Source organism: Camellia sinensis, chromosome 2 (assembly GCF_055761805.1).
Source record: "Camellia sinensis isolate YWXY chromosome 2, ASM5576180v1, whole genome shotgun sequence".
NCBI classification, from domain to species: Eukaryota; Viridiplantae; Streptophyta; class Magnoliopsida; order Ericales; family Theaceae; genus Camellia; species Camellia sinensis.
The window spans coordinates 151,174,726-151,246,814 of NC_138962.1; the positions used below are offsets into that span (position 1 = coordinate 151,174,726).

A 72,089-nucleotide genomic window follows, 5' to 3' on the forward strand; every position below is an offset into this window, starting at 1 on the left:
AAAATGGTAAGAGGTAGGCTCTTATGCACAAAGTTGCAAGAGGGAGAGAAAATTCTAGAGAGAGAGGAATCTAGAGAGAGAGGCTCCTCCAATTCTTCCAAGCCTTTTTGAAATGTTCTAACCCCTTGAAAATGAGACATAAGGCTCTCATATATAGCAAAATATCAAGCTTGGGTCGAAATATCTGATTTGGGACAGGTGGCATAAGCTAGAAACACCTTGAGGAGAAATATCTGCCAATTATGGGCTTTCTGGACATTTTTGGCCGATCAGCCAACATTTGTGGCCAATAAGGTTCACTTTTGGCCGACCTATGGCTGATGAGGTCCAATTGTGGCCGATGGACTCCCATAGAGGCCGATAGAAAAAATCAACCCTAGTCCCTGACTTGAAGAAAGCCTAATTCCTTCATCTGGACTCCTTTTCAGGTCATTCTTGAGCCTAAACTATAGCCCCGGAAGTCTTTTTTCCAATTATGAAAGCCTCACATAAAAATTCCACGTGTGCTAAGAGATATCCCTCTTTTGGTGAAGGTTGCTCAGTTTCAGTCCAACTGGAATGATGTCCAACTTCAACCAATCATATCTCCCCCATTCGGACTCGGCTTTAGGAGATTCTTAAGTGAAAAATGAAGCCCCAAAAGTAAGATTTCCAACGGTGGTAGCCTCATATTTGAAATCCAAGTATACAAATGGATAGGACTGATTTAGCAAGGACTGCTCGTCTCTCTCTTAATGATTCATATCCAACTTCTTCCTTAACTTGGTTTCTTCCCTCTTCTCTTCTTTTCTTCAACTCCAAACCCCCGAACAAGGTCTTTTGAAAGATTTTTCAAAGATTTTATCTTTCTTTCATTCATTTCCACTTTGTCCTTGCTCGGTTTACCGAAAAGCGTAACTTTTGACAAAATGCGAGCTTCAAAACATCGTAGAAACTTCTTTTCAAAATATTTTGAAAGAGAGGCTTTTAAGGTCTAAAAACCATTCAAAATAGTTTTAGTCCAAAAATGGGGTGTGAGGTTGAGATTTGACTCTCCTCTTGCTAAAGAAATTGAACCTTTGCCTTGCAGCTCTTTTATCACCAAGTAAACCATCAGTAACGTCTAAGTCTTAAGGGCGGTCAAAAATGGGGTGTCTACAGGACTAATTGAGCCTGCTGGTGGCTCTGAGTGTGCCTCAAACCTGATGTGCTAGATGCGCCTCCCAATTGTGGGCAAGTTCTCTTCATATGCCCCGGCTGACCACACTGATAACAATTAAACCCTTGACCTTTATTATGAGACTGAGACTGAGACTGGCTTTGAGATTAGTTAGGTGGTGGTAACATTAACTGCCCTCCTCCCTTCTGTGGACATGAGAAGGCTTTGTGACCCAGTTGGCCACACTTCAAACACAGGAAGCTACTTGATGCACTTTTTCTCGGACCCGCACTAGGCAAAGGAAAAGTGGATCTAGACTGCTGTGGTTGGGATTGGGATGGATAGGTGTTCCTGCTCTTCTTGTTCTGCCTAGTCTCCTTGATACTCTTGGCTCCTAGACCTCGAACTCCGAAGCCTCTCCTCTTCGGCTTGTATGGAAATTTCTACGTGCGTCGCTGTCTCCACAAGATGGTCATATTCCCAAATCATATTTCCGACAAGCTTGCACATAATTTTTGTTTTCAATTTCTTTCCAAATTAAATGCAACGACGCTCTTCCATTGCCACCAACTCTGGTTCAAATCTGGACAAACTAAAGAAGACCATTTCAAACTCGGCCACGGACATGTCGAGTTGTTTGAGGTCTTTAAACTCTTGCCCCAATCTCTCCCTAGTAGTGGAAGATATGTACTTATCTTGGAAAGCAATCGCAAAGGCTTCCCATATCTGCTCCACTCTACCCTTGGCATATTTCTACCATTGACCCGCGTCTCCCTTAAGGTAGTAACTCGCTAGAGTCACTCTTAGTTTGCTATCTTCGATGTGAAGCATCTCAAATGTCTTCACTGTTTGTTCGAGCCACTCATCTGCTTTCTTGGGCTCGGGGCCACCATGGAACTCATTCGGTTTGGCCTGCAAGAACTCTCTAGTAAGGAAACTCGCCCTTGACTCTGTGGTGTTCTCTCGGGCTTGATTCTCCACCCTTAACAAGTTCATAGACTCTCTTAAAGCCCCTGCCATTTCTCGAGCTAGGGCCCCCATTGCAGTTTGACCCGCTTGTCCCACCTGCTCAGGCCACATTAGCTTGGCCTGCTTGCTCGGCCATATTAGATTGGCCGAACCCTTCTTCTTGCACTGGAACCCTATGGACCGGTACCTCATGCACACCTCGGTGAGCCCTACCATGCCTCCGCCTCTACCACCATGGACTTGATCCCTTCCTGACATCCTAATAAAGGACACAAGAGAAATAATTTAGCACATTAACTCATATGTGCTCGTAACTTGACTCACATGTTCGACTACAACAATTTCATATATTTCTTTACCATATACACAATTCAATTTCACTTCACAAAAGCACTTAGTCATGTAAACACATACGGATTATACTCTTATGATGAGATTCGTCCCACGAAAAACCAAGAATTCTTAGTAGAATAAGTATTCATCAAGTACCCTTCTAATAAGACCTCAAGGAATTTAACAAGCGCAAACAACATCCCAAAAGTCCAATCCCATACCCATTTAGTCACATAAGCATGTTATCATATAGTCACAAAATGCATAACACTTCCTAAGCATGCTAAATGAACCCATTGTGGTTAAACAACCACTTCCCACGAGCTCCAAGTATTCAAATCCGGTAGCTCTAATACCAAGTTGTAACGCCACAAATTTCTAGCCCAAATGATAATACAACAATCATGGCTCTTTCAAGGAAAACCGAATATAAATCTCCAAACTTACATTACATGATACAATAGTTCTTCATGCAACAATATATTAATCCAACAACAAGTAAATAAACAAAAAAATACCCCCAAGGGTTTACAAGTTTCCAAGGCTTGAGCCTGGTTATAGAAAACGGTTATTCAAACTCACACAAATACAGCCCTTGGCTTACACACAGAGTCACAGCAAAGTGAGAGTCTCGTGCTCTCAACACACATTTCCTCGCCCTTAGTTAGGCGGCATCACCACATATTTTCCTGCACAAAAATCCCGTAGGGTGAGCATAAAGCCCAGTAGGATATTTTTAACAAAGTATATACATTTTATATAAGTCTCAAGAGATGAAATGCGCATGCCATGCCATGCTATGCCCTTTTGAAAGAAAATCACATCTTTCTCTTTGAAAGCCATCATGCTCAATGATGTCATGCAATTTCAATTTTTCAAAACTTAATAATTTATTTTAAGAGCGGTAAATACGACTCTGGAAATCCCTAGGTTGGTGTCTGCAAGTAAACTATACAAGTACTACCAATTTGTCATTTTTACCGGTATTAACCAGAAGGCTCAACACCTACCCGCACGGGTTTTCGGTCTTTCATCCCAGACTCTCAGACTAACTTATTCAATATCATCTACACCACCTATCAAGACTTACCAACGTATTTACCCCAAAACCATTCCATGAAAATTTGTTTCTCAACATTCTTTTCTCAATGCAAGTTTTCAAATCAACTTTCAAAGTTTAATGTAATCAAATGAATTGATATGCCAATAACACAAGATGAATATAAATACTTTTATTCCAATTTATCATCCAAGGAATAACACAATTCCCTCTTCTCAACTATCCTCAACAATTAGTCATTTCAAGACTATGTCAACGTTTTGAACAATAATTTCCAAAATGAACAACAATTCGCATATTCCCTGAAATTCATCATTTATATAAATATGAATAAGAAATTTTCTAAATATTCATTTATTTTGACACACAAAATAAATATAACAATATCATTCATGGATTTTTAGGCTCTTTAAAAAAAAATCTCCAAATTCTAGGTTTTCTCACCAAAACTATACAACTCAAATCTTTTGAAAAAAAACTTTCAAAAATCATCTTTTCTTCAATCAACGAAGATCAAAACCCATAAGATCATTTTAAAAGAACAAGAGACAAACTCACTTTCAAAATCACTCAACTTCTTGAATCAACAATCAATTTTCAAAGCTATCGAAAGATGATTTCGAAAATCATATAGATCTTGCAAAAATATATATATAACTCTAAGAAAATCCGTACCTCAAGTTTTGAAGAAGAAATGAGATGAAGCCCCCAAAATCAACGGTGTCGAAACTCGATCTGCACGGCACACAATGAAGCCCACGAGAAGTTAATCAATTTTGATGAAGAACTTATGGCAGAACTCTAATGGATCTTGAGAAATCAGTTTGATCCAATTTGGCATAGGAAAATGTAGAGAGAAGGGAGAGGAAAGGGTTTTTAGAGAGAGATAGATATACAAAATGATCTGAAACATTAGATTCATGTACTGATATAACATGATCCGCTCAAGCGTAGAAAGCCCCGCTCGAGCGTCAAGTACACTTTGCCAGTACTTTTGCAGACAAGTCAAACTTCTGAAACCAAATATTCTCCGCTCGAGCGCATAAACGGCCGCTCGAGCGGACAAACAACTTCTAATGCATTTTTCATTTTTGCTTCGGGGGCGCTGCCCCTCAACCCTGCCAGGGTGCTGCCCTAGGACCCGCCAAGGGGCGCTGCCCCCTGGACCCCCGCGAGCTCACCGGGTAGCTCGATCCCCGACATACTCAGCGAAGTGGCAAAACTGGGATCACTACAATACATATTCACAACTAGTAATCTTGTTCTTCTTTGATTACTGTTAGAAATTCTATAAAGGATCCTTAGGTGCTCTGAACAATTGGGACCTGAACTCAAGAATGACTTGTAATTGTAATACTTGAGCTGAAGTTATTGGTTGATTTTTAACCTTTTTCCAACTTTTGTTTTTAATGAAAATTTTAAAATTATAAATTTATATATATTACAATTACACAATCTGAGATATGCATAAAATACAAATTGTCCTTTTTGGTTTTAGAAATTATAATACTCTCTTCTCAAAATTTATCATATAACAGAATTAATTTAAAAAAATGAAATTCCTAACTACTCTTTACCAGTACGGCTAATTAGAATATATTTATGATATCATTCAAAATTGTTAATTGACTTAATGGTTGATTAATGAAATGGGTAATTTGTCATACGATTTAAAATTTGGAGGGTCAGCATATAATTTTCAAAACTATAGTGGGCAATTAGAATTTTAAATAAATCTTAGGAAGTGTATTTGTTATTTATCTTTTTTTAAGGGATGCTTACCGATAAATCCCATCTCACAAACTAGTACTTCAATTAGTCTCAAGTTTTTTTTATTGATCTATTAAGTCCTATTAGTGGATAAATTTTTTTCCGTATGGTCCTATTTTTTATTTTGGTAGTGTTTTGGTGGACAGCTATATTCGTTTATTAATGTAATAAGTATGATGTGATACTGCAATGTGGCTGATTTTAATGTGACATGCCAATGATGTGATATTCTAAAAAATTAAAAACTCCTTAATGTACTTTTTCTAAATGTGATAACGTGACGGGTATGATGTGACACTCCAAAACTTTTACTTCAAGAAAAATAAAAACTCTTTAGTGTACTTTTCCCTAATGCGATAACGTGGCGGGTATGGTATGACATTTCAAAAAAAAATAAACGCTCTTTATTTTTTCCTAATGTGACAATGTGGCAGGTATGACGTGACACTTCAAAAAAAATAAAAACTCATCAGTGTACTTTTTTCAAACATGACAACGTGGCAGGTATGATGTAACACTTTAAAAAAAATAAAAACACCTTTGTATATTTTTTTCAAACGTGACAACGTAACGGGTATGATGTGACCCTCTAAAAAAATTAAAAACTTTTCCCAAACATGAAATATGACACTCCAACGTGACGAGTATGATGTGACATTCTAAAAAAATTAAAAACTCTTTAGTATACTTTTCTCAAATGTGATACTCTAACGTGACGGGTATGATGTGACACTAAAAAATTCTTTAGTGTACTTTTTCAAATATGACACTCCAATGTGGTGGGCAACTAAGTCATTACACATCCAAAATGACCAAATGGATCACAAGAAAAAATATGAGACTATATGAATTACAAGTTCAAAATATAAGACTTATTGGTCAATCACCATTTTTTTAAAGGTTTTTTTTTAAAAATTTATAAAGACCCAAATTTAAAAATAAAAAAAAAAGTTTACAAAAGGAAAAAAAAAAAGAAAAAGAGAGAGAGAGAGAGAGAGAGAGAGAGAGAGAGAGAGAGTCTAAAATAAACCTTTTTTTAATTTTAATTTTTTTAAAGGTTTTCTAATCTAGTAAGACCTAAAAATTAAAAATTATTTTTAAAATTTACAAAAATTAATTGAAAATAAATAAAATAAAAGTTAAGCACAAAAAAAAAAATTACTAAAACATTTGTCAAACTCCCCCTAAATAAAAATCCAACCTCACTTGATAGCGGACCACCAAATAGCTTTTCCCAAATCATGCCACCAACTCAACCTCCATTCCTAGACTACAATATTAGAAAGTTTTAACAAAATATATATATATATATATATATTTACTCAGAAAATTAATCAAAAATGCATATTTATAGACTAGAATAATTTTAAATAGAGTTAATTACCCAAAAGTCATATTTACAAATTTATCATAGCTTAGGTCCTAGTTAAGATTTTTTTGAACTAATAAATACTATTTAGTAAAGCTGACAATATTATCATCTTTTTTCAATTTTTTAAACTAAGGAACATTTTGCATAGTAATGTTTCAGATAATTGTTTCACTAACTAAGAAAAAAAACAACAGAGCATGTGATTAAACGTTTTTGCCCTTCTATTTATTAGTCTGATTCAATTATCTAATAAAACCAAAAACATTATCAATTTTTTTCAGTTTTAAAACTAAGAACATTAGCAGTTATTTTTATTTATTTATTTATTTATTTATTTTCAATTTCCCACATCAATGCTCCATCACCATACTCTTTAATACACACAAAATTTTCAATTTTGCACAAAAAAAATAATAATAATTTAGTTTTTTCAATTTTTTCAAAATTTTTTTTTTTTTTTGCACATTTTTTTTTTCAATTTGAAAGTTAATTTTTTAAAGTTTTGAAAATCAAAATAAATGTTAAATCATCATATTCTTTTATAAATAATCATAAATGATGAACAATCATTGTTGAAGGACAATTTCGACTATTAAAAAATTAATAAGATTTAAAGATCTAAAAAATCTTAATTAGGACTTGAGTGTAAATGTGCCTTGTAAATATAATTCACAATTCACCTATTTTAAATTTACACATTCACTACATTTTCCAAATAAAATTCGGAAGGTAATTTCATGTTACATAACATTTTCATTTCCAAATGACTTTGTCCTAAGAGTGTTGGGGTTGGAATGACAAATGTCAAAATGGTGTGGGTACACTTTTCCTACATCAAATGATGGATCTTGAATGGGCTATTATATCTTTGAGTCTTTACCATGATTGCTTCAGTTAGTTCCAGTTCCAGTTGCAACTTTGGACTCTTTTGATTGCACCACCAGAAGATGCTTCTTGTCTTGGCCCTGGCAGTCAACTTGAACTGTTGCCCCCACAATGCTGGAAAATTCTCTGAGCTTTTACTTTGAGATAGAGTGCAGCACTCCCAAACTAATGACTTTTTTTTTTTTTTTTTTTTTTTAAAGACTTATTACATTTTTATATTAATTTTTAATTTTAACTAGAGTAATTCAAAAGATGTTCGCATTTATGATACGAATTCCTAATAAGCTCATTAATCTTACATATTTGTCATGTTCATATTTATAGATGTGAATACTTAGTAACCTCAATAATCTTACATATTTGGCACATATCACCAACTAAATATAATATGGAAAAATTAGTCTAAAGTCCCTCTTCCATTTTTAGTAATGGAAGACATTCACAATATTATTTTTGATGTCTAAGGTCCCTCCCATCTATTATAGAGAAATTCAGCCCCGTTCATTGTTGTTTCTCTTCTTAAGACCTTGTCGGTCTTAGCCATTTCTCCCTCTACACAGGAAGAAGAGATCTATGGAGGTTTTACATGGAAAGAGCATCGAACAAGGTCGGAGGGCACTCCGATCCTTATTGAATCCTCAGACTCTTCTAATGCAGCAATGATGCGACACAATCGTGTCACTAGGCAGTCCAACCTGCCGCTCATGACAATCCGAGAGGCGGACCAAAGTGAAGCCAGTAGGTCGGTAGAGCAGTAGCCTGAGGAAGTGCCTTCATCAAGCCGCTATCATCTTAAGTCAGGCGAAAATCAAGCTGAGGCCTTGTTCGAAGGTCCTAATTAGTATGTCTTCTAGTTGATGATAGAGAATCGTATGCTAAATGAATGCGACTCTATTTTTTCAAATATGGATGTGGCTCTGGTCATAGCTCAAGACATGCATATCCCAGGGCACATCCATCAAGTGGAAGGTTTGTTTGACCAACAGGTCTTTGGATGTGGAATTTGTGACATGGTAAAGGTAACTTGCCTAATCTGCTATTGATATACCCTTTATATATATGTATATATATAGACTTTATCCTTGGTTGTGTTGTGCCAAGCGATCAACATGTTCATGAAAGCTGGTGTTTGGGAATGTTGAAACAGACAAGTTACAGAGGTCCAACAACTCAGATGATGGCCAAAGAAAATCACAAGGGTGAGTATGTGATTTGGTCAGAGAAATTTGGAAATTTCTCTGATTGGGAGAGTTTCTCTGTGAAGTCACTAGAAAAATTCTCTGTGAACCAGAATTCTCTATGAAGTTCAAAGAAAATTCGACCAGAGTGAATTTCTCTTAATTGAATTTTCTCTGATTTGGACCAGAGAATTTCTCTGGATTAAATTGAATTTTCTCTTGGTTTGGACCAAAGAATTTCACAGGATTGAATTTTCTCTGGTTGAATTTTCTCTGGATCGAATTTTCTCTGGATTGATGTTGAGGGACCTTAGACATTATAAAAATATTGAGTGTCCTTTATGCTATAAAATCATAATACCAGGGACCTTAAAAAAAAAACCCCCCATATAATACAAGATACACTATGTTTGCATATGTGAACGCCTAATAAGTCCATTAATTTTGAATACTTGATATGTATTACCAACTCAATCCAATACCAGACACATGTTGTTTGCATCTGTCACGCCCCATAGTTTATTACTCGGATAACATTATCAATATTCATTAATCAAGTTCATTTACAAATAACATTTCATCCTTGGATGAAATGATGAATAATTAAATATACTTATTCCCTCTCGTTATACAATAATGACATTTACATACAAATAAAATAAATGCCCCAAGGCTTACAATAAAAGAAAGGACACTACTCTTTATAAAAAAAAATAGCACTCAACCAAATAACAAATGAAATAGTACAATCGATCACTACATTACACTTATGAAATGGTAAAACCCATTGTTTGATCTTCAAATCCGAAAAGCATTCCTTGTACACATGTACAGGTAGGGGATGAGCAACCACTATCTCACCAAACAATCCCATATTAAAACATTAGAAGATAATGTAGGTACCAAAATACTCATACATATACGTGAAATCATATCATGTCAAAGCCATAACATTTAATTACATAATCTCTTAAATCTAATTTATTTAATTAACCACAACAAGTTAACTTAAATAAATAAACACGTTTCGATAGCAACAGGACATCCTTTTCAATTCATTCAATTTTCTCATTATCAATTGAATCAAATAATTAAATAATGAATCAAATTCATTTTATACAGTCTTATGAGATGAATGCAAATACCCTGTCACGCCCAAAATATTTTTCTCATCTTTTGAAAATCTTATGCACAATGCCAATTTGAAAATACATTAATCCAACAATTTCAATAAAATACCAAGATGGTAAATACGATTCAGGTAATCCCTAGGCTGGTGTCTGCAAGTAAACTATACAAATACTACCAATTTGTCATTTTTACCAGTATTAACTGGAAGGCTCGACACCTGTAATCTATTATTTTTACCAGTATTAACTGGAAGGCTCAACACCTGTCCGCGCGGTTTCTGGTCTTTTACTATGAACACTCAGGCCAACTTAACCAATATCAAACTACACCCCCTAGCTGGACTTACCAACATATTTACCCAAAACAATTCAAAATGATCTTGTTTCACAAAAAATAATTCATTTATCAAAACAATAGTTTTCAATTGAATTCAAAATCCATGATAACAATGAAATGGAATGGCAACGCAATATGTAACAATGCATTAAAATAGTTCCAATTTCAATTCCACCACACAATACTCCATTGTGATCAAATTCTATATCTCTATCAATGTAATACCATGATACAATCCCAAGAGATAATATAATAATGTCAATGTTCATATATTTACCACATGTAAATCAACAAACTTCCAACTTAGTCATTTCAAGACAAATCTATAACCTATTATAGCATACACCAAATATTAAAACCATTTATTAATTTCCCAATTGTTTTGACTCACACAAAACCTTCAATCTATTTTTGTTTCACCTCAACCAAGATAACTAATATGATTTTTACCAAATCTCATACTTAATAAATATTACCATTTCTATCCTACTATATCAAAAATTATAGTGTAATCTCAATAACACACTTTTAACTATAACGGATATAACATTTTAACCAAAACTAATTTAATCCACTAAATTAGTAAGTTTATTATATTCAAAAAAATTTAAATTTATAATGCCAAACTTAACTTCACATGTCTCATCCCTCAAATATAACCATATTTTAACATAACCGTTTTTTTTGTACCAAGCTACTTAAAGAGGTAATATTTTTCCCAAATTCTCTACCAATAATGTTAGACTTATTTATTTTGATAATTTATTTAATTATATTTTAATTTATTTGAAAGAAAAAAATAGAATCTAAAATTTATTTTGATGATTTATTTAATTATATTTTAATTTATTTGAAAAAGAAAAATAGAATCCAAAATTTATTTTGATGATTTATTTAATTATGTTTTAATAGAATCCAAAATTTATTTTGATGATTTATTTAATTATATTTTAATTTATTTGAAAGAAAAAAATAGAATCCAAAATTTATTTTGATGATTTATTTAATTATGTTTTAATAGAATCCAAAATTTATTTTGATGATTTATTTAATAATGTTTTAATTTATTTGAAAGAGAAAAATAGAATCAAAATTTATTTTGTCTCATTATTTCTCACCTAAACTTTTATCCTAAATATTGTTTGAATGTATTTAATATTTGCTTAAATCAGGAGTTCATTTTAACCCAAAAATAATGCCCAAACCAGAGGTTCAAACAGTCCAAAATAAAGGTTCAAACAGCCCAGCACAACAGCAGGCCAAAAGGTTTAAGTGGAAGATATTCAAATTAGTAATGATGGAGTGGGAGTTATTTAAATTAGTAATGATGGAGTAGAAAATATTCAAATCAGTAATGATGGAGTGGAAGATATTCAAATGAATACAACGGCTATAAACGGCTATAAGTTTTATTATATATATCAAAGCCTCTAATGTAAACAAGTTACAAAAAAACCAGAAAATATTCTTTGATTTATAATCACTCACATCTATTCTCTGAAAAAATTCTCTGAGAAGTGTTCTTTAATTTTTGTTTACATCCTCTTTCATAAATTATATATTGAGACATATAGCTTTAAGCCCATTTTTCCTATGTGAGGTTTACAAAAAAATCAGAGCTTCATTTTTATATCTATCTTCAAGAGATAATTCTTGTAGCTTTCTGTGAAAGCAAAAATACTTTCTTTTCAACCTTGTAAGAGTGTAGTGCACTCAGTGTTCTTGACTTAGAAAGTCTGTGTAAAATCTGTGGAGGATTGCTCCATCTGTGAAAAGGTTGCTAGCACCCTATGAAGCTAGAGTATAGTGGAAAATCTCAAGTGAAGCTTGAGGAGTGGACGTAGGCCGAGTTGAAACTGAACCACTATAAATTTGTTTGCCTCTCTCTCCCATATCTCTTTATTTTATTTAAATTACCATAACTATATTTTACATTTTCACTAGGCTAAATTCATTAACTGGCATAGTTGTTAGAACATTTATTTTAATTATTTTTATTTCATTAACTATATTTATGTATTGTGCTAGTCATAATTTTTATTAGGGTATTATTATTTTTATTTGTAAAAACCTAATTCACCCCCCTCTTAGGTTATCTTTTGGGTAACAAACAACAATTTTCACAACTTTTTCTTAAATTAATTAATCACATGATCTTTATATCAAAAATTATGAAATGTGCTCAAGAATAATATCTTTAAGGTAGTGAGTTCAAAAGTCCACATTTCACATTTTTTATTTTCACAAAAATAAACACAACTTTATTATCAACATATCACTTTTCATAAAATATTATGAATATAACACTTTTAGAGTTTTTAATCCTAAAACAGCTCTATAATCCAAACTTAACAATTTACACAATATTCCTCAATATCAATTTATTTTTCTCAAAAATAAATTCTGAAATCAAAGATAAAACAATAATTTAACTTTATATTTCTCAAAATATATCATCTAATCATAATATGATGTAAATACAATCATACAACCTTTAAATTTTATTTTCGGATTTTTTTTTACAAAATTAACAACACAAAATAATTTTTTCAAAATCAATATCAAAATGCCAACATTCTTAACATTTCAACATAATTTTTCTTCCAAGAATTACCAAACAAAAATCTGAAAATTATATATATATATATATATAAGCAATACCTCTTAAAATGACATATTTCTCAAAATAACCCTAACATAACTTTAATGTAAAAATATGAAGAAAGTCCCTACCTCAATTAATGAAGAATAGCAGATCTGGAAGGTAGATCTTACCCGATCATGAATCTGAGACTACCATTACGAAGATCATGACGAGATCTCCGACTTTTATTTATAATATTTTTTACAAAATCTCACTCTAAAGATTCTCACTCTAAACTTAAAACTTAAGCCAACAATAGAGGAAGAGAGAGAGAGAGAGAGAGAGAGAGACCAAGAGAGAGAGAGAGAGAGAGAGAGAGAGCAGGAGCTCTCTGCTCCACCCACCAAATGAAATGCCTAAAGAAAGGAAATGAAAAGATGGAAAGAAAAAGTGAGGAGGCAACCCACGTGGGTTTGCTTCTCAAAGTTTAGTTTCCGCAAAAATATAATTTTTGTACTAATACCTAAAAATTTTATAATATAAATTATAAAATAATATAATTTTTCTCACCACAAAATATATCATTTTTGTATATCACAAAATATAATATTTTGTTTATTATGAAATATACACATTTTCATTCTTTATAAAATATATAATTTTTCACCATATGGTACGCACCATAAAATTAACTATTAAATATTTATTATAACTCCTATATAATAAATAATAACAACTTTCAAAACAAACTCAAATTAAATTAAATCTAAGTCATGGATCCCACCCATAAACCAAACATGATCCAATTATATACCAAAATAGACCCAACAAATTTATCCAAATCATGATCTAAATATTCAAAATTAAATAACAAAATTCTGCTATAAATTAAACTGAACACCAATCAGTCTGTGAATTTTCATAAATTAAATACTCAGTAACAAATTCTGAAATTTTTACCCAACATGCTAGACTTGTATGTGAACAACATATAAAAATTTCATAATTTTCTGAGATCGGAAACTATTTTAAAAAAATACAAAATCAAACTATTTTCGCACAGAATATACACAACAGTCAAATCCGAAAATTTGCTCAATTAAATTATGCACTGTCTATTTTCAAAAAAAAAATAATGGGTCATCATAGCATCAACATTCAATGTCTCATTTGTTAAAATAATATTAATGTTGGAATGATCATGTTTTGTTATCACAATTTGTGTAACCACCTTATGAATCAACAATGTATTGATTTAATAAATTCCACCACTTATATTTATTACTAAAACAGTATTGACACGTAAAATGATAAGCCAAACATCATAAAAAAAAAATATATATATATATATATATATATATATGATAATCATAACATTATTAATGTAATAGATCAGTACTGGTGTATATCTCCCATACATTGTAGGCACGCAAAATGATAAAACACAATTGGGTTATAAAATTATGATAAGCCTAGCGTTACCCAATGCATATAGATTGTAGGTATTGAGAGCTACCTTGCCTGGATGATTCTAAAGTGGCCTTTTCTTGGAGGGATTCCTCGTTTAAAAATATATATGTATATATATATATGTGAATTGTAAAGCCATTTTGGCAGGCAGCAGTATTTGCAGTCACTTCTGATGACTTGAATTACATGAAACACGTTAATTTTTTTTTCAAAATAAATCCATCAACATAAGACTTCTAATTTGATGGGTGACAGTAATACCATGCATTAGGCCAAGATTTGTCAATAAACACATTAACAGAAATATGCACATGATTTAAATGTGATTCTTGAGAATAAACACATTAACCAGAACGTAAAGCACACCAACATTCATCGTTTTGAAGTTATTATTAGCACATGATTTACGTAATGTGCATATACCTTTTCCAAACTCTCATTTATTAGTAAACAGAAATATGCTTACATTTTTACAATTAATAAATAAAAAATACTGGGTCGACTTTCTCTACATGCGCCAAAAAGTATATAACAAGGTAATTCCACATTCAAGTATATTTTTAATCTTGATGCCTTGGAATAGAAATTCATAACAAGATAACAGTCTACTGTGAAATTGGCAATTAAGAGGTTAGAAGACGGTTGGAAAGCTCGAGATGATGATTGAGAAGTTGGCAGATTCTAACTGGAAACGCTTTATAATTGCTTCAAATTCAGGCAAGCGTAAAACTGCACTGTATAAGAATCGATAGTTTCAGATTTTTTATTCTAATAAAGTAGTTAAAGTCATAAACTAAAAGAAAAATAAATAAATAAAGAAGAAGAAGAATATGAAACATACCTTCCTTGTCGCTTTAATAGTGCAGTTGCAATCTTATGCATGCTAAAACTACACAAAGGTGAAATTAATTATGCTTGCATCATATAAAACTGTCCAAGCAGGCTCAGAAAACAAGCAGACTTCCCTGTTTCAGATGGACAGAGGCAAAACATGTGACTTGATTGTTTTTAAATGAAGAAAATTAAAGAAAATAACATTCCCAATTAAAAGAAAAGTAACAGTGAATGAATCGTATGCATGAAATCAAACAAGAAACAAAAGTCCTTGTTTTTTTATTTATTTATTGCCATTAGTTATTTTATTTTATTTTATTTTTCTTCAAATCAATCTACATTGAGAATGGAAGTCAGTTCACGGTAGTTGCAGTGCAATAAAAAATCTGCAGTGTCAACGACTTCTAAGTGCATCTCAGGTTCCTATCATGTGGAGAAATCCAGCAACATTATAAGATTAATACACCCCAACTATCACCCACTACAGTAACTGCTTTACAACCCAACAAAACCCCATTCCTAGTATTCAGAGTCCACTTTTTTTTCTTTTTGATAATTGTCTTGTTAGGGCCAGTTTTTGCTAAGCCCTAATAGATGTATGCTGGATACCTCAGCCTAGGGCCATTTCCATTTTCGCCTTTACAGAGGCACCTTCAACCACTTTGACCTAAACACATGACACTATTTGGTTGATGCATCATGGTTCTTGAAAACTTTTCAGCTTAATTACACCTTTACTCTCCAAAGTATACATTTTAAGTTATTTTGATTCCTACTATCTAAATTGTATCAATTAATTCCCAATATATGAAACTTTCCCAATGTGGTTCTGTAACGCCCTCAAAATAACAACAATAAACCCATCAAATAAGACATGCATTGATATGTAAAAGTTTCACATTCTTCCATTATATCAGAATTCTATCACATAAGTATTACATGTTAACAACAAAAGCAAATGCCCTATGGGCTTACAGCTTTCCAAGTTAACACTTGGTTACAACAAAAAAGTACTAACTCATACACATTAAGCCCTTGGCTTGAATTTACATGTAATACATCAAAAAGTAAAACGACAAAAGTGTGTCCGCCTCAAGCCTCCCAAGCTATGTCCTTGGAGGTGGCATGCTACCTGTACCTGAAAATGATATTCCCATATAGGGTGAGCCACAGCCCAGTAGAAATACACTAAACCAACCATGAACAATGACTAAAAGATTGTCAATTGATAGATGGCCAACACTGATACATTCACATAAATTACATATTCATGTCATACGACTTATGAGTCCAAGTTACTTTTCATTTTCCCCTTTTTCAACAGATAGACATATAAGCTCTATCCATATTCTCAACAGATATGTATATCAACAATGTCCCATATTCACAGATAAGCATATAAGCTATATCCACACTTCATAAAGATAAGCATATAAGCTCTATCTACGAAGTTCATCCCCTATCTTCTCCCAACACTATCCGGTTTAGAGGTACATCCCCTATCTTCCCCTAAACCGCGGAGTACATCCCCCATCTCCTCCTCTACACATAACGTATACAAACACATTGGTTCTATATACAATCACTCAATACATATAATTAATGTATTCTATCAACCGTCAAATTCCATGACACATTCCATTGATTAGTTTCCGTTTGCCTAATCATCATGCATTGTCTACAACAATCACAACTATCCTCCACCGATAGCCCAAAGCAATTATTTCTAAACAGAAAATAAATGCACAATGGATATTCAATCAACATTTCATTTCGGTGTGTGATAAACAATTCAACTACACCCTTTAACCCCATACATTCCCAATCTCGACAATTCCATTTCATTTCCTCATTTCTCACAATTAATTATCCCAATTAATCAAACAATGTAATTAGGTCATTATCCATAATTAACATTTCAACCCTTAGGTCCCATTTTCATCAATGATTCAACATTTATTTCATTACTCTATGCCAAACATGCATTTAGGTTTATTACAAATAAAACCCCAACTTTTGTAAAATTACACAAAAGTCCCAAACTTTCACAAAATTACCAAACCAACCCCAATATCTCAAAATACTAAAATTTAAAGACAAAATCCATAGAGAGGAGTAGGATATCCCTACCTCAAATCCGGAGCTCCAAAGAAGAAGATGACAAAACCCAACGTGCTCCAAAACCCGAAATTTTCAGATTAAAATGTAGCCCTCGATGATCAACAACTTTTTTGTAAAGGCCAAAGATGAGCAAATCACTCCTACTAGATCAAAACCTAGAGAGAATGTAGAGTTCTAGAGTGAGAGGCTCAACAATGGTGTTTTTGAAAAGTAGGAGAGAGAAAAGAAAGTGAAAAAGTGATTTGAAAAGTCACAATTCGGGACTTAAACCCAGTCGCCCCGCTCGAGCGTAAAACACTCCGCTCGAGCGTCACTCACAGACCCCCGCTCGAGCGGCCAAATTCCCGCTCGAGCGCCGGATGCACTCTCCCAGCACTTTTACAGAGCCAGGTCTCCGCTCGAGCTTCCAACATCCCGCTCGAGCGGAACTCACACAACCCCGCTCGAGCGGCTAATCCCACGCTCGAGCGTCCAACACTGCACAGGAAATACTGGATGGGTGTATTCCCCGCTCGAGCGCCCAAACCCCCGCTCGAGCGGACAGGCCAAAATCTGGGCAACTAGTTTTGGTTTCTAAACTCAACCAACCTGTAACAAATCTGCCCAACACATCCTATAACTCAAAATACATAGTAAAAAGGATGCAAACAAGATGATAAACAACTACCAACATCCATGGACACATGTCCGGATCACTGTACAACAAGGGTAAACCCGGGATCGCTATAACCTCCCCCCCCTTAAAGAATTTCGTCCCCGAAATTAAGCACAAGTTTTCAAAAAAACAAGTTTTCCTCCATTTTAAACAATGTCACTTTAACATTCAACAATCCGACCCATTACCGGTCACCCCCTCCCTTTAACAAGAGGCATTCCACAATATGTAAACAACATATGTACTTTCAACATGCATTAACATTACGCATTATCTTTCCAATTTCAACAATACATTCAACACATATAAGGTCACATTCAACTTCCATATGAGGCAAGTTCTAAAACATACTTCCAATAAACCAAAACATTTTCAATGTTTCACAACTTAAGACATATATAAAAGCTCTTAAGTTCAACAATAGTTCAAAATTTAAATACATGCTTACATATCAACAAACAAGTCTGGATATTTCTCACGGACTTCCAACTCACGTTCCCAAGTGGCTTCCTCCACTCCGTGATGTTTCCACAAGACTTTCACCAAAGGAATGGTCTTGCCACGCAAGACCCGATCCCGCCTATCCAAGACCCGAACCGGTCTCTCCTCATACGAGGTATCCTCATCTACCTCTAAATCGGTCCAATCCAACACATGTGATGGATCTGGCTTATACTTCCGAAGCATACTCACATGAAACACGTCATGAACTCCGGACAACTGCGGCGGTAAGGCTAACCGATAAGCAACCTCGCCAATCCTCTCAAGGATCTCAAAAGGACCAATAAACCGAGGGGATAACTTCCCACTCTTCCCAAACCTCATCAAGCCTCGCCTAGGTGATATCTTCAGAAAGACATGATCACCTACCTCAAACGCCAAAGGCCTCCTCCTACGGTCGGCATAACTCTTTTGTCGACTCTGGGCTGTAACAAGCCTCCTACGGATAAGCTCAATTTTCTCCGTTGTCTCCCTAACCAACTCCGGACCCAATAAAGGTGCATCACCCACCTCGGCCCAACAAACTGGAGACCTACACGGTCGGCCATACAAGGCCTCAAACGGTGACATACCGATGCTAGACTGAAAACTGTTGTTGTAGGAAAACTCTACCAAGGGTAAGTGCCTCTCCCACGTCCCACTGAAGTCCAGGACACAACCCCGAAGCATATCCTCGAGGATCTGAATAGTACGCTCGGACTGCCCGTCAGTCTGAGGATGATATGTCGTACTAAAGGTCAACTTAGTGCCCAAGGCACTCTGCAAGCTCTGCCACAACCTAGCAGTAAAACGAGGATCTCTATCTGAGACGATCGTCACTGGGACCCCGTGCAATCTCACTATGTCCCGAATATAGAAGTCGGCTAGATGATCTACCGAATCTCTCACGCGCATAGGAATAAAGTGTGCCGATTTAGTCAACCGGTCTACAACTACCCAAATGGCATCACTACCCCGCTGAGTCCTCGGAAGACCTACAATGAAGTCCATAGTGACATGCTCCCACTTCCACTCGGCAATAGGCAAGGGTTGCAACAAACCCGCTGGCCTTTGATGCTCGGCCTTCACTTGCTGGCAAGTAAGGCACTTCGATACGAAAACAGCCACATCCCTCTTCATACCCCGCCACCAAAACTGGCGACTCAAATCCTGATACATCTTAGTACCCCCCGGATGCACCGCAAGGCGCGAATGGTGAAACTCTCGGAGTACCTCCTCTCGGCAAGACTCCGGTACAAACAAACGGTCTCGGTATCTCATACTCAGGTCGGGATACACCGTCAAACCCTTCTCAACTTTCCCACTGGAGATCTTCTCTCGGAGAGATTCTACCTCAAGGTCACCTCTCTGTGCCTCTAACACTCTAGTCACAAGTGTAGGCTGCGCAACGACAGAAAACAAGGCCGCATCCTCAACAGATTCGCCCAGTAGCAAATCAAACTCGCCAAGTGCTCCCAACATCTCCCATTCCCGGATGGCTATACAAGCTACATCGCTAATGGATTTCCTACTAAGGGCGTCGGCCACAACATTGGCCTTTCCCGGATGATAATGCAACTCAAAATCATAATCCTCGATGAACTCCATCCATCTCCTCTGCCTCAGATTCAAGTCTCTCTGGGTAAACAGATACTTCAAACTCTTGTGGTCCGAGAACACCTCGAACTTCTCACCATAAAGGTAGTGCCTCCAGATTTTAAAGGCAAAGATCACTGCTGCTAACTCTAGGTCGTGTGCGGGGTAATTCTTCTCGTGTATTTTCAAATGACGTGAGCCATAAGCTACCACTTTCCCCTCTTGCATCAACACACAACCCAGACCCTCTCATGAGGCATCACAATAAACCACATAACCCAACCCTCTCTCCGGAATAATCAACACCGAAGCGGTGGTCAATCTAACTTTCAGCTCTTGAAACGACTTTTCACAAGTCTCACTCCACACAAACTTGACTCCCTTCTGAGTCAGTCTAGTCAACGGTGACGCTAACCTGGAGAAATCTTTCACAAACCGGCGGTAATACCCAGCTAATCCCAGAAAACTGCGGATCTCAAATACACTCGTAGGCTGTGCCCAATCCTGCACTGCCTCAACCTTGGATGTATCAACAGACACCCCTTCCCCGGATACCACGTGGCCTAAGAATTTGACTTCCCTCAGCCAAAACTCACATTTCCCAAATTTGGCATACAGCCTATGGGCTCTAAGCAACTCAAGCACCACTCTCAAGTGTTCCTCGTGCTCCTCCTCAGAAGGCGAATAGATAAGGATGTCGTCCACAAAAACGACTACAAACCGATCCAAGAATTCCCGGAAGGTCCGATTCATCAAGTCCATAAAGACTGCCGGTGCATTGGTAAGCCCGAATGGCATCACCAGAAACTCATAATGGCCATACCGCGTACGGAATGCCGTCTTCGGAATATCCTCCTCCCTGACCCTCAACTGGTGGTAACCCGATCTTAAGTCTATCTTAGAGAAACAACGGGAACCCTTCAACTGGTCAAACAGGTCATCTATACGGGGCATAGGATACTTATTCTTAACCGTAGCCCGATTCAATTTCCGGTAGTCAATACACAATCTCAAGGCACCATCTTTCTTTTTAACAAAGAGGGCCGGTGCTCCCCACGACGAAACACTAGGGCGAACAAAGCCCTTATCTAGCAATTCTTGGAGCTGAACTTTCAACTCAACCAACTCTGCTGGAGCAAAACGGTAAGGTGCCATAGAAATCGGCGCCGTGCCCGGCACTAAATCGATAGAGAACTCTATCTCTCGGTGAGGTGGCAAACTAACAAGATCTTCGGGAAAGACATCCAAATACTCACAAACCACCCTCGGTAACACAAGCTGGGTCTCACCACTCTCACCACTCTCAAAGCTAGCAAGTAGACCACTAAGCTCACTTCGCCCTCGCGAATCATACCCCGGTGGCAAAACACTACCAACCCGGTCTCCCAAGAAATGGAACCACTCCCCGCTCAAGGTACATAACGTGACCCTCTGGCGGTAGCAATCGATAACAGCCCGGTATGACGATAGCCAGTCCATACCCAAAATAACATCAAAACCCTTCATGGGCATGACAACAAACGGAAAAGGAAGCCTATAGTCGGCGACCTCTATATCACAACCTCTAACACCCTGTTTCAAGATCAACTCACCACCCAAAGGCGATACCACACAAATAGGAGATGCTAACTGTGCTAACTCCAATTCCAAAACAGATGCAAATGCAGCAGATACAAAAGAATGAGATGCACCCGTGTCTATCAACACATTAGCAACCAAGTTGCAAAACAGAAAAGTACCTCTCACTACTGATGGAGCCGGTACTAAATCCTGCGCGATAACAGCATACACGCGCCCCGTAGGCCCCTGGTCTACCTGCTCACCTCTCGGAGCAAAAGACTGCTGCACAGACTGGGATGACGAAGCTCCCGGATTGGCCCTCGAGGCCTGCACAGACTGAGCTGGCTGAAAACCCTGCGTCTGCCTAGAACCAGATGCTCCTGAAGTGGCACTCAACTGCGGGCAAAACCTCTTCAGGTGCCCAGGCTGTCCACACTGATAACAAGACAAGGGCTGCCCCCTGCCCAAACTCTGACTCTGCGGTCTAGCTGAAGAAGAAGTAGCTCTCTGACCCCCACCCTTCTGCGGGCAAACAGAAACCTTGTGACCCAGCTGGCCACACTTGTAACAAGCAAACTCCCCCTGATTGCCTCTCCCCGAGCCTGCACTCGGCACTGGAAAGGTCGATCTAGAAACTACTCCTTGAGACTGCTGAGGGTTATAACCCCTCTGCCTCCTGCCATCACCCTGGCCATCCTGGCTCCTCTTGGAGCCCCTCTGTTCTTCCTCCTCTTCCTGCATCATAATCTCCATATGAGCAACAGCATCTACCAGGTGTCTATACTCTCGGATATACGACCCACCAACTCTCAACTTGAGGCCCCGCCTCAACTTCCGCTCAAACTCACAGCAACGACGTTCCTCAGACGCCACTAGTTCAGGTGCAAATCTGGACAGACTAGTAAAAGTAGCCTCAAACTCGGCCACTGACAAGCCCTGCTGTTTAAGCCGGCTAAACTGGTCCCTCAGCTTCTCCCTAGCTGCTGCAGACAAAAACCTCTCCTGAAAAGCATTCACAAACGCCTCCCAAGTACCACCAACACGAGCCTTCTCGTACTTCCACCATTGACCCGTATCTCCCTTCAGCTGGAAGGATGCCAAGGTCACTTTCAGTGCTCCGTCCTCGATGCCAAGCATCTCGAACGTCTTACTCATTTGCTCTAGCCACTCATTAGCCTTCAGTGGCTCCTTCGGATCCCCGATAAACTCATCCGGATTTGACCGGAAAAACTCCCTCTTCAAGAAAGAAGGCCCTGCCTCAGCTGCCTGATTCCCAGCTCTAAGAATACCCAAAGCTCCTGCTATCTCTCTGGCCAAGGCACCCATAGCCTGCTGACCCACTGGCTCGGCCACATTGGCCTGGCCAACTCCCTCCTGCATTGCCGGAACCTCCTCCGGTAACGGTACCTCCTGCCTCGCAGGTCTACCACGCCTAGCACCTCTTCCTCGCCCTGACATACTAATAAAGGTAACACAGAACATTAGCGCATTCATAAATGTGCCGAAACTAAACACCCGCGTCCTAATGCATGGACAACTGTAATTCACTCCACGTAAGCACACAAACACATAAGCACTTACGAATTTCATTTCCGGATAATGATAGTCTCGAGGCGTTACTAGAGTTCCGGTTAGAAACAGCATTGATCAAGTGCTTTTCCAACAAGACTCCCAGAAACCCAAGGATCCAATCAACATCCTAGAAACTAAATCCCATACCCACATAGTCACATAAGCATGTTATCAATTTAGCACGTAGCATATAACACTACATCTAAGTCTCTTATCAAGCGAGACAAACCCATTGTGATACTATTCACTTCCCACGTACCCAAAGTATTCGAACCCGGTACGCTCTGATACCAAGTTGTAACGCCCTCAAAATAACAACAATAAACCCATCAAATAAGACATGCATTGATATGTAAAAGTTCCACATTCTTCCATTATATCAGAATTCTATCACATAAGTATTACATATTAACAACAAAAGCAAATGCCCTATGGGCTTACAGCTTTCCAAGTTAACACTTGGTTACAACAAAAGAGTACTAACTCATACACATTAAGCCCTTGGCTTGAATTTACATGTAATACATCAAAAAGTAAAACGACAAAAGTGTGTCCGCCTCAAGCCTCCCAAGCTATGTCCTTGGAGGTGGCATGCTACTTGTACCTGAAAATGATATTCCCATATAGGGTGAGCCACAGCCCAGTAGAAATACACTAAACCAACCATGAACAATGAGTAAAAGATTATCAATTGATAGATGGCCAACACTGATACATTCACATAAATTACATATTTATGTCATACGACTTATGAGTCCAAGTTACTTTTCATTTTCCCCTTTTTCAACAGATAGACATATAAGCTCTATCCACATTCTCAACAGATATGTATATCAACAATATCCCATATTCACAGATAAGCATATAAGCTATATCCACACTTCACAAAGATAAGCATATAAGCTCTATCTTTACTTCTCTAGACAAGCATATGAGCTGTATCTACGGAGTTCATCCCCTATCTTCTCCCAACACTATCCGGTTTAGAGGTACATCCCCTATCTTTCCCTAAACCGCGGAGTACATCCCCCATCTCCTGTTCTACACATAACGTATACAAACACATTGGTTCTATATACAATCACTCAATACATATAATTAATGTATTCTATCAACCGTCAAATTCCATGACACATTCCATTGATTAGTTTCCGCTTGCCTAATCATCATGCATTGTCTACAACAATCACGACTATCCTCCACCGATAGCCCAAAGCAATTATTTCTAAACAGAAAATAAATGCACAATGGATATTCAATCAACATTTCATTTCGGTGTGTGATAAACAATTCAACTACACCCTTCAACCCCATACATTCCCAATCTCGACAATTCCATTTCATTTCCTCATTTCTCACAATTAATTATCCCAATTAATCAAACAATGTAATTAGGTCATTATCCATAATTAACATTTCAACCCTTAGGTCCCATTTTCATCAATGATTCAACATTTATTCCATTACTCTATGCCAAACATGCATTTAGGTTTATTACAAATAAAACCCCAACTTTTGTAAAATTACACAAAAGTCCCAAACTTTCACAAAATTACCAAACCAACCCCAACATCTCAAAATACTAAAATTTAAAGACAAAATCCATAGAGAGGAGTAGGATATCCCTACCTCAAATCCGGAGCCCCAAAGAAGAAGATGACAAAACCCAACGTGCTCCAAAACTCGAAATTTTCAGATTAAAATGTAGCCCTCGATGATCAACAACTTTTTTGTAAAGGCCAAAGATGAGCAAATCACTCCTACTAGATCAAAACCTAGAGAGAAGGTAGAGTTCTAGAGTGAGAGGCTCAACAATGGTGTTTTTGGAAAAGTAGGAGAGAGAAGAGAAAGTGAAAAAGTGATTTGAAAAGTCACAATTCGGGACTTAAACCCAGTCGCCCCGCTCGAGCGTAAAACACTCCGCTCGAGCGTCACTCACAGACCCCCGCTCGAGCGGCCAAATTCCCGCTCGAGCGCCGGATGCACTCTCCCAGCACTTTTACAGAGCCAGGTCTCCGCTCGAGCTTCCAACATCCCGCTCGAGCGGAACTCACACAACCCCGCTCGAGCGGCTAATCCCACGCTCGAGCGTCCAACACTGCACAGGAAATACTGGATGGGTGTATTCCCCGCTCGAGCGCCCAAACCCCCGCTCAAGCGGACAGGCCAAAATCTGGGCAACTAGTTTTGGTTTCTAAACTCAACCAACCTGTAACAAATCTGCCCAACACATCCTATAACTCAAAATACATAGTAAAGAGGATGCAAACAAGATGATAAACAACTACCAACATCCACGGACACATGTCCGGATCACTGTACAACAAGGGTAAACCCGGGATCGCTATAGGTTCCCCATGCTTACTCTGTCAGCTCTAGCAATTGAATCAGAAGTAGAAGTGAAAATTCATCACTGTACAACAGCATAAATAAATAAGCCTTTACATATCACATGTTTCATACCTGGCATCAAACATGGGGGATGGCAATTGGTAGCCCTAATCACGATCATTGCAATGAGAGAATGGAGAACGGTGATTTCAGTGGCTTGAGAGTTGAAAATTCATCAGTGGAAGATGATGATGGCCCAGTTAGGACATACATGTTCACATTATAAGGTTGTCGAGATTATAATGCTTGAAAAAAGTATTGTACTAGATTTTTTGTGAGATTATTGTTTATTATGCTTGATGTCATGAAATTTTTGTTTTACTCTGTTTTTTATGCACTTCTAAGTTAGAAATGTGTGTGTGTGTGTGTGTGTGTTTTTCAAAGTTTTTTTTATACAAATTTGATTAAAATACTTGACATCCACCTATCATTTTATTGCTTCAAATTGTCACCCATGATATTGTTGGTTCAAGGCTTGATTCTACATACTTCACAAAGGAAATTCACCATAGTGGTAAATTTAAGGATGAATTATGGAAAAAGTACATTGGGGGGCAAATACATTGTATGACTACTTTGATGTCAATAAAATGTCCCTTCATATTGGATGATTTAGCAGAGAAATTGACTATGCAACATATGTAGAATTTAACTCTAGACTTCCTGGTGTATGAAAAATGGACTAGTTGGTAAGTTGGTTCTTCTATTGTGAACACAACTAACAATCAAAGTCATGCTTTGGAGTGATTTTGTTGGTCATGGGGTTGACAACGATGAGCTAGATGGGTAAGGTTAGTCAAGTGAATATGAGTACAGTCCTTTTATACATGTCTGGCGACACTGACATGTATGAAAATATTTTTGATGGTGATGCTGAAGAACTAACAGCACATTTGGTACATAGAAATGAAATGAAGTGGGAATGGAATACATGATAGAATAGAATGGAATGCTCATTCTGATTCTACTATTTGGTTGACATAGTAAAATGATGTGGAAATTATACTCGCGGATCGAGTTGGGTTAGATGGCTTCCCATCCGCTATCCCTTTGAACATAGGCGGATTAAAAAAAATCAATCTGCACCTGCCCGCTTAGTTAGTGGATACGGATTGAGCGGGTCGTGCGGGTAGGTGCGAATAGATTTGGTGGTTTTGGGCTTTACCATATTAGGCTTTTTTAAAAACTATTTTAGAGTAATTTTTTTTTACTATTTTGGGCTTTATTTGAGTCTAAAATTTTCTATTCTTCATTTTTTATAATTGAAACAAAAGTCAAACTTTCATATTTCATAAATTGTTTAATATTATTACTAAATAAAATATATTTCTTTTAACATACAAAGTATAAAAACATAAAATCATTTTCTTAAGGAGGGTTGGCGGATTGGGTTGGATCGGGTGGCCTCTCATTCGCCATCCATTAGAACATAGGTAGATTTTGAAAATCTCTATCCGCCTCTGTCCTACCATACTATCAAAGCCTCTTAAAAGCAGGTGGGTTGGGTTGGGTCGAATGTGTTTTAATAGATTGGCCGAATCTGTGAGCACCCCTAGTGGAAATTGAATGGAGCATAATTTTTACCAAACTGCCAAATCAAATATTGTAGAACTATATAAAATTTAAAAAATGAATAAAAATTTTAAAAATTTCATCAATATGAGCAAAATAATAAATTTCAACAAAACGCACAATACCCAATCATAGTTGTCAAATTGAGATTCGTATTGTGAATTGAAATGGCCTCGTACCGAATCGTGAATCGAATCAAATCGTGAATCTTAAAGATTCGATCACTTTTTTTAAATTACTTAAGAACATATATCTACATTTTTAGATGTTAAATATATCCTATGAATATGAAATATTTAGACTTAAATCAATGAAAATATTATTTTCAATGATAATCACGTAGTTTAATAGGTAAGGATTTAACAAAGATTCCTATCTAAAATCATCATCTTGCATTTTTCTTTTTCGATCTTTCTTATCAACTATTCTTAATAAATATAATAACCACATAGACAAACTATTAGTTTTCAAGGTAACAATAATTAACAATGTGTAGACATCCCCGAACGTCCTGGGAAGGAAATCCCGTTTTGTTCATTGGGGACTCACTACAGTTCGGACTCAAATTGTCACGGTTCTTAATCTGATCTTGCAAAGTGCAATGCAAGACTGATAAATCACCAAAGAGTCCAAATCCGGCAAATCGTTTTTGGAAAACAGATTTTTTAGAAAGAAGTGCCAAACTTGGACTGCTTTGCCAGATACAGAGTCACCACCTAAATATTTATTTTTGGAGAATTTAGGAAACCCTGACTCGTTGCCTAAGGCCACATGTCCGTCATCACCAAAGTTGTCTCGGCTCGAGAACTTGGATACGATTGGGAAAGGTCAGCTATGAGCACTCCCGCTCGCCCGATCAAAGATCGACATCTACTAACCATGATATCGATTTTTGAAAACATTATGTGCTCTTATTTCGGTTTATTAGCCTAGAATTACTACGTGATGCGCACAGCAAAACAAGTATAGACTGGATTGCCTAAGTTGGAACGAAGCATCGTATATCCGTTTGTTTCGAAAAATGGATTGAAGTTTGCTACTCGCAAGTAGGCTAAAACACGGGTTTCGACGAATTATTCCAACTCAAGCAACCCAACTTTCACCCACAGGCATTCAGGCAGTTATATCGCATAAGCATATAGCCTCATGATAAGCATGCTGTCATGGCAATCACTCACACGCATGCACGGATGCTAAAGCATAAACACTTATCGAGTACTCCGAGCCAAAACAAAAACTAGTTAGTAATCAATGCATGATCCTAATTCATGTTAAGATGGCTAATGCAACACATGCAAAATGCAACACATGCAAAATGCAACTAAGATAGGCTCGACTATTCTAAGATGGCATGTGAGATGCTACAACTAACACGTATTCAACTTAGAATTGAAATACAATGCAGTTAGCATGATGCGCCGAGCCTGGTGCATGCATGACATATGAATGATGCAAACATGCAAGCATAAGTATGCTAATTGAAACATGCCCTAATCTAACCATCGTAAGCTAGTAAATAAAAGGGAGAAAGACGTGGGGTTGGAAGACACGCACACACGCACACACACTTATTACACAATTGCGCTCGCTCGGAGAGTCCGAATAATAATACAAACCGAATAAATAATTAACTACCCTAACTAATTAAATATTACAAAACTCTTAACTAATTAACAAATTAATTAAGCTACTAAAGCAGTAAAACAGCCTCGGAAAGAGGGATGAATGCATGCTCGGATTGGCTTCGCTCGGAAACCCAATGCCATGCCACTGTTGCCTCTGTTTACACTGTTATGCGCTTCTGAGACTTGCACAAATCCCAATGTTGCTTTTAAACCACCCCTTGATCAGAATGGGATGCCACCGGCCAAGATAAAAAGCCACCAGCCATGGAAACATGGTCATCGACCAAAAGTGGAGCCATCGGCTGGATTTTGGTAGCCGGCCGGCACTAAAGATGGCCGACCGGCCATCTGTTCCTGCAGGACCCTGTTTGACAGCAGCAGAGGACAGACAGAGCATGGCAATGCATTTTCAAAGCAAATGTGTGCACAACCACCCTCCCTATCATGTCATGAATTCAAGGGAGTATAGTTCTCGACCCTCGGGCCACCAATCACGCATTTCCATGCATGATGGCCCAAGAAGCCAAGTGTGCAACTTCAATATCAAATGAAATGCACACAAAACACATCAAAGCCCCAACCTCTATCATGATTGGTCAAGAGGCAAGGGATGCATGCTCAATGCTATGCAACCTAAGCATTCAAGCAAACTAATGCAAAATCAGTATGCTAGCAAGCAATATGCAATAGGCATACAACCTAAATATGCAAACACGCAACCCAGCATACACAATGCTATAGACTATATGGCACCCACAATGCTATATGAACTACTAGCGGTAACCCGTGCGATGCACGGAAAAATAAACTATATACATTTTGTGTGATATATAAATTATTCTAATCTTGAATTATATTTTAATAGCAGCAAGCCACGATGTTAGGCCATCTTGGTTGATGTTAACAATAATTAATCTACAAAATTTCACAATAAAAATTTGATATACATAAAAAATTGTTAATTATAAAGATTGTTAGGATAATAGTATTACAATCACTTGCTAACATAAATAATTTGTATCAGACTATAGTGTCATGCAAAAAAAACAAAAAAAACAAAAAAAAAAAAACAAAACAACACAAAAACAAAAACAAAAACAAAAACAAAGCATTAAAAGAAATAAATTGTATAAGTTATCATAAATTTACTTATTTTAAATCAATGATTTATATTATTATTGTGGGACCAAATTATGAATAAATCTCAACTTTTAATTATAATTTGTAAGTAATCATTCTCCATAACTTGAATAATACTTGCATAGTTTCTACAATATTTAAAAAAAAAAAATCAAGATAAGAATTTCGTAGGATTATAAAAATTATATAAGAAAATAGTTTAATCCATTTTATTTATAAAAAAAATGATGACATATTATTTGAATTGTATTTGAAAAAACATAACAAATGATAGCTTTAATCATTATATACCCCAAAAAAAAAAAAATTATATAAGTTACTCAACAACAAAATGGTCGAATATAACTAAAGTCATGGACATTGAATTAAATCATATGGGCTCTAAATTGATAATATAATATAATAAATCAACTAATAATAAAAGAGAGATATCAACAAATATGTAGTATTTCTCTACCATCTTTGTATTATATTCATTAATTTCATATATCATATGAAAGTTTTACTTGTCTCAATCTTTCAATAAAATAAGCACCAAGAAAACAAATTTGATAAGAAATTAGTTCTAAACTTTATTATTAAAAAAATAGAAATTTCAAAGAGAAAATTTAGAGATGGGATTGAAAAAATACTATAACAAATGACAATCTTATAAAAAAAATAAAAAGAAAGAAAAAGAAAAAACACATAGCAATGATCTAATGTAAACTATTTTTAAAAATTAAAAGAAAGAATATCAAATTATTACCTTGGATAAATATAGTGACGGAAAATAATTGTGAGATTTTTGTATTGCCTTCTCCCATACAGCTTTCATTATTTAATTATTAATGCTCTTCTTATTCATAGCTAACCATTCTTTTTTTATATATATCTTTATCACTTTGTAGATAATAACAAATAATAAAAATTATGAGGATTAGGTTAAGAGGAGATAAGAAGTTATAGATAAGAGTATTTCACAAGATAAAAAATTCAAAATAAAAAAAGATAATGTGATAAAAGGAGAAAAAAAATATAAGTAAACCAAAATAAAGATTTAGATAGATATGTTTTTGATAGATATGGATTAACAAATCATATATTTATCTAAATTTTATTATTTTAATTTTTTTTGTAAATCAATTAGTTAATCTTTATCTTTATTTGTAGACTATGGAATTAATTTTTATAAATTATTTATCAATTCTTATATGTTTATTTATCTATAAGTCATGGAATTATTATTTTTCAAATAATTTTTAAAATTTTTATCTTTATCTAAATGTCATGAAATAAATTTCCATAAATTATTTATGATTTTTTTATATGTTTATTTATAATGAAATTAATTAAAGCACAAAGTGAAGGGCAAAAAACATGAGTAATTTTTTTTTAAATCAATTTTTTAACCTTTATTTTTATCAGTAGGCCATGAAATTAATTTTTATAAATTATTTATCAATTTTTATATGCTTATTTATGGGAAGAAATTTTAAATTATCTATAAGTTATGAAATTAAGTATTTAATTTTTATCTTTATCTGTATACCATGAAATTAATTTTCATAAATTATTTATCAGTTTTTATATGTTTATCTATATGGAGGAATTTTGAAATTCAAATATTTATCCATAAGCCATGAAATTAATTTTCATTTTAATTAATCAAACAAATAGAAAATTGAGGAAAATAGAAAACACGAAAGACAATAAAAAATGGTTGCCACATAGGAAAGAGATAATTTTAAAATTATGAGAATTTAGGAATGAATATTTACAGATTTTTGGCAAAATCACTACATTTGATTATATATATAGTATAGATGGCATGCTCAATGCAACTAACCACCTAACATACACAATGCAAGGAGTGACATGGCATACACAATGCTAACAACATAACATGCACAACACATTGTAACATGGCATACACAATGCAAGATGGACTTAAAGTAAAATGAGTGGGCCTCAGCCACACTCAAATTAGTGGCCCAATGAGATGAGAACAAGGCCCAAGATTCATGCAAACATGCACAATGCAAAGGCTCCAAACCTAAGGCACAAAATGCAACTCTCCAAGAGCAACGCAAGGATGAAACATGGCATACAATGGCATACATATAAGCTCTGAAATGACATGCTCAATGACCCCAAAACATGAAAACACCTCAGTATAAGCATGCAATAGACTTCAAAACTCAAAGCTAAGTAAGGCTATTACACTACAACCATGCATGGCAAGCACCAATCGACCAAGAGGCCTAAAAACAGAGCTAAGACAGCCCAAAATAAGGACAAAATCAGTTTGGAGTATGGCCAAAATGTGCTAGAATGAAGGGTCAAAACAACATGCAATGTAAGCTAGTATGCATGGTTTACACTGCAAGCATATGGAGCATATGAGGGACCACCAAACCAGCCAAAAACAGATTCATGACATGTCAAAATATGACCAAATACCCATTGAAATGTATCTAATACATGCAAGAATGGGGTGCTACTTTGAAAGGCTATAAAGAGGGTTGTTCTACACATGCCAGAGGCAAGCCTTAAATGACAAAAACAGCTCTGGAAAGAGTTCATGTAGGCCCTAAAACTCATTGAAAAAGGCCTGAACCAAGCTCAAGAAGTGTGCAAATAAGGGCTCCTTTGTAAGGCCAAAGATACTAGTAAACAAGACAACAAGGGAGAGGGTCACCCCTCTCCTTCTTAGGACCTCAAAACACCATCCCCAGAGGGATTTTAGTGGTGAGAAGGCCAATACAAGGTGGTCCCGAAGCTCAACAAAGAAGGCTCAAAAAGAGGCCAAACAAGGCCTAAGAGGGAGTGGACGACTCCCAACACCAAAATGGCCTTAAACAAACTTCAAAACCATGCAAATACAAAACTTTTTTCAGTTTATAGCTAAGCTTAAATCAGCATGCAAGATAGGCTAAAAGTGTGTACAAAAACAGGGAATAAAAGAGGGAAAAGGAGTTATCCTTGAAGACCACTTCCAAGAACACCAAACCAGCAGCCTCTTTGGATCAAAACCAGCTCAAAAACCCCTCAAACAACTCCTTAGCACCTTAGTAACCAAAGAGTAGTGTACTCCTAGGTGTTCTAGTGCAAGAACAAGAACAAAAACTCGCTTTGGAACACTCTAACCCACACAAATGGAGAGAGAGAGAGAGAGAGATATTTTATATATCAGATTTTTCAACCCTTGAAATGGAAGGAGAGGCCCTCTTTTATAGAGGAGCAAAGGTCCAAGCTTCTAAGAGAAGCTTGGAGCAAAGGGGCCAAGCCTCTCTTAGAAGCTAAAGCAAAAAGTGTCAAGCTTCTTGAGGAAGCTAGAGCAAAGGGGTCAAGCTTCCTCAAGAAGCTAAGAAAAGTTCAAGCTTCTCTTGGAAGCTTGAAGCAAAAGGGTCAAGCTTCTTGGAGAAGCTAAAAAAGGTTCAAGCTTCCTCAAGAAGCTAAAACAAGGGTTCAAAAGGTTCAAGCTTCCTCAAGAAGCTAAAACAAAGGTTCAAAAGGGTTAAGCTCCCTCAAGAAAAGGTCTCGGCCAAGAAAAGTGGCCGATTGGTCAAAACAATGGCCGGCCGACCAAAAACATTGCCGACTGGCCAACACTTTTGGCCGGTAGCAAGAAAACAGGGCCGGTGGCCTCAGGCCATGGCTGGTGAGGTGTGGGGATGGCCAACAAGCTATTTCCCAACCTCAAAAGCAAAACAACAAGTGTTTGGTGCAAAACCAAACACAAAACAAACAAGTCGAGAGGTCTTGAGGCAAGGCACGTAGCCGAAACCTCCGAGAACTCAAGACGAACACAAACATGAATGATGATCGAGTGTTCAAACAATGACGTCCAAGTCTTGAGGACGGTCAAAAATGGGGTGTCTACACAATGATATTGATATTTGAACAATAAGCATACGTACTTTTCTAAGTAACAATGAGCAAATCATAAGAAAGAATTATTTTAGAATATTTTATTTTAAAGTCTAAAACATTTTAAAAGGTATAACTGACCTCACACATGTAATATTCAATTTAATAAAATAGCAATAAATAATTCAAAATATAACTTTAATCTTAAAAATCTTTAGAAGAAATATTATGATTTTTTAAAAGGAAAAAAAACGAGAAGAATGGTTAAAAATATGTTTGGCCTGACTGAATCCAATTGGATACTATTAAAAACACCATGATCACTAAAATAACAACAAATCCTGTGTATATGTTGGTTATTTTGATACTAAACGCTATTAGAAGTTGTATTATGTCATTTTCACTAAAAAGATGGAGAAGAAAATAATCGAAAATATGTTGGACACAATGGCCTTGTTTGGTTTGTGTTTCCCAAAAATTTTTGAAAAAAGTTCTCTACAAATAAGTTTTCAAAAGTAATCAAACCAAACAAATTTTTCCAAAAAAATTTCCCAAAACTTGTTTGGTTTACAAGTTTTCCAAACAAATCTCTCTCATACACATCAAATCAATCACTTTTTTCAAAACTCTCTCTCAAAATAATTTTCCAAAACATCTTTTGAAAAAAACCAAACCAAACAACTTTTCGTACTTTTTATCTCTAAAACTCATCTCCCAAACTCAAACCAAACATACCCAATAATTTCAAAAATTGCATGAATCGTAAAAAGTGAATCGAATCGTAAATCAATTTTGAATCGTGCGATTCATTAGAGATTCACTTCTAAAATAGATTCACCTATAGATTCGTATCGATTTTACAAAAATTGCGAATCGAATCGTGAATCGAATTGTCAATTGTAAGATTCTAATAACAGAGCCCACAATCATAATAAAAATATTCATTAATCTTAAAGTGTACAAGTGTAGAAAAATATAAATACCATAGTAATGGAACAAAAACATTAAAATATCCACAATCAAATGTCTACTTCACAAGCTAATAAAATCTAATCTCAATCAAGTAATAATTGCTTTCACCCACTCTTCTTTCTCTTCATCATCAATTGTGAAAAATATCTGAGTCAAATCACAAATTTTAACTGTTACTTTATGTCGCTCAACCACACGCAAACCTTGTAGTTTCATAAACGCTTTGTATGTGAAACAAACTTTTTTTTTTTTTTTTCGGGGGAGGGGGGAGGACAAACAAGCTATATATTAAAGAAAAAACATGATACACAACTGAAATATATACATATATATATATATATGAAACTCTATGAAATCATATAAACTGTATAATAGAAAATATATACATGTAATATATATATATATATATATATAAATGCCTTACAACTAACATACAAATAAATTGAAACATAATTATAAAAAAATAAAAAATAAAAAATAAAAAATAAAAAATTGCATTGAACCTGATAGAAGAACAATGATGGAGTTGTCTATAACTGGTTGTTTAGTAGGTGAGAGTATTCGTAGAGAGAGAATGTGAGAGAGAAAAAAAAATCCTAAAAGCAATCATTTTTTGTTTTTTATTTTTATCAAGAGAGATCGATGTTTTGTTTTATGATGATTCCATGTTGGAATGGAATAGTTATTCCTTAGCTTCCCGCATGAAATAGGTATTCTCACTTTTTGTTGGAATTGGCATTCTCATGGAATAGCTATTCCCATGGAATAGCTATTCCCACTTAAATAAAGCATACCAAACGAGAAAAAGGGAATATAAAACTGGGTATTCCATTCCATTGTACCAAATGTGCTCTAAGGAGTTTAGGTAGCTCATCTGATGAGGACAATGGCTAAAGGAAAAAACCAGTATTTAAGCAATTTAGAGTTGAAACTATCCACAGCTTAGATTGGGTATGCTTTCAGTACAACAGAGAATTTTTAAGGCTGCAATAAAATAACACGCTATTAAGCATCAAAGGGCTGATCGATTGATGAAAAATTATAAGAGAAGAGTGAAGGAAAAGTGTAAAGAAGGCAGCTGACCGGGGTGAAATGTAATTTGCCCATATTTTTTCTGCTAAGTTGTAATGTGTTAAAAATGAATAATATTAAAGATTGATGTCAAATACAAATTGTTTGTGTATAAATAAATTTTAGGAGAAATTACAACACCACAAAAAAATAAGAATACAAGGTTTAAGCCTTGTAACAAAATAAATCCTAAGTTTTCAATTTCATCAATTTAAACCCTGACTTTCTAAAATAGTTTCAATTCTAACCATCCGTCCAGTTCCGTTAAAAAACACTAGCGGCAACTGGTATCTATTAATTCACACTCATTTTTCTTACTTGTTCCATTTACAACATAAATTCACTCAACCCTCACTTTATACATTAAAACTCTTGTACCTTATCAAAATAATGCTTGGAAATTGAGTGTTGAGAGAAATTTTGGGTGTTTGTAGTACCTTTTTCATCAACATCAACTTTCCTCACCCACCACCACCACCACACCTCTTGCCGCACCCTTTTCTTTCCCCTACCCCTTCCCCAACTATAGCCTTCCTTTCCCAAACTCACAAGCCTCCACTACCTCAGCCACTGTCCTCACCACTAACTCCTCCACTGTCCTCCCCTCCATACCCATTACCTTCGTCCAAATCTTACACCTATTGCCTTCCCATACACAGCATCACCTCCCTCTTAAGATCCATACCCATAATCAAGCCATTATCTTTGACTATAAGATTGGATTTTTATTAGTGGAAAAGAGAAATTCATATACTATTTTTTTTTTTTTTTATCAAACAAATTCATATACCCCCATAATCAAGTCATTATTTTGTTAGTGGATTTTTCTCTGGCAAGCAAGAGAAAACACCAGCGTCATTATCATATACATGCGGGTACCACACAAGACACGAATCCAAAACCCCAACGTAAAACCTAGCCAACGAGTGGCTTATCTTGAACCCTCCATCACCCAATGCCATATCAAACAAGCTCTTCGCCTATGTTACCTGGATCGTGGATCGTTCCAGTACGTGGAATGGGAACGGGATACGCTACATGTTCTAAAATATGGTACGATAAGAGTAGATTTGTATATATTATACTTCAGAATTTAATTTACGAGTAATTATTATTATTATTTTTTTAACTATTAGATATCCAATAAAATGTAATATTTTCTGTAAGAATTATGACCCATTTTTTGATTTTTTGTCTTTTCAAAACTTAACTCACCTTATATTTTAGTTCGTTATATTTGAATTTTTTCCTCCTAAGGTAACATTTAAGGACACATTGAACAAAGCTTTTGGAATTGCTTTGGAACATTAAATTTACCGTTTTGAAATGGCAGTGTACCATGTTTTAGAACATGCGTACCAATACGTAATTTGCTAGGGTATTAGCGTTTTCTGATAACATAGGTCTTCGCATTCTATTGTAACTCTCCAAACTACTCCCCACATAATACCACTGAATGTGAACAAATTTTGACAAAGTTCAAACCAATTTGTTGGGGAAAACCACGGTGTCATCGCCAAAGACAAACCATTGGACGTCGTACTCTTTGCGGAGAACAACTTCTTTCACTATCCGGGTGATGTGAATCACGAGGCTAGAGCCACAACAGAAGGAGAAGGGGAAGGTGGGGGGGTGTCAGCAGAGGTGAAGGTTGGGTGAAGGTGGAAGTTGGCGGTGGAATTGGGTGTGGGGCTGTTGAGACAAAGGAAGAGGTAGGATTTGCAATTGGGGAAATAACAAGAGGAGGCTGCGAAGGGGAAGACGAAGTGGCGGAGAGTGGTAGGAGAGGAAGGAAATGCCCTACTCTAGCAACGGGCAAGAAAACAGAGAGGTGGAGAAATGAAGGGATAAGTGTGTGATAAGGTGCATTGTAATGTCATTGTAATGTTACAGATGGATAGTTGTTATATGCTTAGGTGATTTATTAGATGGAGTTGTGATTTGATATCATCAAGTTCAAGGTTTAAATTTACACCCACCAGAAATAACTAGAGAACTAGTGCCATGTATACCTTTTTTCTGTTAGATAATCCAATAGAGATAGACGGATAGGTAAAATTGAGATTATGTTAGAAAGTTAGGGTTTAAGTTGATGAAATTCAAAACTTGGGATTTATTTTGTTACACAAGGCCTAAGATTTGTTTGTTTGTTTTGTTTTGTTTGTTTTGTTTTTTTTTTTTTTTTTTGTAATTTCTCCTAAATATTATATAATATTCAGTTTTATTGAAAGTTCTTTCAGCACTAGATGGGTTTAAGGAATCAACCTCCTGGTGCTATTGATCAATTTGAAATGGCCGTATACAGTACATTGCAACGGGTTTTTCATACATATATGTAGCATGAAATTTTAGCATCTGATCGATTGATCAGGCTCAAGGAGCTGAGGGAAAAAAAGAAAGTAAATTTTCTGGCAAGAACTTCTTCCTGGCAAGCACCTATGTTGGATTCTCCAACCACAGTAGGCAACATCCAAGAATAATCCAGAACCAAAAGCAAAAAATTCACTAGGAACAGAAATTTGGTGAATCAAGCACCTAATCAAGAGATAATTTCCACATACACTCATTAATTTATCAGTGTGAACTATGAAAGATGAGAACAATAGAAGAAATACTGGATAAAACTGTTCTTGCCAGCAACACAACTGGAACATAGAAGAAACAAGAGGAACATTTTCAGAATACACCAAAAAGGCCTTGTTCCAGTTATTTTGGGTCACCTACAGTCTATCTTTACCCAATAATAGCTCTTCCTTCTTTCTTTGCAGTTGAAAACCAACTCAAAGACGACAAGATGCCATGCCACAAAGAAGAGCACTTTATAGAGATAACAGCTATGTAAATGTTAAAAGGTTTTTTGGAATTACAGTGCAAAAACACTGTAGAAAAATATATATCTTTCAAAAACCAATAGAAAAAAATGAAGGCAGAGGTAGAATTCTAAAGAAGATGATAAAGACAATTGAGAAGGAAGAACAATGTTGAAAACATAAACATGGACAGCATGAGACACCATTGCCTGCAAAGTTGTATTATCAATGGGAGAAAACCAATCGGAAGCTGATCTTCCTCACTCCAACATGCTAAGATACTAGTATATGATGTCATGGATATTTATTGTATGAGAACCTCCTTATCCAAAATGAAGCCTTTATAGTCAGAAAACAACCAGTTTATATAGCTCATTAATGGTTACCTACATATCTAGTTTATGTTTTTGAAGGACAGTTGCATAGGTAGGTGACAACTACCGCAATACCCAATACCTTTTTAGACCCTTGTGAATTCTGTGAGTAGCTTTTAACAAATGCCAGGGTGGTTGGGAAAGGGCTCTATAGAGTTCAGTGGAGTACACCAAAAAAAAAAAAAAAAAAACCGAATGTATCTATCAATCTAAATGTATGAGACAAAGTTCTTATCCCAAAAGAAAGAAACCAAAGGTCTAAATGATATGTTAAAACAATTAATCAAATTAAAGGAATTGTGTGTTTATTGAATACACAAAAGTGTTTTGCTTTAAGACATAATATGTGACAATAGATGGAATGTGAAGGAGTGCACATAAAATATACGATAAATTACACTTTGCGCCCCTTTACACCATACGCCACTTTAACATCTTGTTTTTAAATTGTAACAATCGATTGCCCGCACTTTCAGTCAAGTGTCAACGTGGTCCTTCTGTTAGTCTGATGTTAAACTGGCTGACGAAAGATGGTATGTGCCCCTCACGTGAGGCATTTTTTAGTGGAAATACGTACTTCTATTCCATTTTCTTCTTCTTTCATATTTCTCCACTTTTTCCCCTCTTTACCAATTTTCTCTCTTTAAAGATCAATCTTTCTCCACCACCTACGACCACCCCACCCTTCCCACCACCCACCACTTCCCCAAACCATTGTCAACCCCTCACTCCTTTCCACTGCCACCTACCCAACCCCTATGTCCTTTACCCATGACAGCCAAGTCCCACCTCGTCCCCTCCCTGCCCCCTACCCTTCGTCAGCCCCCCTTTCTCTTCCTCCCTCTGCCTTATTTTCACTAAATCAAGACAAACTATATGAGAAATTCACCAACAAAAATTTCAAGTAAAATTCTCACAAAAATTCCTAGGAGAATCAACCACAAGAAGAACTAGAGTAACATCATTGAGACCATCCCCCTTTCCTTCCCCAAAGAGAAGAATAAGGGGAAGAAGAAGAAGAGACCGAACATGTAAGTTGCCCCACCTGACACCACCACTCCCTCCTAAAACTGCGCCACCGTCCATGACAGCCTCTTCCCCAACTCCAAACCCTAGATGCCAACTGGAATCCAAACCCCTAATTTGAGCAACACACTGACTTCGATCTCTACAGCAGCCTCTTATCCGACCTCTTCTATCACAGAAAACCCAACTTGCTAATTTATTTTGGTGAGAACTTCTTAGATTATGGCAACTGTTGGATGAACCCTTAAGTAGGTGAGATTTGGGAGAGATTTAGGTGATGTTACTAGTAGGCTATGGATGGGTGCGTGTTAGAGAAAGAGGACGGGAAGCAGGTGTGAGGTGGTTTGGTCATCAATGGCAGAAGAAAGGAGGGGGTGTTGGAGGGGAAAAGGAGTGGTGGCTACTGTGGGTGGCACGGAGGTGCAGTGCTGGGAAGGGGAGGAAATGGTGGTTGTTTTCACTTTAGTAATTTCAGTTTACTATTTATATTTTATGATGTAAAAAAAACCCACATGAGGTCACCTGGTTAATTTCCATTAGTTGAGTAAACAGGAACCAACAGAAGGACCACACTAGCACTTGACCAAAAGTGCAAGGGGTTGATTGTTAAAATGGGAAAATGAGGGACCAAAAGGGATCCGGTGTAAAGTGTGGCTGCAAAGCAGAATTCATTGTAAATTACAGGGCCACAAAAGATAACTTGGAACAGAGCAAAACAAGCAATTACCAGTATGGTAGTACCAACTGCTGAAAATAATCACAAAGCTTGGGTTAGAATTCTTTGTATCTTGACGCGCCCTTCCTCATGTTAGCATCCGATCAACTTTTTTCCTGCTTAGAAATTTAAAATAGAAACATTCCTTTCAAATTTATAACCAAAATATCTTCCTCATTGTTCATAATACTAACAGTGCCCAGTTGTTTATACAATGGATAAGAACAAAAACAAAAATCTCATAACCTTTCTCAGAAACAAAAATCAAAATTTTGTTTCAGGTTGTTGTTTTTGTGTTTGGAAACAAAAACTTTTCGAAAACACAAGGGAAATAACAAAAGGATTTGGAAATGTATAAAATGCTTAGAAATAAAATCTAAAACCCATATAAATGTTAAAACATACCCAATAACTAAATAATTGAACATGTTAATACAAAAATATGAATATTAGAAGCTCAATATACAAAAAGGCTTACAAACTTAGCTGGGTAAGGGGCTTTGGCATTGTTCGAAAAAACTTTTAAAATAATAAAAAAAAAAAAAAGGAGTAGGAATGGGGATGAAAAAAAGTACCAGTACAATCTTCATTAAAAAAAAAAAAAAATGTACTTTTGCAAGAATACGAGATTTAATCATGCTCATTTTACCTTCTCTTAAATCTTGTCTTTCTGGCAAAAAGAGGCAAATAGAATAAACATTGTTGGATATTCCTAATAAATGTCGAAACAACTCATTATTTCGGTATGTTTTGTAGTGGTTCAGTGGAAACATTAGAATTTTGGTCTTCCACTAATGTTTCAATTCAATTTCCTAGAATACAAAAATGATTCAGCCATTTCTACCTAAACAAAATGGCTGAAAAGAAACTAATAAAATGTGGCCCTGTCAAGAACTTCATGCTTCATTAACCAGAAACACATACATTTGGCAAAGTGGTAACTATTGAAGGATACCTAGCTTTCCCTCAGCAGTAATCAACTTATTCTCCAAATCTTCAGCGGCCTCAATCATGCCTTGAGCATTGTAGGCTTGGATCATGGTAGCAAAGGTGATATTGTCCGGCTTATAATTTCTCCCTTTCACTGTCAAGAATAACTCACCCATCTTTGTAATATCACCAGCCTGACCATAGGCACTGATGATGCAGTTGAAAAATGGAGTATCCAGAACTACATCAGAATTCTCTACTTGCCTCATAATTGAATCAACCTTCCTCAAAAGCCCAGCTTTACTATAAGAACTAACAAGAGAGCAGTAAGTAACAGAGTTAGGCTTCATTCCTTGATGCTTCATTTTCAGAAAGAATTCTTCCATCTTCTCAATATTTCCAGCCATCCCAAACGTCTCAAAAACAATATTAAAAGTGACAATTGTTGGGGAGTATAATCTTTTCCTCATAAATTCCATAACAGAACCCATCTTCTCATACATTCCTGCTTTTCCATATGATCTAAAATGTTAAACGTCTTTATGTCAGGCCTTATCCCCATTAGCTGAAATTCAAACCACTTCTCCATTTCCTTAATCTTCCCGGAGTTCCCATAAGCCCCAATAAATGAATTAAATGTGAAAACATCTGGAAGGCAAGTGCCACTTTCAGTCATGTCCGTAAATGAGTTCTCCATCAGTTCAAACAGTTCAGCCTTACCATATCCATCAATTATAGTATTGTATGTTACTGTGGTACATTCAATTCCCAAGTATGACATTCCAGCAAGTATGTGTTCAATGAGATCAAAACGATGGAGTTTAGTGCAGCAGTTGATAAGAATCGAATATGTATATACATCCGGCTTGCAGTCAGACACTGACTTCATATGGTCAACAGTATGAAATGCCTCAACAAGGAGGCCACTAAGACCATACGCACCCACAAGTGCAGTGTAAACATCAAGAGTGGGTTGGAGGCCATCAGACCTCAAGATCTCAAAAGGCAAGCTTGCTTGTTTGGGCTGTCTGCACTTGCCGAGCATCACCAACAGCTTTGTGTACGTTTGGCATCTTGGCTCATACCAATGTTGCTTACGAAGAAGATTGAATATCTATCAACAGGAAATCCGTATTTGTTTTAAAAAAAATGTTAGAATCATGAAGAACTCATCTAGTTGATAGATAAGATATGAAATCTAATTGTCATGAAAATTATCATCAAAATTCAGTTACAAATTCCTACAAAATTTACAAATTAAAAATATAGTACCATTCTTTTTACCAAAACCATAAGGTCATTAATTAATGGCAGTAGAAGCAATAATACAGGAATCTCGAGTTCATATGTCCACTTTACAGAGTTATTATTTTCTTCTTTGGAGTTTTCGCCTAAAATCTTATATCTAACACCTACTTCTTGGTAATGGAACAATGGAGACCATTTCTCTAAGAGTAACTCCAACATTCTCTCATCAATCATGCTAAACCAAAATTTAACAAGATGAATGTTTGGCCAATGATTTCTTTAAATTTACTAACCTACAAAAATGCCTATGTATTTTGTTTATATATAATTCAATAAAATTATTATTATTATTATTATTATTATTATTATTATTATTATTATTATTTATTTATTTATTTATTTTTTAAGTACCAACTATCATATCAAATTTATTTTACTTCAAAATATAATTTGAAGGCATCTTAAATACATAGAACACACTCACTTATCAACATTCCTCTTGTTGTCATGCTCACACACCTTCAATAAAATCATTATTAAGTGTATGATGGAGTTCAAAAAATCAAATTATATGGTGATGAGCAATAGATTAAATTAATGTAATTTGATTTTAGTTAACGAATAGAAGTTTTTTAAATATTAATTATGCATTATATTTTTTTAATGAAAAAAACATATTTAAAGACACTATAAATTTTGCAACAAAAAATTCCAAAGGCTCAGATCAGACCCATTTCATAATCTTCCTCTATTCTTTTACCACCACTAAAAAATTCCAGTATTTCTCTAATGTTGATATTGTTGCAATGTGTCCCACATCGCCTAAAGTTGTCCCATCTGTACTGGTTATAAGGCTCCAGTTTTCCTCTCCTTAATACCTGGGCTTTAAGAAGAAGTGTGGGCTGTACTTTTCAATTGATACCCTAGCGAATTACATTTTGGAACACCGATTCCAAAACATACTACATTTTTGTTCCAAAACAATTATTTTGGCAATCCAAAGCGATCTCAAAAATTTATACATTTCCTTAAGGTTTCCTTATGATTAAAAAAAAAAAAAAAAAAAAAAAAAAAAAAAAAAATTCAAATATAATGAACTAAAATGTAAGGCAAGTGAAATTTTAATATGACAAAACATAAGAATTGTGTCATAATATTCATAAAAATGTGTTTTCATATGATTAATTTGGAAAAAAAATAAAACCTACATTTTATTAGAGGTCTAATTGTTAAAAAAAAAAAATCTAAACTAAAAGTACCTTAAATTCTTATGGTGTTAACTATACAAGCCTACCACTATTATACCATAATTTAAAGTATGCCTTCCCGTTCTCGTTCCACATTTCAAAACGATGCACATTCCAAGTAACATAGTTTCGAGTCAACCACAAAACAAGACAAATCCATAACCCAAAACACAAATTAAACAACAATATATCTAAAGAACCAAAACAAATACAGAGTAAAGTAAACAATCCGAAAAAGAAAAAACCACAAACCTTGAGAGCGGACTCCCAGCGGTGCTCCCGTATTGCATCGTCAAGAGCCTCCAAGACTGCTTTGGGCCACAGCCGATTGTGCTTGGTTGAGTTTGCTTTTCTCTCAATGGCTTTAATGGCAGCCTCGGTTCTCAAAATACGAGAGAGGTCCTTCTTGGGCTGCCTCTGGAGGCCTTGTGCAGAATTTTGTGATCTCTTCTTCGCTGCTTGATTAGCAATAGTGGGCTTGCTGGGTTCTTTGGTTTAGTTAGGACTTTTGTCGAACGGGTGGTAGAGGTTAAGAATGAGGATGAGGACCAAAACAGGTTAGCTGAATCTAGGAGGTGGGTATTCATTGGACTGAAGTTGGGGGAGGATTTAGAGGGCTTGTTGGGGGTTTGGAGGAGGAAGACGAGCAGTACAGACTAGCAAGGGTAAGGTAGTGGAACTACATTCTGCGGGTGGTGGACCATCAAGCCATTCAAATCACTGTTTTTAACAGATTCCAGTGGAGGGGTAGATAATTTTTGGGGGCAAATTATCGGATTCAAATCGTCTGCTGTATTATCCTCTGCTATGATCCAGCTATGTCTTCACCACACCATGACACGGGCTGTGATCCAACAGCTACAATAATAAACAGTCAAAACTAGGTTCTTTTGAGGCTTAAAATTTGGGGCCATTTCCTAAATAAGCCAAATTATCAATTCAATTTCTAAACCAAGTTTAATTTTGAAAGAATTTTCAAAATAGACTAAAACGTGGTTCATAACCACGACTTCAACGTTTGTCCCGTGAAAATGGTGAAATCGTAAAAGCGTAATTACAAATCACGCTTTTAATTAAGAAAGCGTTGTTCCTAATTACGCTTTTAAATTATTTTTTTTTTCAAAAAACGTAATTTCAAACCACGCTTTTAAAGAAATTTTTTTTAAAAAAAAATATAATTTCTAACCACGCTCTTAAATAAAATTATATTATAAAAATAAAAAAAAAGTGATTAGAAACCACTCTTTCAACACTCACAACCCACGCACTCACTCAGCCACACCACACAGTCTCTCCCTCTCTCTGACACATCACTCACACACAACTCACACTCACACGCAATTCACATCAAAATAAATATAAATAAATCTTAAGAATTAAATAAATATAAATAAATAAATAATATTTAAAAATAAATAAATTTTAAGCACTAAACCCTAAATCCTAAAATAAAAAAAATAAATTTTATCCCTAAACAATAAAGTAACGTTTGATAACATTTACGTTTTTAGTTTATGTTTACAAAAATAAATGAAAAAAATTTAATTGGAAAACAATTTAATTGAAAAAAATAATAATATTTGGAAAAAAATATATTTCAAATAACTTTTTTTCAAATAATTTTTTTCCAATTATTTGAAATATATTTTTTTCCAATTACATTATTTGAAAAAAAAAATTATTATTTGAAAATAAATTATTTGAAATATATTTTTTTTCAAATATTATTTTTTGTTCAAATAATTTTTTATTTCAAATAATTTTTTTTTCAATTATTTTTTTAATTAATTTTTTTTTCAAATATTTTTTTTCAATTAATTTTTTTTCAAATATATATTTTTTTCAATTTTTTTTTCAATTAAAATTTGGCCTAATTTTCAAATAATAATTTTTTTTCAAATAATTTAATTGGAAAAAAATATATTTCAAATAATTGAAAAAAAAAATTATTTGAAATATATTTTTTTTCAAATATTATTTTTTTCCAATTAAATTTTTTTCAATTATTTTTTTTAATTTTTTTTTCAATTATAATATGTGTGATCACATTGTCATAAATAATAAATATAAATATAAATATTTTAAGCTTGAAAAAAAAAATTATTTGAAATATATTTTTTTTCAAATAGTATTTTTTTCCAATTAAATTTTTTTCAATTATTTTTTTTAATTAATTTTTTTTTCAATTATAATATGTGATATTATTGTCACAAATAATAAATATAAATATAAATATTTTAAGTTTGAACAAACATATTTTTTAGTTTATGTTTTTAAATTTTTTAAAATATTTTGTTCAAACTAAACGCATTTATAATTTATGTTTTTCTAAAAATAAACAAAAATCAGTTTATAAAATTTTTGTAAACATAAACTAAAAACGTAAACGTTATCAAACGCAACTTTACTGTTTAAGGATAAATTTTTTTTTTATTTTAAGATTTAGGGTTTAACTCTTAAAATTTATTTATTTTTAAATATTATTTATTTGTTTATATTTATTTAATTCTTAAAATTTATTTATATTTATTTTGAAGTGAGTTGTGTGTGAGTGATGTGTCAGAGAGAGCGAGAGAGAGTGTGTGGTGTGGCTGTGAGTGAGTGCGTGGGTTGTGAGTGTTGAAAGCGTGGTTTATAGTCACGCTTTCTTTGCAACACAGTTTTGTTTAAAAGCGTGGTTAGAAATTACGTTTTTTTTTTTTAAAAAAAAAAATTTAAAAGCGTGGTTAGAAATCACATTTTTTGAAAAAAAAAATTTATTTAAAAGCGTGATTAAGAACAACGCTTTCTTAATTAAAAGCGTGGTTTGTAATCACGCATTTACGATTTTGCCATTTTCACGGGACAAACGTTGAAAGCGTGGTTGTGAATCACATTTTAACCTATTTTGGAAATTCTTTCAAAACTAAACTTAATTTAGGAATTGAATTGATAATTTGGCTTACTTAGAAAAATGGCCCTAAAATTTGTATTTAAAAAAAAAAAAAAAAAAAAAAAAAAAACGCTGATCTTCTCCCTCACAAATTTGTTAGCAGCGGCCTTCCCAAAGCTGATGTTTAAAAAATGACAACAAATGATTTTGTTTCAAGATTTTTTGGCAATGTCTAAAATTTAATATATATATATATATATATGTGTGTGTGTGTATCAATATGTTTAAAAAATCATAAAGGGTTAAAAAGTCAAAAAATTACAAAAAAAATCAAAAAGTCAATAATTCATATCAAAAAGTCAAATATTTCTTTTTTTATCTACTTTTTGCGTATCTTTTCGTAAAAAGTCAAAAAGTTATCTCAAACATACTAATTTTTTTACATTACATTTTAGCCAAAAAGTCAAAAAGTTACTAAAAAAACATGTTATCAAACGAGGCCAAAGAAAGAAAAAAAAAAATGGAGGCTTTTCCCAAAATAGGCCAACCTACTAACTTATTTCTCAAACTACGTTTAATTTGGCCGAAATTTTCAGAATAAGTCGAAGCGTGTTTACAAAACACGTTTTTAATTAAAAAAACGTTATTCCTATTCGTGTTTTCAGCTTAAGTGAAAGTGTAATTTAAAAACACGCTTTCAACAGAAAGCGTGGTTTGTAACCACGCTTTTAAAGAAAATCTGCTTTTAAAAGAAAGCGTTGTTCGTAACCACGCTTTTAAAAGCCATATAAAATGGCCCACCTGCCCATTTGCAAACACGCTTTTTATACACTTATCTTTTTTTCCCCTACAGCCCGAACCAGTTCTTCTCCCTCTCTCTGTTGATCTCTGCTTCCCCTCTCTCTTCGTGGGTTGCTCGCTGCTCTCTCTTTCTCTCTTCTGTGGGTTGCTCTACTGCTCTCTCTCTTGCTGGTATGTGCACTCTCTCTCTCTTTCTCTCTCTCTCTCTCTCTCTCTCTCTCTCTCTCTCTCTCTCTCTCTCTCTCACTCCCAGTTTGAATTTTTTTTATGTTGATTTCGTTTGTGAAAATATGAATGTGGGTACATAGAATATTTTGTGAATTCAAGAATAGTTTCGTGAATTCAAATTGTTTTGTGAATTCAAATTGATACCAATGTGGGTTTTGTGAATTGATACCATTTTAAATTGATACCCTAGAATTGATACCATTTTAATACCAATAGGGTTCTGTGAATTGAAATTCTAGTTTTGAATTCACAGATTGAATCTTAGCCCTAGCCCTAGCCCTAACCCTAACCCTAACCCTAACCCTAACCCAATTCTAGGGTTTTGAATTGAATATGATTTCATAAATTAGGACATATGAAGAGTTCTCATAGATATAAATGAATCAACCAATGCATTGGCTCTTACATATAATGCAAAGATAGATTAGGCCCATCATTTGGCTTATTAATTTTGTTTATCTCATTACTTTTAGTAACCACAATCCATTATACAAACTAATTATTTGTAGGAAAATATTTAATATTGAAATAACTCGTGCATTTATGCCCAACACATTGTACCTTGATGACTTTACTCAGAATCATAGTAGCTTAACATTTGCTAGAATTTGGTAGAAGCTACCAAAGAGATCCTAACTTCCTTTGTTATTAACTTAGGAAATGGTGATCCTTTTGAAATCAAAGTGAAAGTCCCCTTAAAATCTCATCCGTGTGAAGAATGCAAAATATTTGATCATTCTACAAACTTGTGTCCTAGTAATTCTTAAAGTCAAGTTTTAAATATTCCCAAACAAGAGTGGAATTCAAGAAATGGCCGAAACAGTTCAAGTTGAGCCCAGTAAAAAAAAAAAACAGTAAGGAAGTTGTTGAAAAATACTATAAGTGAGTCAATCTCAATCATATGATTAATGATTTTACTTCAAAAACACTAATTGACGTTATTAATTGAATCAAATTAATATAAAATTTTAAATCAAATCAATTAAAAATGTATGAATCAAAATAATATATGAGACAAAATACAAAAACTACCAATTTAAGTTAGTTTTATCCACTATACATTACCACTTTTTCTATCTTCATTCCACAAAAGATCCAAGACTACCGGTTGGTAAATTAAATTTTATTTTTTATTTTTTATGATTGTCAGACAAATCTTCACAAAAATAATAAAAAATAAAAAATTTAGTCCTCGATCTGTATTAAAGAGTATTGTTCGAACACATAGAGTGCATTACGAGTTTCAATATAATAATCTAAACCATTTGTTTTTTATTTTAAATTTTCCATTATTTAGTGTTTTTAGAGTACTACTCTACATTATTCATGTTAGAATACTTGTCCAATTATCTCTTACAAAAGGGAGAATTTTTTTTTTAATTAAATTGCAAATTAAATCATTGGTCTCTGTAATTCAAGTGAAGTGTCATTTCAGTTATCGTAATCTTAATTTGAACATTTTGGTCTTTACATTTTAAATTTTGTTACAAGATGGTCCCTCTATCAAATGTTGTTAACAATTGAAACAGAAAAAATAAAGTGCAAAATTCGAAAAATCAAAGTAATATTTAAAACAAATTATAAAGAGCAATAATATAATGAATATATTACATTGATAGTCTTTATAGTTGATTTTAAAATTTACTATAATTCCTCTTTTATTTTACTTATAGTATTTTTCTATTTTAAATTCAAACAAAATTAAAAATGTATTGACCAAAATCCCATATTGTTGGCTAAAGATTGAAAAACTTCTAAGGCCACTCTCTACCAACTGAGAAAAATCATGATAGAGATATAAATTCATTTAATATTATACTAGCCCTAACCCAATTCTAGGGTTTTGAATTGAATTTGAATTCACAAATTAGGGCTAGGATTTTGTGAATTCATATAACATACATTTAACCCAAAAAAATTTGGCAAAAAAAAAAATGTTCACTATATCATTCCATACCGTAGCTTGTTATACATGTTTAATGGTATGAAACATTATTTGAGGACCACTAAATAACCTTTCACTAAAAATAGAATGTGAACATGATTGCCTTATATATAAAGGGTGAGCTTTTCTCAATTTCACTAAACTTGAGAGAACTTGAGGAGGTGGTGAGACCCATCACATGTCGTATTTCGATAATTCAAGCATTTTATTTTGGAGGACCTTCACTGTATATCATTCACGGATAAAATTAGGTTGATCCGATAATCATATTATTTTTCTTTTATTGTATTTGTTACCGAAAAAATGGACTATTATTGTATTTGTTACCGAAAAAATGGACTACAATTATATTTTTAAAAATAGAACATCCATTATTTAAAGATAAATACAATAAAATGAAAAATTACAATCATCAGATTGGCTTAATTTTTTTTCATAAATTATATATACGAAAAGTTTTAGAGCTAAAGAATAGTTTAGATTATCAAAATGATATCCACTCAAATTTTCTCAAGTTTATATTTGAATTTTAAAAAAACCAATCCATATTTAAATATGACTGTTGCTAAAAAGCACCCATAGGGATCAAGAAATGCGATTTGCATTGAATTTAATGTATTTTATTAAAATTAATATATGTTTTAATCATTTTGACTATTTTGAAGAGAATTTTTATCCTAAAATATTAAATGCAAGCCCAACAGATATACAGCACCCAATTATGCAAAAGCATTCAAAATAAGTTGGGACTTATGACTTCAAATAGAAGTTTATACTGTTTGCATCGCTTATAATGTATTTTGACAATACTTTAACAATTGCTCTTGTTGAAATGAAATTTTCAAAATTAAAATTGTTAAAATTATTATTGAGAGCAATTATGTTAGAAGAAAAATTAAATAGATTTACCATAATATTAATTGAGAAGGATATTAAAAAAGTATATACAAATTAAATTTTAAAAAAATATTAACTCCTATCTACAAAAATCCCGGATTAACTAACACATTATAATCAAATTAAAATCCGAATAGAATCAAAATTTGAGATAACATATGCAAGCTACATGTCAATTTTCTAGACTTTTCCTTCTTCTTTTCTTTTCTTTTATTTATTTATTTTTGCACTTTTAGCCTTTAAAACTACTAATCTAGATCTGTATTAGGGTTTGTGAATTGAAATTGTGATTTTGAATTCACAGATTGAACCCTAGCCCTAGCCCAATTCTAGGGCTTCAAATTGAACCCTAGCCCTAACCCAAAGCTTGTAATACAAATTGAACCGTAGCCCTAACCCAATTCTAGGGTTTTGAATTGAATTTGAATTCACAAATTAGGGCTAGGGTTTTTTTTATTTTTTTTATTTTTTATGATTGTCAGACAAATGCTCACAAAAATAATAAAAAATAAAAAATTTAGTCCTCGATCTGTATTGAAGAGTATTGTTCGAAGACATAGAGTGCATTACGAGTTTCATTATAATAATCTAAACCATTTGTTTTTTATTTTAAATTTTCCATTATTTAGTGTTTTTAGAGTACTACTCTACATTATTCATGTTAGAATACTTGCCAAATTATCTCTTACAAAAGAGAGATAAAAAATTTAATTAAATTGTAAATTAAATCATTGGTCTCTGTAATTAAATCATTGGTCTTTGAAATATTACCAAAACAAAGAAGAAGAAATATAAAAAAAAAGAAAAATTTACAAACAACTCTTTTACATAGACAGTTGTATCTGGAAGCGTATGCAAAATATAAAATTATACAACTCTTTTCCATTCCTTTAATATGTCTAACAAGTTCTTCACAAAAACATGCTTATGATTTGACTCATTGCTGATTTTCCTCTTGGGATCTCATACCGTTTTTGTGATATGGTAAAGGTAAAGTTATAGTCTTCTAATATGGGCAAGTGAGTAAAAGAGTTGCAGTAAAAACCCTTCATAACCTACATCTTAAGATATTAGACTATGTATCCAAAAGTTGGACAAGAGAAGCGTCATGGATATATATATATATATATACTGCATATTATATAGTATTCTTAAATAAGATGTAAAACTATCTTTAAGATATTAGACTATGTATCCAAAACTAATTTTTTTTTTTTTTGATAAGAATGTTACACCTAGTGAATGGTTTTGATTGAGAGTCTCATGTTCTATGTTATTAAAACTATCTTTAAGGCAATTTATAATTTTTTTTTTGTGGCAAACTTTCTAATTGTACTAGACCTTGTAGATTTCTTTTACTTTTGGGATTAAAAATACAAAAAATTGATTTTTATGAGGAAATACATTGTAGAAAAATACGTTGTAGATATCTTTTTTTTTTGAAGTGTTACGTTTAGTAATTTCAACATTATGAGGAAATCCACATTTGCTCTCAACATAGAACACACATGCATTTATACTTTGCCGTTATGTAATTTATACTAGAATCAGACCGCTGGGTCCATAAAAAAATAAAAAATGATCAAACCGTTCATAAGATCACTATTTGGAATTCATTGGTGCATCACCCTAATTTATACTAGACAATGTTTTCAATTTTTTGAGTTTATAAAAATATAAAAAAACTCATGTGTCATTTAATCATTGATTTTATATAATTTTTTTACAATCAGTTAAACCTTCACAATATAGTTTATAAACTCATGTTATAAATTGAAGATATTTTTAAAAAATCATCTTTCGATTGAAGCAAAAATTATAGCAAGAATTGGGACTTTTGCATAAGTTTATTCATATTAAACAATAAATTATTCTTAAATTTTAAGAAGTTTCAAAATTTTCATGAACCAATCAAATTTAAATTGATTGATAAAAATTTAAAATAATGTCTTTATAATTAATTTAACTTCTCTTACTTGAATCAACATTTAGGCTAAATACATTCAGAAAATTGATTTATTTATGAAAACTGTAAAGAAATTTGAAATAATATACTATAAAATCAAAATTAAGATATTAAGATTCCAAAAAATATTACGATTGCTAGACATGACCCCTCACCACTTTTGAAAAAAATTAAATTTTACGTTGATTAGACTTGAAAATTAAAGTCCAAAATGAAAAGAAAAAAAAAAATTAATAGATAAGAGGGGAGGGGGAGGGGGAGGGGGAGTGTTACAATTTTAAGTTTAATGGGAAAAAAGTGATATGAAGTGTAATTTGCCTAAAGATCACTGTGTTACCAAGGTAGGAAGTAAACTTCTTAAAAATTAACTTACAAAATTTGTAATGATAAGTTATTTTAAAAACTATGACAAAAAATATTTTACTTAGTTTTAATTTAACCAAATAATAAAAAATATGTAATTATTTTAAAAATTTATTTTATGTCAAAACAAATCAACATTCTTTATGTGTTGTAAGCTTTTTTCTTAAAAAGCTAAAAATCCAAAACATAATAATTATTTTAATTCATATTTTAATTAAAAAATCAATAATGATTGTTGGATTACAATTAATGATTACTTAAATAAAGTTTCTGACTCACGAGTAATTGTAATTGAATGAGTTAAATTTCATATAATTCTTTTAGAAGTAAAATCCAATGTAAGTATATTGTTGATTTTTCAATGTTTTTTTATTTCATTGAAGCCAGTATATGGAGAGTGTTTTAATTATCTTCTATTGGGGAGGATACATAATTCGGGATCCCGATGAAGGTGTGTCATATGATGCTGAGCTGAAAGGGATATATGGGGTACAACTTAGCGCCACACTTAACAATTTGGAGGAGATGTTCATGTCCAAGGTGGAAAGTTACGGCGAAAGTGTCTGATTGAACTTTAAATGTTGATATCCTTATCGCCAGTGGCCAGCAATCAGCAAATACAAGATATTACTGATCAATGACGATGACGTTAAACACTGTATTAAGTATCGGTGCAAGTTTCCAACCACCAAATTGTTTGGAAGTGTACATTGATAAAGAGGTTGTACACAATGTCCCGAATATGACACAGATGGATTCTCGTCCTTTCACTACATTGCTTACACAAGGGATTGACACGACAGCGTTTCGGTCTCTTATGTATGCATCAGATCACTGTTATTTAGTGGGCTACACACAATAGACATTTGAGGGCCATGGTGTGGAATCAAGTTCATGTGGTGGATATGATTATGAATTTCACAATAACACAGAAGATGTGCCCACCTGCAGCCATCATACCACTCCAGTTGAAGTTGTTGGGAATATGGCGAAAACAGTGAACTATGTGCAGTTTGCTGAAAATATTGTTGACAATGACATGTATAGTCTTGATGTCGCCCTAGACGATGATGAAAATGAAATGTGTGATGAAGAAAATTTATTGGCAGGATCAGATGATGATGATGAAAAAGATGATGTCGACGGCCCCGTTGACCCTGAAAATGTCCCCATCCCACCTAGACCTGAAATCCTTTTCTATGAGAACATTCACATGGGTGGTGATTTTGACATGAGTAGCCGTGATGTCATTCCCCGTAACCGGATCTGGAACGCTGAAAATGCAGAGTTGGACAAAATTGGACATGGTTTTCGTCGATAAGAAGCAACTTCTACATGCTGTGAAATTGTACCACGCAATAAATAATCAAGAGTATAAGGTCGTAACCTCCATGCGAGACCTTTGGGTGTTTGCTTGCAAGCACGCTTGCAGCTGGTAGTTGCGTGCATCACTTAATAAGAAACATGGTCTTTTTGAAATAAAGCAGTACAAGGGTCCTCACCATTGTTTATACCTATGAATGAACAGGGACCACACTAATATTGACTCCAGTTACATTGTTTCTCATCTTTTGGGACAAGTTGCGGTGAGTATAAAAAATAAATTTATATATATGTTTGTTTATAGTGTTCACACCCAAATAATCCAACTCATATTTGATTGTCGTATGTAGAATGAACCTCATATGCCAATTAAGAGTGTCATCGAAGATATTAAAAAGACCATGAACTACAACATATCATACAAGAAGGTGTGGCATGCAAGGTCAAAAATTAGAATGGTATTCGGGGATTGGGATGAATCATATAGGCAGTTGCCTAAATTCATGCATGCATTATAGACATCTAATCCTAGCACTATCGTTCAATGAAAACATACCGGAGGTACAACCATTATGCCCATTTTCCACTTTGTTTTCTGGTCTTTCAAACCCGTCATTGATGGATTCAGATATTATAGGCCTATTATAACCATAGATGGTACATTCTTATATGGAAAATACACTGGTGTGTTGCTTGTAGCAATGATCGTCACTGCCAATGGAAAAGTATTACCGCTTGCATTCGTTGTTGTCGACACGAAGAGTTTGGAATCTTAGTCGTTCTTCATTTCAAATATCAGGGAACATATTGTCATGGACCGACAGGGAGTGACTTTGATATCTGATCGAGCTGAGAGTATTTTAGTTGCTGTGAGGCGGCATTAGCTAAATCCCTCACTCCAATTTGTTGGATATCATCGGCACTGCCTTTGACATGTTTGTAGTAACTTTCATACAAAGTTTAAAAATAAGAAGCTGAAACAACTTTTATGGAAAGCAGGGAGTGTTTATCAACGACGAAAGTGTAATGCTTACTTAGAACAGATACAGGCCATTAACCAAGATGCCATCGATTAGGTCCGCAAGATGAATCCTGTGGAGTGGGTCCTTGTATCTGACGGTGGGTATCGGTGGGGGTATTGACCAGCAATGACGTAGAGTGCTTCAACAGTGTCTTGAAAGGTGCAAGGAACCTACCTATCTCAGCTATGATTGAGTTTACATTTCGACGGCTCGTAAAATATTTTGATGAGTTGGGAGCCTAAGCAGAAATAGATGCACGAAATGAGTTCCAATACCCTAGAGAGATGCAAAAAACTCGAGGAGGGCATTGCAAGGGGAAATACTTTCCAGTTGATATCGTATGACAAGTTAGTTTGTAATGTAAACTAAATTGTGCTTATTATGTTGTGAAGTTAATTACACCTAAAAACATGAATTTGATTAGTTTTTATCAATATTGTCTGATAGGCCCCGCCGCGTATTTGAGGTGCAAACATCTTTTCGCCATGGACGAGATCGCAATACACAGATTGTGCGCATGAATCAACCCACGTGCAATTGTGGCAAATATAAGATAAGACACTATCCGTGTTCCCATATGCTCGTTGTTATGTCTAAATGCGGTGACAATCCATTCGAGTATGTTGATCCAGTATATAGGCTTCTTGTGTAACGCCCCAAATTTCTAGCCCAAATGAAGAAACGACAATCATGGCTCTTTCAAGGAAAACCGAATATAAATCTCCAAACTTACATTACATGATACAATAGTTCTTCATGTAACAATACATTAATCCAACAACAAGTAAATAAACAAATAAATACCCCCAAGGGTTTACAAGTTTCCAAGGCTTGAGCCTAGTTACACAAAACGGTTATTCAAACCCACACAAACACAGCCCTTGGCTTACACACAGAGTCACAGCAAAATGAGAGCATTGTACTCCCAACACACATACTTTCACGCCCCTAGTTGGGTGGGATCACCACATCTTTTCCTGTATAAAAATCCCATAGGGTGAGCATAAAGCCTAGTAGAAAATTCTTAACAAAGTATATACATTTTATACAAGTCTCAAGAGATGAAATGCACATGCCATGCTATGCCTTTTTTGAAGATAAATCACATTTTCATCCTTTGAAAACCATTATGCTCAATGATATCATGTAATTTCAATTGTTCAAAACTTAACAATTTATTTCAAGGACGGTAAATACGACTCTGGTAATCCCTAGGTCGATGTCTGCAAGTAGACTATACAAGTATTATCAAATTGTTATTTTTACCAATATTAACCAGAAGGCTCAACACCTATCCGCGCGGGTTTTCGGTCTTTCACCCCATACTCTCAGGCCAACTTATTCAATATCATCTACACCACCTATCAAGACTTACCAACGTATTTACCCCAAAACCATTCCATGAAAACTTGTTTTTCAACATTCTTTTCTCAATGCAAGTTTTCAAATCAACTTTCAAAGTTTAATGTAATCAAATGAATTGATATGCCAATTTCACAAGATGAATATAAATACTTTTATTCCAATTCATTATCTAAGGAATAACACAATTCCCTTTTCTCAAGTATCCTCGACAATTAGTTATTTCAAGACTATTTCAACGTTTTGAACAATAATTTTCAGATGAACAACAATTTTCATATTCCTTGAAATTCATCATTTATATGAATATAAATAAGAAATTTTCCAAAATCCATTTATTTTGACACACAAAATAAATATAACAATATCATTCATGGATTTTCAGTCTCCTTTAAAAAAATCTTCAAATTCTAGGTTTTCTCACCAAAACTATATAACTCAAATCTTTTGAAAGAAAACTTTCTAAAATCATCTTTTTTTCAACCAACGAAGATCAAAACCCATAAGATCATTTTAAAAGAACAAGCGACAAACCCATTTTCAAAATCGCTCAACTTCTTGAATCAATTATCAATTTTCAAAGCTATCGAAAGATGATTTTAAAAATCATATAGATCTTGCAAAAATGTATATATAACTCTAAGAAAATCCTTACCTTAAGTTTTGAAGAAGAAATGAGATGAAACCCCCAAAATCAACGGTGTCGAAACTCGATCTTCACCGCACGCAACGAAGCCCTCGAGAAGTTAACCAACTTTGATAAAGAACTTATGGCAGAACTCTAATCGATCTTGAGAAATCAAGGTTTTGATCCAATTTGGCATAGGGAAATGTAGAGAGAAGGGAAAGGAAAGGGTTTTTAGAGAGAGAGATATACAAAAGTGATCTGAAATATCAGATTCACGAACTGATATAACATGGTCCTCTTGAGCGTGGAAAGCCCCGCTCGAGCATCAAATACACTTTCCCAGTACTTTTGCAGACAGGTCAAACTTCTAGAACCAAACATTCTCCGCTGGAGCGCATAAACGGCCGCTCAAGCGGACAAGCAACTTCTAATGCATTTTGCATTTTTGCTTCGAGGGCGCTGCCCCTCAACCCCGCCAGGGCACTGCTCTAGGACCCACCAAGGGGTGCTGCCCCCTGGACCCCCGCGAGCTGACCGGGCAGCTCGATCTCCGACATACTCAGCGAAGTGGCAAATTGGGATTGCTACATCCTGTATACATGGGGGTTTGGGAAACTAAATTCAATCCAATACCACATCAAGATTATTGGGATGATCCGCAGTGGACCTTAATGCCTAATGTACTTCTTCTGCGAGAAGTAAAATGAGGTTGTAAATCTATGTCTCGCATTCTAAATGAGATGGATATGTCAGATAGGCGTTTGACTGCTCGTTGCAGTGAGTGCCAGCAGACAGGTCATGACAGGCGGACATGTCCGGCGCGACTTGGTCGATGAAGACTATGTAATGCTTACATGAGTTTCGTGAATTGTGAAATTGTAAAATGGTTGCACTTTTTAATTGTGAGATTGTAATTGGACAGTCCATGTGAATTTCTAGCTTGTAATGCAAATGACCCCGTGTTAAACTATTAATTAATTATATATACTAATGTTTTAGAAGTTAGACCAATTGAACATTTTGCAAACCCTAAAGTCATTTTCTTAATTTGAACTCTAAATGATCTATTTAATTTTTTATATATTGTAATTGTTTTATATTAAACAAAAAATACAACTAATATACTAAACAAATAAATTAAACTAAATATGTATGCAAAAAAATTTAACTGTAGCACATAGGTCTAAGTTTTTTTATTGTGTACTTGATTGAAATGTGTATTAAAAAATTCTATACTTAATCAAATAGTTCTTCTACCATTTGAAAATTTAATATTTATGAATAAATTTAATATTTTCAAATGCTCCAAGCATTTTTCACATTTACAATTTATGAATAAATTTATGTAATTTAAAAATTTTATACTTTATTGAAACTTTTAGCATTACAAAATCAATAATTAAGTTTTGTCAAATATACAATAAATGTAATCATCAACCTATTTTTTAAACAAAATTTTCTCATTCAATTTTTTGACAAATATTTATGCAGGAAAACTATTTACATGTTACTGTACTATGTTCATGGTCATTATTAAGCTTATGTAACTGAGGCCCTAAAATTATTTTGAAAAAGATTTCTATATTAGTTATAGCATAGATAACGATAGGTTCTGTTGAACTGTTTATCATATTTAATGACACATAATTTTAAATCTTAAAATAGAAATATAGATATATATATATTTAAAAATCATAAATTATGGAATAATTAGAGTTTTTTTTATGATTATAATTAGATTTTAGTGAATTGCTTCTATATTAGTGGCACACAAATTTATAATTTTAAAATAACTGAGCACATTTGTCTTTTAGAAGTCGTAATGTATGGAATAATTAGAGTTTAATTGTTATAGTTAAATTACAGTTAACCAATATAGTTTTTTGAAATAAAAATTAATTACATTTTAGTGAATTGCGTCCATATATAGTATCACACAAATTTAAATTTTGAAATAGCTGAGCATACTTTCCTTTTACAAATTGTAATTTATGGAAAAATTAGAGTTTTTTTGTTATGATTAAATGAGAGTTTTATTGTTATAATCTAGTATTTCACTTGTACAGGCTTCATGGCACATCTACCTAAGGAGGTCCCACTTTTCATTCATCCACATCAGGCCGGCAGTAAATGGGAGCATCCGGTATGCAATAACATTTGTTGGACTTTACACTTATAATTAAAATACCCTTCATTTTGTTCTATCTTACGTAATAATGCTAGTATTTAAACAAGTCATTCTGTTATGCAAGAGGAGGCACGTACAGCGTTGACATGCCACCAGGCAGATTCTGGCCTGTGGGAGCATCCGTTGGACCATAGAGTCCTGCAGTATATACTACGCACAGGATTCTATGGCGTCTACCGTATCGGTCATATTAGACTGGACCACCCACTCATCACTGCTCTGGCTGAGAGGTGGCGCACGGAGACTCATACATTCCATTTTTTGATTGGAGAGGCCACGGTCACATTGCAGGACGTATCTGTCCTATATAGTCTACGAATTGACGGCCGAGCAGTTACTGGTATTGACCCACCATTTACAAGGGACCAGTGGATAGCTTTATATGGTGAGCTATTGGGAGTAGCACCTTGTAGACGTCCCCGAACGTCCCGGGAGGGAATCCCCCCCCCCCCCGCATTTTGTTCATTGGGCTCATTACAGTTCAACACTCAAAGACACGGTCCTGTATCTAATCTCGCAGAGTGCAATGCAAGACCGATGAATCATCAAAGAGTCCAAATCCGGTAAATCGTTTTTGAAAATAGATTTTTTGAAAGAAGTGCCAAACATGGACTGCTTTGCTAGATACAGAGTCGCCACCTAAATATTTTATTTTGGGAAATTTAGGAAACCCTGACTCGTTTGCCTAAGGCCATGTGTCCGTCATCACCAAAGTTGCCTCGGCTTGGGAACTTGGGTACGATTGGGGAAGGTCAGCTATGAGCACTCCCGCTCGCTCGATCAAAGATAGGCCTCTACTAACCATGATATCGAGTTTTGAAAACATTATGCGTTCTTATTCCAGTTATTAGCCTAGATTTACTATGTGATGCGCACAACACAAAAGTATAGACTAGATCGCCTAATTTGGAACAAAGCATTGCATATCCGTTTGTTTGGAAATGTTTGAAGTTTGCTACTCGCAAGTAGGCTAAAATGCGGATTTCAATGAATTATCCCAATTCAAGTAATCTAACCTTCACCCACAGGCATTCAGGCAGGTATATCACATAAGCATATAGCCACATAGTAAGCATGCTGTCATGTTAACAATCACACTCATACGAGATGCTAAAGCATAAATACTTACATCGTACTCCGCGCCAAAACAGAGAACTCGTTAGCAATCATGCATGATCCAAGTCCATGTTAAGTGCCTAATGTATCACATACAGAATGCAGTCTAGAATAGGCTCGGCTAATCCTAGGACGGCATGTGAAATGCAATAGATAACACATATTCAAGTTAGATTTGAAATACTATGCAGTTAGTATGATGCGCCGAGCCCAGTGCATGCAATACAGATGAATGAATGCACGCATGCATAGCATAAGGTATGCTAATTGAAATATGCCCTAAATCTAACCATTATAAGCAGTTAAATAAAAGGGAGAAAGAAATGGGGTTGGAAGACATGCACACACTCACCCACACATATTACAAATTTGCCCTCACTCGGAGGGACCGAATAAATAATACAAGCCACCTAATTAACTAACTCACAAGCTAATTAATTATTACAGAGCCGAATTGAATAACTAGTTACAACTAATTATTATACAACTTAATTAATTAACGAATCAATTAACTAATTAATGAATGAAAACAAGCAGGTAGGGAAAGCAGTAAACGGTGCTATTCTAGCTCTGTTTGAAGAAGGGAGGCATGCATACTCGCTTCGGTTCTTCGCCTCAAAACGCCTTCCGGTTGCTCTTTAGAGGCTCTGTTTGCAGGGTGTCTTCCAGCGCTTGTTGCTGGACCTTACCAAATCATTGCAGGGGAAGTCACCAGTGGCCTGCCGGCCATGGAAGGATCACTGCCGACCAAAGGTGGTCCATTGCCGGCCAAGGGTGGCACACTGCCGGCCATCAATGGCAGGCTGCCGGCCACTGGTGTGCTGTGACACCAAACTGCAACGAAGCAAAAAATAGAGAAAAGAGAGGGTTTCCCAAGGATATGTACGCACCGTGGCACTCCAAATCACCTCAAGACATCAAGGAAGAGGCCTAGTCGGATCCACGACCATCAATTACGCATCCCAATGCATGATGGCCAAAGATCCAACTTATGCCAATCAATATGAAAATGAATACACAAATAAAGCAAGTAAAGCCTAGAACTCTATCATGAATCATCAAGAGCTTCGGCGACCGAGAATTGAGACACGTTCCATCACTTGAAGTATGAAACGCTCCTCGTTCCTCGTGCTCGGATTAATACTTAATCCAGGCAATGCAACACATAAGCATGACAAACATGCAACATGACCTAAATGTGCAAACATGCAACTAAACCAAGCATGCAACAAGCATATAAGCGTGATGTGACGTGATGACCTTGGACAACATGACAAAATGCAACATGAACATGTGAGCATGCAAGGTATGCAAAGCTAAACAAGTATGCGACAACATACGAAATGAAACAAGCATGCGACAACATGGTAAGATGGGCTTACACCAAAGATGGACGGCTCTCAACTAGGTCCAAATCAGTAGCCATAGCGATGAATTAAGCCATACAACACACTCAAGCATGCGAAATGCGAAAGGTTCATCAAAGGGGCCTAAAAGGGGTAACTCTCAAAAGTGCCTAAGAAGTGACAAATGTGCAAGTGTAACAACACTAGAGGAACTAAAATGAGATGATAAACGATGCCAAATCATCTAAATAGCTCAAGGATAGCATGCATAAATCACCGAAACACAAAGCTTGCAAGGCCAATTACACTACAGCTATACAAAGCATGAAGGATATGGCAAGGGCAACCCAAAACAGTCCTAGTACATGTTGATATGAGACTAAAACATGCAAGGAAGTAAGCCAAAGCAAGCTAGCATACAATGCTAAAACATAGGACATGCAAGGCTACAAAAGAGGCAATGCACTGCACCTACTAGAACCAATCATGGCATGACTTGGACAACCAAAAATAGAGTTACATCATGGTATATTAGGACCCAAAATGTACTGAAATGATGAGCCAAAGACTTAGGCTAAGTGGCATGCGCAAAAGTCCATTCTCAAGGCATAAAGCACAAGCTATACAAAGCATTCAAGGCATGTCAAATGCGAGTGAACAACAACATTTCATGGACTGAAATAGCATGTGGAATGAGGGCAAGGCATGCAAACATCACATGTATGGCATGATAGAGGCCTCAAAACCCAAGACTAGCCTAAGCATTTACACTATAGCTATGCAAAGCACGAGTGATATGGCCATGGCAGCCCAAAATAGTCCTAGAACACTTCAAAATAAGCATAAAATCAAGTTTGAGTAAAGCCAAAATATGCTAGTATGATGAGTCAAAACATCATGCACAAATGGCTAGTAAACAAGATTTGTTCTACACCTATATGGAGCATGCAAAGGATGATCGAACCAACTAAGGATAGGGTCATAACATGCCAAATGATGACCAAATATATACTGAAATGTACACCAAACAAGCTAAAATGACATGGCATGGCATGGGTCATATGAAGCTAGTTTAGGGGATTTACACTACAAGTGCATCATGCAAGCATGGAGTAACAAAATCAACCCAAAATAGGTTCCTGGCATGGTAAAAAATCACCAAAAATGGACTGAAATGGACTCAACAAAGACTATGCACACATGCTACTTTGATGAGCTATGGATGGAGTTACACTACACATGCTAGATGCAAGCAAGACATGACCAAACCAGCCACGGACAGGGCCAAGGCAGGTCCTAAAAGTCACAAAAATAGGCCTGAACCAAGCCTCAAAAATACATAGAAGGATGGTCCTTTGAAGGCCAAAAATGAAAGCAAAGAGGAACACAAAGAGAGGGGGTTACCCCCTCTGATTTAGGACCTCAAAACCACACCTCTACCACCAAAATCCCACTAGATTTTAGTGGTAGGAAGGCCAAACCAAGGCTAGCTCGGAGGCCTCAAAATATGGCTTAAAACAAAGCCAAACAAAGCATGCAAAGGGGCTACACACCCCAAACAGCAAAATGACCTTAACCAAACTTAAAAAGCACTTAAAAACAAGACTTTTTCCAGTTATAAGAAAAGCCTAAATCAATATGCAAAGAGGGCTAAAGCAAGGTGCAAGAAAGTGCAAAAATGGGGGAAATGCTCACCCATGACGACCCTCTTCGAAACCAGCAATTTCAGGGGGTGGAAGCTTGCTTTCAGACCTCAAGAAGATCTCCCAAGAAGCTTGGTTCAATGGTGGTGGTGTATATCTATGTGTTGTAGTGTAAAAGTGCAAGGAAATCCAATCTCTAAGCACAAAACTCAAGCAATATAGAGAGAAAGAGAGGTTTTGCCCTTCCAAAACTCAGAACCCCTAATATAGAGAGAGCCCTCTTGCTTATATAGAAGAAGGCAATGCAAAGCTTCTTCAAGAAGCTTTGCAAGAGTTCCATCCCTCTATACACGTGTATGGAGGGAGATAACAAAAATCCAGCTGGCTCAAAAGATTTGAAGGAAAACCAGCTAAGACAGGGGGGGTGCCGGCCATCATCAATGGCCAGCAGTGGCTCACTGATGGCCGGCAGGGCTTCACCAATAGCCGGTAGGAGCAAAGCAATGGCCGGCAGTGCACCAAGAAGGTCACTCTGAAAGGACCTAGCCAAGGTCCAAAAAAGAGACAGAAAGGATACAAGGTCCGGGAAACTTGAACCGGTGACGTTCCGCCGCGACAGTCGAGTACTCGGCGAGCAGTTGAACTAGTTGTTGGGTGTACTTGCAAGCACAACCAAGTCCCGAGGACAGTCAAAAATGGGGTGTCATAAAATGACGTGAGTGAATGTCAAAGCCTAGAGACGACCCTTTTTTGACAAGGCCGAAGACTTGGACAAACAAGCAAGATAATAAAGAGATGCGCCCGCAGGCAGGGGCAAGATGCAAATGATATGCACAATGCCGAACATAACTTATGATCATGCAAAGAAAGCTGTAACGAAGCATAACAATGCAACAGTTTTAAGCAAGTAAAAACTAAGCTACATCACAATGCAGAAAGGATGTAAGAGAATTATTGCAATTCTCACTGCGAATGCAGTGTGCATGTGTGATAGATACACGAAGCGAACGTGTGTGATTGATACACAAAAAGGTGAACAGAAAGTGTGATAGATGCACTAAGTGAACAAGGTATGATAGATACACAAAGCGAGAGTGTGTGATTGATACACAAAGCGAGCGTGTGTGATTGATACACAAAGCGAGCGTGTGTGATTGATACACAAAGCGAGTGTGTGATAGATACACAAAACGAGCGTGTATGATTGATACACAAAGCGAGTGTGTGATTGATACACAAAGCGAGTGTGTGATAGATACACAAAACGAGCGTGTGTGATTGATACACAAAGCGAGTGTGTGATTGATACACAAAGCTAGTGTGTGATTGATACACAAAGCGAGTGTGTGACAGATACACAAAGCGAGTGTGTGACAGATACACAAAGCGAACGTGTGTGATTGATACACAAAGCGAGCGTGTGTGATTGATACACAAAGTAGGCATAGTGTGATAGATACAAAGTGAGTGTGTGTGATTGATACACTATATGAACGAAGTGTGATTGATACACAAAGGGTGAAGTGAGCAAAGTGTGATGGACACACAAAAGGCAAACACAAAGTGTGATAGATGCACTAAGTGAACAAGTGTGATGGATACACTAAAGGTGAACACAAAGTGTGATAGATGCACTTAATGAACAGGTGTGATGGATACACTAAATGTGAACACGAAGTGTGATAGATGCACTTAGTGAACAAGTGTGATGGATACACTAAAGGTGAACACAAAGTGTGATAGATGCACTTAGTGAACAAGTATGATTGATATACTAAATGTGAACACGAAGTGTGATAGATGCACTTAGTGAACAAAGTATGATTGATATACTAAATGTGAACACGAAGTGTGATAGATGCACTTAGTGAACAGAGTATGATTGATATACTAAATGTGAACACGAAGTGTGATAGATGCACTTAGTGAACAGAGTATGATGGATATACTAAACGTGAACACGAAGTGTGATAGATGCACTTAGTGAACACAGTATGATTGATATACTAAATGTGAACACGAAGTGTGATAGATGCACTTAGTGAACAGAGTATGATTGATATACTAAATGTGAACACGAAGTGTGATAGATGCACTTAATGAACAAAGTATGATGGATATACTAAAGGTGAACACGAAGTGTGATAGATGCACTTAATGAACAAAGTGTGATTGATATACTAAATGTGAACACGAAGTGTGATAGATGCACTTAGTGAACAGAGTATGATTGATATACTAAATGTGAACACGAAGTGTGATAGATGCACTTAGTGAACAAGTATGATGGATATACTAAAGGTGAACACGAAGTGTGACAGATGTACTTAGTGAACAGAGTATGATGGATATACTAAAGGTGAACACGAAGTGTGATAGCTGCACTTAGTGAACAGAGTATGATTGATATACTGAATGTGAACACGAAGTGTGATAGATGCACTTAGTGAACAAGTATGATTGATATACTAAAGGTGAACACAAAGTGTGATAGATGCACTTAGTGAACAGAGTATGATGGATATACTAAAGGTGAACACGAAGTGTGATAGATGCACTTAGTGAACAGAGTATGATAGATATACTAAAGGTGAACACGAAGTGTGATAGATGCACTTAGTGAACAGAGTATGATAGATATACTAAAGGTGAACACGAAGTGTGATAGATGCACTTAGTGAACGTGTGATGGATACACAAAGCAAACGTGTGATAGATACACAAAGGATGAACACAAAGTGTGATAGATGCACTATGTGAACAGGTGTGATGGATACACTAAAGGTAAACACGAAGTGTGATAGATGCACTTAGTGAACGTGTGATGGATACACTAAAGGTGAACACGAAGTGTGATAGATGCACTTAGTGAACAGAGTATGATAGATATACTAAAGGTGAACACAAAGTGTGATAGATGCACCATGTGAACAAGGTGCGATGGATACACAAAAAGATGAACACAAAGTGTGATAGATGCACTAAGTGAACAAAGTGTGATTGATACACAAAAGGTGAACACAAAGTGTGATAGATGCCCTAAGTGAACAAGTGTGATGGATACACAAGATAATGAAGTGAATATGTACATGATAGATAAACAAAATGAGGATGTGTGTGATAGATACAGAAAATGAGAATGTGTGTGATAGATACAGAAAATAAGAATGTGTGTGATAGATACACAAAGTGAGAATGTGTGATTGATACACTAAGCGAAGAGAGTGTGATTGATACACTAAATAAATGAAGTGTGATTGATACACTAAACGAATGAAGAAAGTGTGATTGATACACTAAGGGTGAATGAGGTGTGATTGATACACTAAATAAATGAAGTGTGATTGATACACTAACTGAATGGAGTGTGATAGATACAGAAAATGAGAATGTATGCGATAGATATAGAAAATGAGAATATGTGTGATAGATACACGATGAATGAAGTGTGAGAGTATAATTGATACACTAAGTGAATGATTTTAAACGGAACTTCTTTGAATGAATCGTACATACAATATCGTGTATGAATGAGAAAGAAACTTGATAGGTACAATGCAATACAATGCATGATGTTTAAAGAACGCAATAAACAAGCATAGCGGCGCTTTAGAAAGCACCTCATGGAGTGAGTGGCGATGAACCGCTCTACTCTGATGGGGATCTCCCCTCGTGCTCTTCGAACACTTACCTTTCTTATAGTACAAAGGCTCTGAAATACTGACAAGGGTTCTTCACATAGAACACTTTGGATGCTGCCTTTCTTCCTAATCATATTCACAACTTTCCCTATTCTCCAACGGGGTGACAGACTAGGTTGGTTCAGTATCTAGAATTGAGGTGCATACACGCTATCTCAACCTATGGGGCTTCCATATAGATTTCAAGCCGGGGATACACCCCTGGGTATTTAAACCAGAATTTAGTCTCGGAAATCCCGAACCTTTGAGTTCTAGGCATCAGCCATTCGAACTCTAGTTTCCACCGTCGCAGTTGGTCTCCTAGGAACTCATTGCAAACATAGCCAAGATGCCTCTGGCAGAGACTGGTACTCAAGGAGGGCACTTCTGATCACCATTCCGGCTTGAAGCAGACTTGATCTTAAGCTTGAGGTAGAGGCACACTCATACTTTGGAGCATTGGCAAGACCTGAAGAGGTACAACACGGAATGTAGTCTCGGAACTTACTGAAGTTGAAACAAACTCAGATACCCGACATTTTTTCTCTTTTCTTTTACTTTGTAGTCTGGAACCCATATATCTTCAAATGGGTCCTGGTTTTGCTGTTTTGACATGACCTGGGTTGAACCCTACAATTTTACGAAAGAACGAATCTTGTTTTGCACAGATGCGGAGAACGGCACGGCACCCGGAGCGCAAAACGATTTTATTTTTGAAATTGAGAGATGAGTTCTTGACCAGGGTATTGAGCCTACGATTGAACACAGTGCACTACGACTCAACAACGGAAAACAAACGGTAAACAACCTAAACACATCGAGTAACACTCGAAACGACTCCAGACAAGAATCGAGATAAAATAAAAAGACACGACACTCAGACGTGCACAGGGAGCCTGTTTCTTTGTGTATTGTTTCCCACCCTTTCTCATTTGTGATTCTCACATCACTCGGCCCTCAAGCTCTGTTTTTCTGAAAAAACCCTTTTCCTCACTTTTTCTCTCAGCGCACATCTCTCTATTCTTCAATCTGTCATTTTTTATCCCTCCCCCGGGCGATTGATGGATAAACAAGAAGTTGCGGGCTCTTTCCCTTAGCATTCTGCTAGATTCTCTTTCTTGTTCACAACAGTGAGTTTCTCACACAGAGGGGTTGCAATGCAACCAGATGCGCAGCAGATCTGCAATTGACATCGGTTGACGATGCTCCGCTGGGGAGTTTGGACGTGATCAAATCTGTTCGGATGAGGGAGTGGAATACCTTGCTCCATTCCAGTTCATGCTTCGCACTTGGCTTGATACCTCGTTGCTTGAAGGACGAGAGAGCTTTCAGCTCCTTTGTTGTTAGCTTCAGTGGTGCCCTTTCTGTCGAACAAGGTGTCCTTCTGGGCAAGTATGGTGCCCATTCTGCCAAATGCATTGACAACGGGAAAAAGACAGGAAGCCTGACTCAACTGTGCCCTTAGTTCATCATTTTGACCATTTTTTTTGGTTTTCGACTAAAACAATTTTGACCGACATGAGAGTTAGATTAACACGCTTGTTCGGTTTTCTGATTTGAAATCATGCAAGTCAGGTTATGAGCACTGAAAATTTCCTTTTTTGGGTCGAAGGAATGGTCTGATTTTGGAAAAATGGAATAACTTTTCGAGAAAATTAGTCAACCTTAGTAAAGATTCTCAAAAGCTATTTTTGCAAATGGCCAATGCTCAACAAGCACGGAACCTACCCTTGAGCTCGGATCCGAAGGAAAATTGCCCTTTGTCTGAAGGACACTGCATGGCAACGGAAAGTTGCCCCTTGTTTGAATGGCATCGCAGTGCATTGAATGGCAATGGAAAGTTGCCCCTTGTCTGAATGGCACCGCAGCGCATTGTAGTCAGTCCTCAGAGTGACGAACACAACCAAATTCTCGGATACAGAGAAGGTAAAGATGGTCAAAACCATTATATAGACACAATTGATTTGGAAGTGTTTGTGGCTGGACTTCAGAATGTAGTTGCCTACGTATCCCGAAGATGGGAATCAAGCCTTACGTAGTTCGGGGTTAGCTACACTCGGGTATTAACCTCTCCTTTTGCGCTCTAACTTTTGCCAAGGCCGCCCTTCCGGGTTTTCAACCTTGCGAGCTATGTTTTTTTCATTTCTTTTCATTTTCTTTTTTCTTTTTTTATTTTTTTTATTTTCTTCATTTTTCTTCTTTTCTTTTCTTTTTTTTTTGGTTCTTTTCTTTGCTCTAACTTTTGCCTGGGTTGCCCTTCCGGGTTTTTGGCCCAGCGAGCCTCTCAAGGGTAAAAGTGTAGCTTTGTCCATGTCAAATGGTTTTGAGATCCTGAAGTCATCTGAATCCAGGAGAATGGATGCTGTTCGCTGACGATGCTGGAGTCCATCCAATGGGGGGCTGAATTTGACCCCAGTGTTGTGGATAGGAACTCAGTTGTCCTTCAGCAATGTCTTCTTCTTTCCTCCCTTCTGGGGTTTGGCATTCTTGCTGATCTTCATTGATTTGTGGAATGATCCATCTTCGGCTCTTCGAGCACAATCTGGCATCTTTTACCCCTAGTTCAAGGGGTGCTTCTGATCTAGCTTTGCAAGCTCCTTTTGACGACATCTGATCTTCTTGATCTGACTTGCCCCTAGTTCGAGGGCTGCTTCTGATCTGGCCCCATGGGCTTTACATGGTGGTTGACCGTTGAACCTTCTGAATCCAAGTTCAAGGTTTGAAGGTGAGGGGTCGAGCTTCGAGGCTGAGAGCGATCCTAGGCTGCACAATCTCAAGAGCGATTCCACACAGGTCTTCGCAGGACCGCGCAAAACATTTTTTTGAAATCTTTTAAGAAAGCGACAAATCGCTCGCACCGAAGACAGTGTAGAACCAATCTGGATCAAGCCAGGATCCTTCCCAGTACTCACACTAACAAGCATGATCTCATTCATTAAGGGCTTGGCACGCGTCTCTTTCTCTTAATTGATCAAAATTTTTTTTGCAAATCCCGAGGAATTCCGTTTTTTTGTTTTCCATCACAATGTTCAAAAAGTTTTGAAAAACTTAGGTCCATGCAATGAGTTCGAGGCACATAAAAATAGGCAAACGGTACTGCCGTTTCATTCAAACTTTTTGGCACAACTGGCGCAAGGCAGAAGCAAACACAAGGGTGTGGAAATCACTGCTGTTTCATTCAGATCTGTTGGCACAACTGGCTCCCTGGCAGAAACAGACTCAAAAGAAAACAAAAGGACAAACACAAAACAAAATAGTGATATCCGAAGTAACACCCCCGGAATCACCCGACTTCTGTACAACAGGACTGACTCGATACAACAAGACAGACCCTTAATCAAAAAGACTGACTCAAAACAAAGAGACAGACTCAAAACAAAACCACAGAACTGACTCAACACTGAAGTCAGAGGCTACAAAAACCAGCATTCGCAAATGCTCAAAACAGTGCGTGCCACACGCCACATCTGAAATATACTGAGCGCCGCTCGCAGGTGGTCCAACCCCTGATCACATACTCGTGGTATCCTCGAAGTCCAAAAGCTTAGTGGTGACAGACTTTGCTGAGGCAGATGGGAGGATGACCTCATTGTCGATCAAGTCCTGTACTTCATGGCGAAGACGGAAGCAGTTGTCGGTGGCGTGACCGGTTTGCTGATGGTATGCGCAGTACTGAGTAGCGTCATGGCCTGCTGGAAGATGACTAGGGAGAGGCCTAGGCTCGAGGGGTTTAAGATGCCCCTTTTCAGCCAGGATTTGAAGTGCCTTAGACAGAGGCATGTAGAGGGCGTGAAAGTGTCTACGCCCTTGGGGCAGATACTTTGAAGTCTGTGGATTCTTGCTAGACGCACTAGCGAAAGTGTCGGCAGGCACTGCCTTGGCTTTCTGGTCTCTTCCAGGTGCAGGGTTATGAGTGGAAGGAACTGTTCTGGCATGACGGGGCTTATCCCGGTTTTTCGTCTGGCTTGAACTGCCCTTGATTGGAGTGGGGAAAGCATCATTTACAGTCTTGGCGACAACTGCGAATACCTGCTGCTTATTCATCCCCCCGACTTTTAAAGCCTCGACTGCCCATAGCAGTTGTTCAATGGGATCGGTGTCTGCCTTCATTTTGTTCTTACCTTTGGCCTCAGCCTGATCAAGGGTTTGGGTTGCTGTTGACATGTCATTGCAATAGCTCAGGACAACCTCAGGTTGGCTGAGCTCGATCACAATTCGCCCCAGTAGCGCGGGCTCCTGCGATACAAAATTTTCAGCATATGATGCAGTTGGTGGCGAAGCTGACATTCCGTAAGCAAGATCCGCCACGGACCTCTGAAGGTCACCAATCATTCCCATTAATTCAAACATGGTAGGTTCACGGGCCTGAAACAACTGGGGCTCCCAGATCGGGCGCGCAGCAGGCGACCTGGGTGGATGTGGTACATCAACATTGGTCTCGCTTTGCAGGATGATTCCTTGGTCTAATGCGGCTGCCATAACCACGATTTCCTCTGAATTTTGCGTCATCATAGATTCGTTGAACTAAACGGAGGTGGTGCAATTGGTGACTGACGGATCAGATACCTGTCTTGCCTCAGCAAGGGGGAACACTAGCTATTCTGAACTAACTCTCTGAAACCCCCCTGAAAGAGAAAACACACAGTATTTCAGCCCAAGCAAAACAGACATATGCATAGCTGAATCACTGTA

The 72,089-nt window shown here is 35.9% G+C and overlaps 1 pseudogene across 1 annotated transcript; it reads right to left on the reverse strand.

Annotated features, from left to right (window-relative positions):
* Positions 1-14,686: 14,686 nt before the first annotated feature.
* LOC114302196 (pentatricopeptide repeat-containing protein At3g53170 pseudogene) lies at positions 14,687-44,509 on the reverse strand (annotated as a pseudogene). Its single transcript, XR_014360212.1, has 5 exons — positions 44,270-44,509; positions 41,548-42,636; positions 40,605-40,708; positions 15,068-15,191; positions 14,687-14,960 (listed from the first exon to the last, which is right to left on the reverse strand). The product of XR_014360212.1 is annotated as a pentatricopeptide repeat-containing protein At3g53170 pseudogene (transcript).
* Positions 44,510-72,089: the final 27,580 nt, after the last annotated feature.